The 72089-nt window shown below is 40.8% G+C and overlaps 1 protein-coding gene across 1 annotated transcript; it reads left to right on the forward strand.

The window, feature by feature from the left end:
- The first annotated feature begins 9352 nt into the window (after positions 1-9352).
- On the forward strand, positions 9353-37533 carry LOC149166545 (uncharacterized). The gene is made up of 3 exons (XM_089430188.1): positions 9353-9554; positions 36617-36758; positions 36883-37533. Exons 1-3 carry the CDS (start codon positions 9353-9355, stop codon positions 37358-37360), a joined length of 822 nt encoding a protein of 273 aa, XP_089286314.1. The 3' UTR covers positions 37361-37533.
- Positions 37534-72089: the final 34556 nt, after the last annotated feature.

A 72089-nucleotide genomic window follows, 5' to 3' on the forward strand; every position in this document is an offset into this window, starting at 1 on the left:
CTTCCCAATACCATATGCATCACTCCCCTTCCGCTTATTACAACTCCATTCATCATTTTTCCCATCTAGGTCCACATTTGTCAACTGGGTCCACAAGGAGTTAGCGTTCGCCCCCCCTTGTCCACACCTTGGGTCGTGGTCTAGAACGACACCCTCGAGATTGATGCAGCTAAAAAGAAGGAAGAAGCATAATTTGGCCACCCTAATACGAAATGTACCATAAAATGCAAAAGATGGCAGGACATACAAATTTAGCACGTGGGAAAAAGCCAAGTATGAACTCTACCCCTATCATTATGGCCATGGTACCTAAAGCTTCTCATATTAACCCCTTTACATCATTAAGGAACCCAGGATGGTCCCAACCCCTGGTGGGCGATGAACTGCCCCACCATAAGGGGGTATCCACTGCTATACCCTACACATCATGCCCTCATCCCCTAGAGCCTCGAGCGGTTATGAAGAAAAAATAATCAAAGGAAAAACGCATATGAAGAAGGTTGGAAAAACAACGGTTGGCGTAACTCATGTACCACGATTGCTCCCTCCTACACGCATATACCCAAGTGTCAGCTTCCCTTATTACAATTACCCTTGTACTGTGGCTTGGAGCCTTCCCGTGATCCTCACTCCATTCCATCATTATATCACATGCCACCTACCACTTCCTGGATGTACCATGGGCATGTCACCCCCTTTAAAGGTTGAAACCATCTAATAAAGTCCTTGGTTAACCCTTTTATTGAGCTTGGCGACACATATACATGGTAAAGTCCGCTATCGAAGGGCATGCCACTATGAGGTGTCCACTTGTTTTCTGTCATTTGTAAGCCCTTTTACTTGATAACTCTAATGATTTGTTGTACTGGAAGGTGAGGGGATGCATTCGATCTTATACAGAATTGCAGGTGGGTCTCCATTTGGGGTTTGGTCTCCCTATACGGGGTCCAAGCCCTCCAAAGGGTCACATTGGCACTTGTAAGGTGAGCGTTGAGAGCCATGGGCCTCCACCATAGTAGAGAGCAGATTGCTACTACATGGATCACTCATCACCATTCATTGATTGCTCGTATTCCACCTTTTTGGATGAGGATGATGTTATGAATATAATTCATAACAAGTAAATAAATAAAACAAATATAATATTAAATAATCAAATATTAATTAGGTTAAATAGTCATTAAGTTAAGTGAAAAGGCATGCCTAAAAGACATGCCCATTCACGAAAGGACACCTGCTTAGGTATATAAATGTGGGTCCTCATTGTAAACAAATATCACTTGTACAATTTTATATATTAATAAATTATTATTTTAAATACCTCGTGTATTTTAACATATTAAGTCTTCAAGCTATTAGTTTTCTTGCTTCAGTCATAGTTTTTATGCTTCAGTGGTATCAGAGCCATGGCGCACAATATAATGATGCGAGTCTTTGAACGGTGTTCGCCACACAATGTGCCATTATGTTCACGTCTCGAATCCATGGAGAATTTTAGTAAAATTCAAGAAGCATTTCAGTGCTTAGAAAAATCATATGCAGAAGTTAAAACATGTCTAAAGAAAATCAATAATAAGGAAGATGAGAGTGATGATGAGCCAAAGGCAAAGAAACAGAATGTTAAGGTAACAAAGACCAAACAACCAACAAAAATTGCCAAGAAAGAGAGTAGTGAAGAGGACAGTTCAGATGAGAGTGATAATAATCCGAAGGTTAATAAGCAGCAGACTGCTAAGGTAATTAAAACCCCACAGCAAGCAAAAGTTGTAATAGAGCACCTTACTCAAGGAGGGTGTGAAAAACTAAAAGAAGATGATCTTAACTTGTCAAACTAGTTACAATCACTGCCATCATTTTGGGGTCAATTGTGCAAGAAATATCCATCAATGGAGTTGAGAGGCCTTTTCCAAAATTTTGTTAATCAACTTAAGAGAGGAGAGGGTATCGAGCTTGTTCTCCTGCAAGAACTAATCCAACAAATGGCAAATGTCCAATATACAGAGAATATGACAGAAGAACATTTAGATGCAATGGCCGGCGGTGAAATTCTTCAATATCAAGCCATAACTTTTGGGATTACGAGAAATAAAAAGGCCCTAATCAAGTCTACGAGCAGACTAAGAGATACTTTACTTCCAAAAGATGAGTCAAAACTAGCAGTGCGTTTGTTGTGTCTTATAGATCAGCATCGATCAATTGTTGTCATCAAGACTAATGCACCACATATAAAGATGGTTAGCAAGAATTTTGATAGGTGCTATGGCACATTACTTCAGTATGTGGAGTTCTTGATTAGTGCAGTTACACCTATTACAACATATGCTCAGCTGATACCTTCATTCGATGATCTTGCACATAAGTACCACCTTGATCCAGAGGTATCTTTTCTAATATATCAGTCAATAATGCGCCTATTCAAGTCGATATATTCTGAAATTTCCTGGCCTGCGGATATGTCTAAAGTAGTGGCTCAGTTAGATGGTAGTAAAGAGACGGAGCACTGTAATTCTTCTTTTGAACTGGCTTTGGATCTTGGAACAAACTCAAAGCCAATCGGCGTGGTCCAATCACCATGCGTAAACGCAAACCCAAATACAGATCCAAGACGTCACCATCATCAAACCCAAAGCCAAATACAGACAAAAGATGAAGAGAGAAAAATGCCTCGGCCTCCTCGTCAACGTGCGCCCAGAGTGCCTAGGCACTTCTTTTGCCCTATCAGCGGCAAATTCATGAGAGAACCTGTCATCATTGCCTCAGTGCAGGTAACATCCGACCATGAAGCCCTCCTCACTCTCATCGGGAACACCGAGGCCAACGAGGTGTTAACGCCCAATCACGATCTCAGATCGCAGATGTCTGCATGGCTTCACAAATACGAACGCAGGCCTACCTTCGCCTATATCTCAACACCGCAGCATCTTGAGTCCACAGTCACTTCCTTATTAACTCAATACCCAAATGACATATTGGAAGATTCGGGCTTGCTGGATAATCTCCGCCAATTGAAATCAGTCCTTCACAGCAAAATCACACTCATAAATTCAGCACAGGGCTCTTCATTGCTGATCAGGCTCGTAGAAGGTTGCCCTGTGTCCCCTGATAATGCGGCGGAATGGGTTAAACTGTCTCTGGGCATCCTGGCTAATGCCAAGAACATCCAGAATGAGAACCCCTCTCTCTTCGTTGATCACTGTCACCATCTCTCTGTTTGGTTGATGTGAGAAAAATTGGTGGGGATACTCCCGAATATGAAAGATTTCGCAATGAAGACCTGAAATATGGATAGATTTTATGAGTGTGGTTCTGAGAGAGACGAGGCGCTCAACGTACAAGAAATTTCTTCATTCGTATTGTTCACATTAAGGATCCATATCATGCACCAATTCCGTTGGATACATCTCAATGTTAAGGTATTTTTAATTTACTTATTCAAATTATAATCTAAATAAAAATAAAAAATATTTAAGTTATTTAAAAAAAAAAAAAAAAAAAAATTAGAGCTATAAAAATAAAAATAAAAAAATTAGAGTTAAATATATACATATATACATATATATATATATATATATATAGGGAAGACAACCTTGGACTCAAAATAGAGTTACTAGCGAGCCACTAGTGACAGAGACCTTCCACCTTCCATATAGCTTTGAGGACAAAGCTTCTGAAGAAGGGGGCTATGTTATGAATATAATTCATAACAAGTAAATAAATAAAACAAATATAAATATTAAATAATCAAATATTAATTAGATTAAATAGTCATTAAGTTAAGTGAAAAGGCATGTCTCCCATTCACGAAAGGACACCTACTTAGGTATATAAATGCGGGTCCTCATTGTAAACAAATATCACTTGTACAATTTTATATATAATAAATTATTATTTTAAATACCTCGTGTATTTCAACATATTAAGTCTTCAAGCTATCAGTTTTCTTGCTTCAGCCATAGTTTTTATGCTTCAGATGATGCACTTGGACCACCATGCCTAGCCATCTTCACACTTGCACCACACACTTAGCAGATGTTCCAGGGCTCAAATTAGGATGTGTCTCACCATGAGAGACAAAGGGGGGGCTTATGTCATCATTCTAGCTCTTACATATCGTATATCAATCCACTTGGAGACCCTTGAGGATGTCATTGTGCCGCAACATCCACTTGGGGACACCACATTTCATTTGCTTGGATATCAAGGGGCCACCCCCTTGATCGCTATGTTCGAAGCCTATTCTCTCACCTTAGAACACTTTGGACTCCACTAGGCCTCTTCAATGGCCCAACGACTCATTGTATCCACTATTTTTTCCTCTTGAGAGGCTTATCTTCGTATTATGGATCTATCTTGGTTGGCTTGCCACCAAGTCATGTCATTATTGTACATTATTTTATTACTTGGGGCTTAATTAGGCCTAATTAGGCAAATCAAACTCATTAGGAAGGATGTAAATTGATGAGAGCTCATTCGAGTTTCATCATCACTTGGATTTAGATAATTTGTATCTCTTAAGATTTTCGCTAGACCTTTTTGATGGACGAATTGGAAAATTGATGCATTACAATGTTTGGAAGATCTTAATTCTTGTCTTGGAGCTTCGTTTTTCTTGCACTATGATGATTGGAATAGTTTCTTTATACTTGTGAGTATTCTTTCATGTTTATTCTTGCAATTTTGTCTCATAAATGATTTGTGGAATGTTTTCGTTAATGAAGTCGTTGTAGCTGCTCTTGGGCTTATGCGAAGTTGCTTGTCTTGTCTTTGTGAGGGATTTTTCATTTTGATCATTGAGAAGTATGGTGAATTAGTGTCCTAGGGGTACATGATTGTTCATGCTTTTCCTTGATAGGTCATCTTTTGCAGATAATAAGAAGTATAAATTTCCCTTGTGACCTAGTTATTGCTAAGGCCATACGAAGGCGTTGAAGAACTCCTCGATTGGAATTAAACATCTCTAAATATTGATTTCATTAGACTCCATTCTCCCAAAAGACGAGGCACTGGTCTAGTCCAAAGGCGATCACGAAAGAACACTCTTTCACCTCCTTCCTTCTTTCCTAAGCCCTAACCTAGTAGGCCACCTAGGGCATCACACAAAATCATTTCTAGCCATTGAAAATCCTTGAAAATTGGTCAACTACTGAATTCGGGTCTTCTTGACAGGTCCTCCAGATTTGAGGTTGATCCCACAATGGAATCTCGAGATATTCCAAGCCCTAGCTTGAAGGTCGTTCTCCTCCTAAGGTATCCTTTGGTTAGTGGCTTCATTAGGATCATTGCACTCAAATTCAAAGATAAATTCAATTTCTTTGATCCTATTCTCCTCCCAACTTGGTCAAGACCATCAATTTGTTGCTACAAACCAAACCCTTGGCCTTGTTCGGGTCCACTTGGGCTTCTTTTTGGTCCCGTAAGCTTGACACTCCAATTTCACAAAGGACAATAGAAACCCTTTTCTTTTAAGATTCCTTGATCTTGGCAACCTCTCTTCAAGTAACATTCCTCAAACCTTAGGTCTTGGTAATCCCCTAGCCCTACTAAGAGAGCCATTCATCTTGTTTATATAGCAAGCAAGCCCATTATTTGAGCCTCTCTTGTGAATAGGCTTTAGGAATCACCTCATATCCTATCATTGATCCATCTATTCGAGTGATTCCTCTCATACTAGGACCCCTCCCATCGGTAAAAGTTCGTAAAGAGAAAGGACCTTTAGTTGAGGTGACAGTGGACTATCGCTCCATTGTTGCCACTTGACCTAGTAGTTGCTCTATAGGATTCCCTCCTAGGACCCCTGCTAGTTTGAACTAATGTTGCACGAAGCAGGACAAAACGGGGACGTTTTTTGGAAGTGGGGACGCGGAAGTGTCATTTTCCAAAAATCTAGGAAGCGAAGCGTCTACTATATATATATATATATATATATATATATATATATATATATATATATATATATATACTTTTGCATTTATACTCAAAAAAAACATCCCAAATACCAAATTAGTTGTAGAAGACATGAAAACATGCATATTTTTGCATAAATCAAGATAGATATGGCATCCATGATTCCATTGTAGTTACTAGTATGTACATCAACCATCTATATTTTAGCGATTACAAACATACATCAAATTTTTAAGCATATTATAAAACATAAAACATTTAAGCATATTATAAAACATAAAACATAGAGCATATTATGATTTATCTAGCAAGTGAGCAAATGTCAACATTTGTCATGTCCAAAACTCAAATAATAATGTTTACAAAATATGTCACTTGGTCACTGCCAAGACAAAAAAGGTTCAAAATTCAAATTCACAAGCCTACAAGTCTAATGAGTAATCTATGACAAAAGTAGTAAATTGTGAATATATCTACTAATCTCTCCTCCTTCCACCATGAAGAGAACGTGGCGGCGGGCCTCCACGTGGTGGCAATGAAGAAGATGGTGCTTGTGGAAGTTGTGGCATTGGCACTGAAACTGATGAAGAAGAACCCCCTGTTGTTGGTGTTGAACCATGGAACCTAGGAACCAAGGGACCAGATGGGGGTGGGGTGGCATATCAACACGATCATCATCATCCTGGAATCGCTCAAAAAATTCATGCAAAAAAAAAAAACACTAGTTAACAAAAAAATTAAAAACATGAATTAGAAAAATGCTTTATAAGGAAAATTCATAATTTCATACCACAATGGACATACCTAGATAAGAGCATCCTCTAATTACTCTAATCGCAACACTCCATCCTCCAAATTGGGCTCCTCTGGATTCTTGTCCCAAATCAACAGGTCTTTATTAGACTTTGAATCTTCACAGTAATGGGACAACAATCGCAAGTTGTAATGAACATAAACCAAACTCTCTGCCCAGTCTAGACTCAACCTGTTCCTTTTAACATTGTGGATGAAAGAATAAGAGCTCCAACACCTCTCTGCAGAAGAAGTGTTTACCACCTGTGATAGCACCCGCAATGCCAAAGTCTGTAGAAGTGGAGTAGCCCCTCCATGCATGTTCCACCACTCAAGAGAAGAAAAAGTCTCTCAATCTCTAATTGCATGCATGCTCCCAAATGGACCAGTGTTAAGCGTATAGTTGCTCAACTGTCTCCGTACCAATGCAGCCTCCTCCTCATCAGGGATTAATTTACTCAATGCAGCCATATATTTTTTGTGAACCTCTTGATCTTGGTGTGGTTTTCTCCTGCTTCCCCCCCAGGTGCTCGTGTTGAAAGCCATGATGGATGATAATATTTAGGTGTCAAAACATATGCTAATGCATGCAATGGAACATTTAGCATTTCCCATCGGTTTTCCACCTCTGCACGAATATAATTGTACAAGTTGATATCTCTAGGCTCAACAATGTCTTTAATCTGCCCCAACATGCTATCCATTTGCTCATACACCTCCCCAATTACTGGTCGATCTGAATCTCCAAACTTGATCATGTAATAAATTGGTTTGGTGAATTGCAAAATATATTTAACCTGTGACCAAAAGTAAATGTCAAGAACAGTGTCCTTGACTGCATTAGCACCATCTCTGTTAGTGTTAATTTCATCCCATGATTCAGCACACACCAAATTAATTAAAGCTTGTCTCACCTTCACTAGCCGCCTAAAGGTGAGGTAATAACTGGCAAATCTTGTCTTTGCAAGTTTAAGCAACTACAACTCGGAGTAAGTGCCATAGAAGTAGTTTACCCTTGTATGCCCTGTGATGAATTTAATGAGTTGCTTCCCTCTCCTGTAAAGCTCAGTAATCCACCCACATTCTTTGTGCTTCACAATATCATGCATCAAAAGGTTCAATGTGTGAACCAGGCACCCAGACCAAAAGATGTGTGGATGAGTACGCTCAATAATTTTTCCTGCTGCCTTACAATTTGTTGCATTATCTGTGATCACTTGAACCACATTATTCGGACCAACATCTTTGATTGATTGCAATAGGAGATCTGCAATGTTTTGTGCGGAGGCACTGATGGAGGAGGAGTCATGACATGTAATAAATAATGCACCACTAGAAGAAACACCAAGAACATTTATCAAATGTTGGTTTCTAATATTTGTCCACCCATTTGATACAATGGATACCACAGAATCTACCCACTCATTTGTAAAACGTGTCAAAGCTCTTTGAACCTTAGCTTTTTCTCTTTCTAATAACACTGTTCTAGCTTTCTCATAGTTGGGGGCCTTGTATCCTTTTGGGGCTTCATTGATGGCCTTTACCATTTCATGCCAATAGGGAGAGCGAAGCACATTGAATGGTACACCGCAAGCACAAAGAAGACAGACTATCTTTCCATCCACATCATCCCTCCCAGCAACATTAAGGAAATCCCCTATTGTTCTTCTACCTCCAGAGCTTGCAGAAGTAGCATGAGGAGATGAGCTACCAAATTTAGAGGTTGCACTTGATTCAGAATGAGTTTTTTGTTTCTTGCTTTTTTGTTGTGCAGCCTCCTCTATTTGGATGTATTTTCTTCTTTGTTCAAATGAAATGTTTGGGCAAATTTGTATCCCCACAGGACCCTTTTTATCATCACTGTCCAGCACCCCACAAAGATGCCTCCTCACACAGGTATATGAACCACTAAATGGTTTTCCTCCATGACAACCATGAGGGCACAAAAATTTGTAGCTTCCACCACCCTTTTCCCCTTCAAGTTTGGTCACATAGTTCCACAAGGGTGTTAATGCAGCTTTCCCCTCTAGTGTTTCAGTTTCCCCTTCAGGTTCAACATCATCCCCTTCCTCTTCAAATGTTTCCTCCTCATCATACATTGGGTCACTCATATTGGGACCACTGTCCTCTTGTCCTTCTTCCCTTCTATTCCTACTCCCCCTTGCCATCATTAAAACCAAGAGTGGAATGATACATAGAAGCCAAAAGAACACCATCTTGGAATATGGATATAGGTGGTGGACAACCTGCAAGTAAAGGAGCAAGTAGAAACAATGGAAAAGAGTAGGAAAGGGAGGAGAAAAATACAAAAAAAATGTCAAAAAAATAAGAGAGTTTGGGGTTTGAACTTACCTCTTTAGCTCTTGTAAATGAAGTCCTCCAAGCTCTTGCTCCAAGCTCCTCCTCCTTCTCCTAGCTCCTCCTCCTTCACTCCTCCAAGCTCTCCTCTCTTCTCCTCTCCTCTCCTCTCTTCTCTTCTCTTCTCCAACTCTCATAAACTCAAAGTGAGCAAATGAGGAATGAATGGGGGCTTTATTCCCTTCATTCCTCACCCTAACCCAAGGTGGACCCACCCCCAATATGCAAACTCACCTGAAATTAAAAAAAAAATTAAAAAAATCGATTTTCTAAACAATGCGGCGCTTTTTCCAAAAGCATGTACGGAACCATACGATTCGCCCTCCGAAGCGTCGCGCTTCGTACGGTCAAAGCGCCGTATGAAACACGCTTCGGAGATTCCGAAACGCGTTTCGGAGGGACGCTTCCGGAATTTCCAGGAAGCGTCCATAACAGTCCGAAACGCGTTTCGGAATTTTGGAATCGCGCTTCCGGGGACGCTTCCTGGACGAATCCGTATGGTACGTGCTTCAGGCATTAGATCTTGGGGGGGTGGGGGGGGCGTTTCCTGCAACATTGGTTTGAACGGTAAGATTTTTCGCACCATTGTCAGGGACACGAGGAGTGTGTCTTGTTCTCCATATGACAATATTGATATATCATTTTTGGCGACTCCATTGGAAGAACGAAGCCCTAATGCTTCATTAAGCTTCAAAGTTAATGCTTATAGGGTAAAGCAAGCATATATCAAGGCATTTGATTCACCCTAGCGACTCCATTTTAATCCTAAGATGCAAAATCATTAAAAATGGCTTATTATCAAGAAGAGAATACCCTTGGCTCTCCATTTGCAAAACTGAATGATCAAGACCTTCAAGAACTACAAAAAATTGTGGACCAATATGTTGAGTTTTGTGATGATTTATTGGAGAACATGGATAAAGAATTCATGCTGAGGTTTCATAGAATAACACACAATCAACCTTACATGATAACATGTGCCTAGGAGAAGGATCCAGTCGTCTCTTTGAATTTGTTAGCCAAACCTGTGTTTTTAATATTCTGATTGACCTTATCAATGAAAAATATTATAATCAGTCACAAAGCCCCATAGAATGTAATCAATTGGATGATCAGGGTGACCTTGAAAAAAATTTAAGTGTGGAGGAACATCATGAAACTGGGAAATATATGGAAGAATGAAATCAATCTAAATAAGATAGTGATGGTCGTAATCCCATATAGGATCTTTAGGATGAAAGCCTAAGGATTGACAATATGCATGGCATGAGTGAAAGCCATGAAGATGACATTTCTGATTTCTTGAGCATTAATAAGGGAAAACGGGATGTGGACAACCATCATTTTAATAGCGACCCTATTTATGACACTGACAAGGAAAATGTGGTTGAAATCGACTCTCCTTTTCTCCAAGACATTACTCATAATGATATGCCTACTCACACCATTTAAAGGGAGGATCGTTGTTTTCCCATGAATGAAGAAGGTTTATTGGGAATAGCAAGCCCCATTTATGACACCGATGATGACACAAACAAAGGCCTTGCTTTCCCACATCTTCTCCTGGATCCCAATAGCATAGCTACATTATCCACAAGCCCTTAACTTGCCCATTCTCACATTATCACCATTATTGATGATCCCTTTTTTTCCCCTCCTAAGTATGACGTTGAGAAAGAACTATCCATTAGATATATCCCTCCTTCCCCCTCATACCCTCAAGATTGTGAATACATTTTTTCCATTGAGCACCAATCTATTGTGCAGCTCCATGTCTCAAATACCCTTTCCTTTCCCATCATAACCCCATGGCATCCATGAGGTATAATATTATTAAAAGTGGTTTTCATAGGGAGTTCTCGAGTTTCATCATTCATTCTTCCATCCTTTGCTTAGAAGAAAAGCTCCACACTTCTAGAATGACTTATTTTCCTTATGCTAGGACTTCCTCTTGCATCGAATTGATATCATATTTTCTTGCCTCCCACCTGCATCATCCTCCATATGATTGTGTATATGTTCGCTTTGGGATTTGCTACATGAGTAATCATATAGGTAGGCATATTTACATTGATCTAACAATATGTTGGTTGCAGTGGCTCTATAATTACACTTAGTATTTTCCTGAATCGATAAGCATGTTAGGGTAGGATGCATTGCATATTGATTTTCTCATTAGAACTAACTTCATATTCTATTATCATGCTAGATTAGTTGCAATTAGAATAGAATTTTATTTCTTGTTGATTTATATGGCCTAATATACGCATGGGTGATCATATGACACCGTAAAAACTTGTTGCCACGGGTGCTTAGTTTTTGACATGTGTAGGGGACAGGTCTGTGGTCTCAAGAGATTGTTGGTGTTCTCATGATCTCCCCGTACGAGTACGTTCCCGCACTCTTCTGAGAAATCCTATCCCAGTTGGAGCCAAATGTTACCCACCACTCTATGGGAGATATCCAAAGGGGAAACATTTTCTCCTAGATGGTCCTCAGCTGGCAGCCTGCAGATATGCTCAATGTGCCACTATCTATGCCACTTGGTTCCTAGGGCCTCTTGTATGAGCCCCTTTACATCATTAAGGAACCCATAATTGTCCCAAGCACTGGTGAGCAATGAACTGCGCCAATATAAGGGGGTATCCACTGCTATACCCTACACCAGTGTTGCAGGAACCCCCCCCAAGGATCTGGAGGCAAAACCGTGTCCCGTATGGATCCGCCACCGATCCTTCTGCGAAATGGCGGATTCGAAAATCGGATCGGCGGTTCCAGCTTTTTTTGGCAATTCCTGGAAATTTGGATCCATGGGGGCCTGATCCGCAGTTCCTACTACCCGATCTGCGGATCCGGAAAGGATCGGGTGCGGATCTGTGGTGGTTCGAGCGTGTATCCAAAGCGGATCTGAGAGAAGGTGGACGGTTCACACGGTTCCCGAGGGATTTTTTTTTTTTTTTTTGGAAATTTCGAACTATTATGTGAAGAACTACACTTTCCAAATACTCCCAAGGTGACCCTTTATGCTTCCTAGATTCTCCCTAATGGTAATGTTAAATTCTTAAAGTAAAAGTGACATTCTCCTTTATCTTTCATTTCCATCCTTTTACTTAAATTTTTAACATTAACATGAAATGACTTAGGATGTTTGAGTGTGGTTCCAACCTCATCAGACTTCATATGGAGAAACTAGAATTTCATATCCCATTCAAAATTCATCAGACTTAATAGTTTTCAAGATCAATGGGATAGTGGCGTTTCATTGGATTATATTATGTGATTGGCATTTAATCAAGAGTATCAAGCCCTATATGTACCCTAGTGTTGGTGTTGTTGATTGTTGAACTCCTTTGTTATGGCCTTAGAAATTATGTACCCTTCACTCAAGTCCAAATCATTGATCAAGCATATTAAACTTTCTCTACCATATTATAAGGCTTGGATTAAGTTGTTTGATCAAAATTAGGCAATGTTGACTAATATCCCTATAGAATTGAAGTAGAGGCAAAGGCTAGACAGGAGAAGAGAAATCTAGATTCTAGATGGTTGATACTGGAATAATTAATCATTGATGTACAATGGATGCCATATCTATCTTGATTTATGTAAAAATATGCATGTTTTCTACAACTAATTTGGTATTTTGGATGTTTTTTTAATATAAATGCAAAAAAATATAAATATATATATATATAGTAGACGCTTCTGAGATGCTTCACTTCCTAGAGTTTTCGGAAATGACGCTTCTGCGTCCCCGCTTCGTGCAACGTTGCCATACACATCATGCTCTCATCCCCGACAACCCCGAGCAATTATGAAGAAAAATCAATCAAAGGCAAAAGATATATGAAGAAGAGTGGAAAAACAAAGGTCGGGGTAACTCATGTACCACGATTGCTCCCTCCTACACTCATATACCCAAATGTGTGCTTCCCCTACTACAACTACCCTTGTACTATGGCATGTGGCTTTGAGCCGTCCGTTGATCCCCGCCCCATTCCATCACTATATCACATGCCACCTACCACTTGATGGATGTACCATGAACATGTCACCCCCTTTAAAGGCTGAAACTACCTAAAAGAGTCCTTGGTTAACCCTTTTATTGACCTTGGAGACACCTGTACATGCTGAAGCCCGCTATGGAAGGGCATGCCACTATGAAGTGTCCACTTGTTTTCCATGATTCGTAAGCTCTTTTACTTGATTACTCTAATCATTTGTTGTACTGGAAGGTGAGGGGACGCATTCGATCTTATACAGGATTGCAGGTCGGTCTCCATTTGGGGTTTGGTCTCCCTATACGGGGTCGAGGCCCACCACAGTGTCACATTGGCACTTGTAAGGTGAGCATTGAGAGCCATGGGCCTCCACCATAATAGAGAGCAGATTTCTACTACATGGATCACTCATCACCATTCATTGATTGCTCATAATCCACCTTTTCGGATGAGGATGATGCACCTGGACCACCATGCCTAGCCAACTTCACACTTGCACCACACACTTAGCAGATGTTCCAGGGCTCAAATGAGGATGTGTCTCACCATTAGACACAAAGGGAGGGCTTATGTCATCATTCTAGCCCTTGCATATGGTATATCGATCTACTTGGAGACCCTTGAGGATGTCATTGTGCCCCCACATCCACTTGGGGACACCACATTTCATTTGCTTGGATATCAAGGGTCCACCCCCTTGATCACTATGTTTGAAGCCTATTCTCTCACCTTAGCACACTTTTGACTCCACTAGACCTCTTAAATGGCCCAACGACTCATTGTATCCACTATTTTGCTCTCTTGAGAGGCTTATCTTTGTATTATGGATCTATCTTGGTGGGCTTGTCACCAAGTCATGTCATTGTTGTACATTATTTTATTACTTGGGGCTTAATTAGGCCTAATTAGGCAAATCAAACTCATCAGGAAGGATGTAAATTGATGAGAGCTCATTTGAGTTTCATCATTACTTGGATTTAGATAATTTGTATCTCTTGAGATTTTCGCCAGACCTTTTTCATGGAAGAATCGGAAAATTGATGCATTTCAATATTTGGAAGATCTTAATTCTGTCTTGGAGCTTCGCTTTTCTTGCACTATGATGATTGGAATAATTTATCTATACTTGTGAGTATTCTTTCATGTTTATTCTTGCAATTTTGTCTCATAAACGATCTGTGGAATGTTTTCTTTAATGAAGTTGTTGTAGCTGCTCCTGGGTTTATGCAAAGTTGGTTGTCTTGTCTTTGTAAGCGATTTTTCATGTTGATCATTGAGAAGTATGGTAAATTAGTGTCGTCTAGTCCAAAGGTGATCATGAAAGAACACTCTTTCACCTCCTCCTTTTTTTCCTAAGCCCTATCCTAGTAGGCCACCTAGCGCATCACACAAAATCATTTCTAGCAATTGAAAATCCTTGAAAATTGGTCATTTACTGTGTTGGGGTCTTCTTGAGAGGTCCTCCAGATTTGAGGTCGATCCCACAGTGGAATCTCGTGATATTCCAAGCCCTAGCTTGAAGACCATTCTCCTTCTTAGGTATCCTTTGGTTAGTGACTTCATTAGGATCACTGCACTCAAATTCCAAGACAAATTCAATTGCTTTGATTCTATTCTCCTGCTAACTTGGTCAAGACCATCAATTTGTTGCTACAAACCAAACCCTTGGCCTTGTTCAGGTCCACTTGGGTTTCTTTGTGGTCTCGCAAGCTTGACACTCCAATTTCACAAAGGACACTAGAAACCCTTTTCTTTTAGGATTCCTTGATCTTGGGTACATCTCTTCAAGTAACATTCCTCAAACCTTAGGTCTTGGTAATCCCTAAGCCCTTCTAAGAGAGCCAGTCATCTTGCTTCTATAGCAAGCAAACACATTATCTGAGCCTCTCTTGTGAATAGGATTTAGGAATCACCTCATATCCTATCATTGATCCATCTATTCTAGTGATTCATCTCATAGCGGGACTCGTCCCATCAGTGAAGGTCCATAAAGAGCACGGACCATTAGCTGAGGTGACAAAGGGCTATTGCTCCATTGTTGCCACTTGACCTAGTAGTTGCTCTATAGGATTCCCTCCTAGGACCCCTGCGAATTTGAGCGGCAACAAGTTTCAAGAAAAAATTCAGTTTTTCCTCAAAATTAAAAATTCGACAATCGAGATTAAAAGATGATCAAGCTATTTTCAACGGTCGAGATTATTTTGACACGGATCAAGCCAACTAGCCGTTATTTTCCACTTGCAGGGGTTTCTCTATATAAGGAAGTGATTTAGCTTCTACTAGATATCTTTGGATGATGTAATTTTGCAACACTAGTATTGACCTGCTGCTTTGCTGGAATTTTTTTTATCATAATAGAAAGTCTTTGGGGTTCAGTTCATGGTGTTCCTCTTCTGCTAATTTGTGGTATGTGTTAGCTATGGGTGATCCTATATTGTGTTAAATATTTTATAATAAATTGTTATTTCATTTGTTGGAGGTAAGAACATTTTATTGGTACATGCTATCTTAGGTGATCTGATTCACCATATCATCTAACAATTTTATTTTGAGAAAATTATTGAGATTTACAGTTATGCTAGCCCTTGGGCTCTGTTACCCACCACTTTGTGGGTGATATCCCTAGGAGAAAAAATTTCTGCAAGATGGTCCTCGGCCGGCAACCAACACAGCCCCTTGCATTCACCAGATAACTCGATGTGCCATTTTCTCCTCCACTCGAGCCAGCCTTGTGATCCCTCGCCCATCTGTTATAATCGCAAGTTTGAAGGTGGGCCTCCCGACCCCAAAGGTATGACTTTCCATTGGTTTAGTTGAGTAAATTTTTTTACTTATCATGGACACTTTTGGGCATCGATTGGTGTCGGGATTAGGCGGAAAGAGTGTGCTAGGTTTGTACTCTTGTCTCCTCTGCCTGATTCGATAGTTAGCCTTGTAACCTAGTCCCGTGGGATCTCTTTTACTGGCCATTAGCTTTAGAGTTGACACTACATGGGAAATCCTAATTTTGGTAGCGTGGTCCCACTTCCTGACACCATATACATCACTCCCCTCAGCTCATTTTAACCCCATTCATCACTTTTTCCATCCAGGCCCACATGTGTCCACTGGGTCCACTTAGGGTTAGCCTCTGCCTCCCCTTGTCCACACTTTGGGTCGGGCCTCAAATGATGCCCAAAGGTTGATGCACCTAAAAAGAAAGGAAAAAAACATAATTTTGCCACTTACAACAAGAAATGTACCACAAAATGCAAAAGATGGTCAGGACATACTTAGCAAGTGGGGAATAGCCAAACATGAGCTCTACCCCTCATTCATGGCCATCACCCTTGTTCCTATGGGCCGTAGATGAGCCCCCTCCACATTAAGGAACCCATAATTGTCCCAACCCCTAGTGGGCAATGAGCTGCCTCACCTTAAAAGGGGGTATCTACTGCTATATTCTACACATCATGCTCTCATCCCCAAGAGCCCCGAGCAGTTATGAAGAAAAATCAATCAAAAGCAAAAGGCATATAAAGAAGGGTGGAAAAACAAAGGTTGGGGTAACTCATTGACCACGATTTTCTCCCTCCTACATTCATATATTCCCAAGTGTGGGCTTCCCTCATCATAGCTACCTTTGTACCATGACAAGTGGATTGGCGCCGCCCCTTGATCCCCACTCCATCCCATCACTATATCACATTCCATTGATGGATTTACCATGGACATGTAACCCCCTTTAAAGGTTGAAACCACCTAATAGGGTCCTTGGTTAATCCCCTTATTGAGCTTGGAGACACCTGTACAAGCCAAAGCCCACTATGAAAGGGCATACCACCATCAAATGCCCACTTAATTCCATAATTTGTAAGCTATTTTACTTGATTACTCTAATGATTTATTGTATTGGAGAGCAAGGGGACGCATTGGAACTGATGCAGGATTGCAGGTGGGTCTCCAATTTAGGGTTTGGTCTCCCTACATGGGGTCCAAACTCTCCAGAGGACCACATTGGCACTTGTAGGGTGAGCGTTGAGAGCCATGAGCCTCCACCATAGCAGAGAGTACTTCATGGATCCCATCCCATTCAGGGATTGCTTGTGTTCCACCTTTTGGATGACGATGATGCACCTAGATCACCATGCCCAACCGACTCCACACATGTACCAGACACTTGGAAGATGTTCCAAGGTCTGGATGAGGATATGTCTCAATGTAGGAGACAAAGGGAGGGCTTATGTCATCATCCTAACCCTTACAGATGGTTTACAAGCATTATCAATCCACTTGGAGACCCATGAGGATGTGATTGTGCTCCCTCACCCACTTGGGAGCACCACATGTGACTTGATTGGAAAACAAGGGGCCAACCCCTTGTCCACTATGTTTGGAGCCTTTTGACTCAACTTGGCATATTTGGACTCCATTAGGCCTCCTCAATGGCCCAACGACTCATCATATTCATTATTTTTCCCTCTTGAGAGGCTATTCTTTGAATTATTGAGCTATCTTGGTGGGCTTGTCACCAAGTCATATCATTATTATGTATTATTTTATTATTTGGAGCTAAATTATGCAAATTAGGCCAATCAAATCACTTGGATTCGATTGGTATCTCTTGAGAGATTTTCGCACTTTTTGCTTGGATAGACTTTTTGGCGTTTCTTGATGCTCTATGATGTTTGGATTTTCGCTATTGTCTTTGGAGCTTTTTTCTAATGCAAAAGTGGATGAATGGATATACTCTCTCTCTCTCATGTAAGTCGAATTTTTGATGTTATTCTTGTTATCTAACTTTCTCAAATGCATGTACAATGTAATGATTATTCTTATATGGGTTGATGTAATGTGAAATTCTTCTGGGGCCATGAATAAGTAATTTAATGCATACATTGTTCTTTGAGGGATTGGGTGAATGTTCCTACAGGCACCTCTTAGGTTGGAAGACCTCGAAACTTCATCTCTTTGGCAAATTTGAAGTATAAATACCTATTGACCTAGTTGCTTCACTTGGAGAGGCTAGCAAAGATCAATTGCGTTCAAATTTCAAAAGAAAATTTTTTCCTTTGATCCTATTCTCTTTCCTAATTAGGTCAAGCCCCTCTTTGGTCGATCAACTCCATACCCTTGACCTAGTTTGGGTCCGCTTGGGTTCTTTGTGATCCCACAACTTTATAACTCAAATTCCACGAGGATTACATAGAACCCATTTCTCCATAAGGATCCCTAAGTCTAGGAAGCACCTTGTCAAGGCATCTCCTAGAGCGCCTATCACCTTGCTTCTCAAGCAAGTAAACTATTTAATTGAGTCTCTCTTGTGAATAGGCTTTAAGAATCACTCCTTATTCGATCATTGATCTATTCATCATTTTGATTCTTCTTGTATTGGGTCTCCTCCCATCGGTGAAAGTCCATAAAGAGAAAGAAGCCTTAGCTGAGGTGACAGTGGGGTATCACTCCATTGTTGCCCCTTGACCTACTATTTGCTCTATAAGATCCCCTCCTAGGACCCCTGCTAGTTTAAGAGGTAACATTTTGGCGTTGTTGTCGGGGACACGAGACGTGTGTCTTGTTCCTCATATGACAGTATCAATATATCATTATTGGCGACTACATTGGAAGAACGAAGCCCTAGTTCTTCCTTAAGCTTTAAGGTCGATGCTTGTAGGGTGGAGAAATCATTTTTCTAAGCATTTTAAATTCACCCTGGCGATTCCTACAAATTTTACATGTATATCTCAATAGGATGTCTTTCTTTGATGATTTTCCCGCTTTGGACATCACTAGCATCCCTGGGCACCCTAATCATGTTACAGGAAGTATGGTACGTGGGTTGCCCAATTTTGATGGTGATCCACTCTCCGCAATTGATCATGTAGAAAGATTTAATGCACATTCTTCAAAGGAGAAAGTGGTCCACCAGGATGTCCTTATGTTGTTGTTCATGAGATCTCTCTATGGTCATAACTCATGGTTGCATAATCATGAACCTAGGAGCATCTCATCTATTGAGGAGTTATTTGATGATGTCTTAGACATTTTCAAGTATCCCACACATTAAACATTCAAGAGGAAGCCTTTATCGAGCATCATCATGACCTTGGCAATCTAGATGATAAGGAAAGGCGGTCCTCCCTAGGACCGCATGACGAAAGATGGGATTATGATAATTCTGAAAGCATGTGTGATAGGGAGGGTAAGTTTGTAGAGAGTGAAGTTAGGCTTAACCCTACATTTCCCAAGGATATTATCTCTGATGATCTACCCTTTCAAAACCTTGCAGAAGGTGATTCCATAGCCCCTTCCAACATTGTTATCAATGATTACTTACATATTAAAGAAGAAAAATGGGAGGTCCATGGAAATCGTTTTGACCAGTGTTGCACACATCGCGATCGGGATTTAATCGGCGCCGGGAAAAAAGCGGAAAAAATCGTTAAAATCGGGAAAAAATCGAAAAAGGCGGGAAAAAATCGTTTGGCACAAAAATATTCATTTTTTTCAATTTTTTTAATATCTAAACCATCTACAACATAAAATAAATACATTGACACATAAATATGATAAAAAAACTAATATATAAGATGTTTAATATCATTTCTAGCGCTAAAATCACACATAACATTGAATCATGTCCTGAATAGTAAGTCCCAACTCAGCCTCAAAATATCAACAAAAAATATGATAATGTATCTCATCATGTCATAATGTCATATACAATAAAATGAAAGTCTAATCCTATTGATTTCCTCTGCCCCTCTTGCGAGAAAATGCCACAGCTTTCCCTTTCCCTCTAGATGTAGATGCTGGTGCCCGTGCAGGTGGAAATGGCAGTGGAGTCTGATGTGATCTAGACGTTGAAGAACTAGAAGTAGGAGCTATAGGAGGTAGACCACGTCCTCTACTGGTGGCAGGGGTAGCCCGGGCAGGTGGTGTCACCTGGAAACATTACAATCTCCCAATCCTGAAATCCTGAAAAACTGATAAGTCTGCTGGATTTTAAATGAAATCTAAAATTCTACTTTCTCCATATGAAATCCAATGAGGCTGGAACCACTCTCAAACATCCTGAGTCATTTCATGGTAATGTTAAAAATTTAAGTAAAAGGATGAAAATGAAGATTAAGGAGAATGTCACTTTTACTTTAAGAATTTAACATTACCATGAATAGCATATCCATTCTAGGGCCTAGACTTGATCATTAAGCTACCCCACTCAAAAATTATTTGTTTCTTTCAAAAAACATTGCATGAAAAAACCCAAAAAAAGTTATAAAACTATGTTGTCCTGAGCCCCCACGATTTTTTCGTTAAAAATCGCGCGTTTTTCGAAAAAATCGCGATTTTTTGAAAAAAGCGCGATTTTTTCAGTAAAAATCGGCAAAAAAAAAGTAGGCGATTTTTTCGTATAAAAATCGCGATTTGATCGGCAAGATGAAAAAATCGCGATTTTATCGTGATTTTAACAACACTAGTTTTGACAAAGACCCTATCTATGACACTGATGACAATGATATCAATAGGACCCTTGTCTTTCCTCGTGATCCTGGGGTTATAGTTAAGTCTCGTGTGAGCCCTTTCCTCAACCTTTCTTACATTATCTCTAATAATGATGAATCCTCCATCCCTCCTAAGTGTCATCATCGTGGGCTACCTACTTGAGTTTCTCCATCTTATCAGTCTCCCTTTCCTCTTAATCATAACCCTATGGTGGCCATAAATCATGACATAAATGATAAGGACCATGATGGAAGTGATATGCATAAGGTTGCCATCCATCAAAATTTTATGACATTGATTGTTGACATCTCTATCTTTTGGTTAGAGGAGAGGATCTTGTGGAGTAGATTACATCCCTTTGTTCCTTCCTCTCCCGTGATCCTCCATGCGTGGGCATTTTATTTTCCCACCTCGAGCCCTAGTGACCCTAAATATGATTGTTTGTGTCCTTTCTCTTGGATTTGCTACATAAGTAATCATTGGGCAAAATGTTTTTATATTGGTCTAATGATGTCCTAGTTGCACTGGCTCTACGATTACACTTAGTGCTTCTACGATGTAATACGCATGTTAAGGTAGGATGCATTGAATGTTGATTTTCCTCATTAGAACCAACATCATATGATATTATCATGCTAGATTAGTTGCATTTAGATTAAGATTGCATTTGAAATTTTATTTAAATTTTATTTACTAGTTGATTTTCAGTGGCCTAATATAAGAATGTGCAATCATGAGACGTCGTGAAAGCATGCTGCCCCATGCGTTTGATTCAGTGTTGAAAATATCGGTATCGGAAAAATATCGGCGAGGGTCCAGAAAATATCTTATCGGCAATATCGGCGAAAATATCGGCAAAATATCGGCAAATATCGGCAAGCATAAAAAATATTTTTTTCAAATTTTTAAATATAGCCGATATTTTGCCGATATTTTCAAAATATCGCGATATTTTGCCAATTATTTCAAAATATCGCGATATTTTGCCGATATTTGCCGATATTTTGAAAATATCGCGATATTTTCTCGGCGATATATCATTTTGCCGAAAATATCGCGATATTTCCGAATATCGCCGATATATCGCCGATATTATCAACAGTGGTTTGATTTGTTAGAGTCCTCGTGACCTCCCCGTTCAATACATTTGTGCACCATCCAGAGAGATCATGTCTCAGTTGAAGCCAGATGTTACCCAACATTTGTGGGTGATATCCCTAGGAGAAAAAATTTCTCCAAGATGGTCCTCAGCCGACAGCCGTTTATAGCCACTAGATAGCTCCACGTGCCATTTTCTCCGCCACCCAAGCCAGCCTTGTAGTCCCTCGCCCATCTGTTATGATCGCATGTTTCAAGGTGGGCCTACCGACCCCAAAGGTATGGCTTTTCATTGGTTTAGTTGAGTAATTTTGTATACTTATCATGGACACTTTTGGGCATGGATTGGTGGGGTATTCGATAGAAAGAGTGTGCTAGGTTTGTACTCTAGTCTCCTCCACCTAATTCAGTAGTTAGTCTTGAATCCTAGTCTCGTGGGATCTCATTTACTGCCCATTAGCTTTAGGGCTGGCACTACATGGGAAATCCCAATTTTAACCCCATTCATCACTTTTCCCATTTGGGTCCATATGTGTCCACTGGGTCCACATATGGTTACCCTCCCCCTCCCCTTGTCCACACTTTAGGTCAGGCCTGGAACAATGCCAAGATGTTGATGCAACTAAAATGAAAGGAAAAAGCATAATTTGGCCACTTAGAACAAGAAATGTATGATAAAAATGAAAAAGATAATCGGGACATACAAATTTAGCACGTGGGCAAAAGGCAAACGTGAGCTCTACCCCTCATTCATGAACATAACCCATAATTGTCCCAACCACTGGAGGGAAACGAGTTGCCTCACATTAAAAGGGGGTATCTATTTCTATATTCTACACATCATGCTCTCATCCCCTGGAGCCTCAAGCAGTTATGAAGAAAAACCAATCAAAGGCAAAAGGCATATGAAGAAGGGTGGAAAAACAAAGGTCGAGGTAACTCATGTACCACAATTTTCTCCCTCCTACACTCATATACCCAAGTGTGGGTTTCCCTCATCATAGCTACCCTTGTACCATGACAAGTGGCTTGGTGCCTTCCCCTGATCCCCACTTCGTCCCATCACTATATCACATGCCATTGACCCATAGATGGATGTACCATTGAAACCACCTAATAAGGTCCTTGGTTAACCCCCTTATTGAGCTAGAGACACCTATACAAGCCAAAGCCCACTATGGAAGGGTATGCCACCATGAATTGGCCACTTGATTCCATAATTTGTAAGCTCTTTTACTTGATTACGCTAATGATTTATTGTATTGGAGGGCAAGGGGACGAATTGGATCTTATGCAAGATTGCAAGTGGGTCTCCATTTTGGGGTTTGCTCTCTGTTATACAGGTTCCAAACCCTCCAGAGGGCCACATTGACGCTTGGAGGGTGAGCGTTGAGAGCCATGGGAATCCACTATAGCAAAGAGTACTTCATGGATCCCCATAACCATTTATGGACAGCTCGTGTTCCACCTTTTGGATCAGGATGATGCACCTGGATCACCATGCCCAAATGGCTCCACACATGTACCACACACTTGGCAGATGTTCCGAGGTCCAGATGAGGATGTGTCTCAATGCAGGAGACAAAGGGAGGGCTTATGTCATCATCCTAGCCCTTACAGATGGTTTACAGGCATTATTGATCCACTTGGAGACCCATGAGGATGTCATTGTGCCCCCACACCCACTTGGGAGCACCACATGTGACTTGATTGGAAAACAAGGGGCCAACCCCTTGTCCACTATGTTTGGAGCCTTTTCACTCAACTTGGCACATTTGGACTCCATTAGGCCTTCTCAATGGCCCAACGACTCATCATATTCATTATTTTTCCCTCTTGAGAGGCTATTTTTTGTATTATTGAGCTATCTTGGTGGGCTTCTCACCAAGTCATGTCATTATTATGTATTATTTTATTATTTGGGGCTAAATTAGGCCAATTAGGCCAATCAAATCCCCTTTAGAGTGGTATAAATATGAGAGAAGCTCATTCTAACCTCTCATCATCACTTGGATTGGATTGGTATATCTTGAGAGATTTTCGCACTTCTTGCTGGGATAAACTTTTTGGATTTTCTTGATGCACTATGATGTTTGGATTTTCGCTATTGTCTTTGTAGCTTCTTTCTAATGCAAAAGTGGATCAAAGGATATACTCTCTCTTTCATGTATGTCGAATTTTTGATATTATTCTTGTTATCTTACTTGTCAAATGCATGTATATTGTTATCATTATTCTTGTATGGGTTAATGTAATGTGAAATTCTTCAGGAACCATGAATAAATGATTTAATCCATGTGTTACTCTTTAGGGGGTTGGGTGAATGTTCCTAAAGGCACTTCTTAGGTTGAAAGACCTCCAAACTTCACCTCTTTGGCAAATTTGAAGTATAAATCCCTATTGACATACTTGCTGCCCTTGGAGAGGCTAGCAAAGATCAATTAGGGCTCCTTAGCTCACGAAAACTCTCGATCTATGTGTATCTTGACCCCATTAAACCCAAGCAATTATTAATTGATCCTCATATCCCTTTGGTGGTCAAATTTACCTCTCTTTTCTTCACTTTTCCAAATTCTAGGCCTAACCCTAAAGCGTCACCTAGGGCATCAAGAGAAATCTTTTGTAGCCATCCAAACACCTTGAAAATTGGTCCACAACTGCATTGGGGTCTTCTCAAGTGGTCCTCCAAATTTGAGCATTGTCCGACGGTGGAATCCCAAGATATAGCAAGCCCTATCTCGAGGATCATTTCTTTCCCTAGGTTGATTTGGGCTAGTGTCCTCATTTGGATCATTGTATTCAAATTTCAAAAGAAAATTAGTCCTTTGATCCTATCTTCTTTCCTGATTAGCTCAAGCCCCTCTTTGGTCGATCAACTCTGTACCCTTGACCTAGTTTGGGTCTGTTACCCATCATTTTGTTGGTGATATCTCTAGGAGAAACTTTTTCTCCAGGATGGTCCACAGCGGACAGCCAGCAACCCCTTGCAGCCACCAACTAGTGCAATGTGCCATTTCTCCACCACCTGAACTAGTCATGTGGTCCCTCACCCATTTGTCATGATTGTATGTTTGAAGATTGGCCTCCTAAACCTAAAGGTATGCCTTGTCGTTTCGTAATTGAGTATTGTAGTTTGCTTATCATGGATACTTTTGGGCATGGATTAATGGGGGGATTTGGCAGAAAGATTGGACTAGGTCTGTGCTCTTGTCCCCTAGACCTCTTTTGTATGTTAACCTTGGACCCTAGTCCTGTGGGATCTCTTTTACTGACCTTTGGGTTTTAGGAATGGTATTACATGGGAAACCCTGATTTCGATTGTGTGGTCCCCCTCCCTCATCCGCATATATCACTTCCCTTCCACTCATTATAACCCCATTCACCATTTCTCCCACCTAGGTCCACATTCCTCCACTGGGTCCACATAGGGATAGCCTTCTCCCTCCCCTTGCCCACACCTTGGGTCGGGGCTGGAATGATGCCCTGGAGGTTGATGCAGCTAAAAAGAAAAGTAAAAGCATAATTGGCTACATTCAACAAGAAGATGTACCACAAAATGCAAAAGATGGTCGGGACAAACACATTTAGCATGTGGGCAAAAGCCAATACATGAGCTCTACCCCATCATCATGGCCATCACCCTGGTTCCTATTGGCCCTAGATGAGCCTCTTTTATCATTTAGGAACCCATCATTGTCCCAACCCTTGGTGGGCAATGAACCGCCCTACCTTAAACGGGGTATCCACTACTATATATTATCCCTTGAGCCCCGAGCAGTTAATTAAAGAAAAAACATAAAACCCAAAAGGCATATAAAGAAGCATGGAAAAATCAAGGTCGTGTTACCTCATGCACCACAATTGCTCCCTCCTATAAATTATATACCCAAGTGTGGGCTTCCCTTTTATTAGCTACTCTTGTACCCTAGCATGTGGCCCAGAGCTCCCTCTTTCATTCCTTATAGCATTCATCTCTTTATCACATGCCACCACCCTTTGAAGAATCTACCTTCGACATACTAACCCCTTTAAAACTAGAAACCGCCTAATAGGATACTTGGTTAACCCCATTTGGAGCTTAGAGACATTAGCACATACCAAATCCCACTATGGAAGGGCATGCCACCATGAATTTCCCACTTGATTCCATGATTTGTAAGCTCTTTTATTTGATTACTCTAATGATTTGTTGTATTGGAGGGCAAAGGGAAACATTGGATCTTATCCAGGATTGTAGGTGGGTCTTCATGTTGGGGTTTGGTCTCCCTATACGAGGTCCAAACCCTCCTGAGAGCCACATTGGCACTTGTAAGGTGAGCGTTGAAAGCCATGGGCCTCCACCATAGCAGAGAGTACTTCATAGATCCCCATCACCATTTAGGGATTGCTCGTGTTCCACCTTTTGGATGAGGATGATGCATCTGGATCACCATGCCCAACCGGCTCCACACATATACCACACACTTGGAAGATGTTCCAGGGTCCAGATGTGGATTTGTTTCACTGTAGGAGACAAAGGTATAATGTAATTTATTTTTCAAAAGAAATTTTATAATGACTTATTAAAGGATGGGTTTCATGCTTGGGTAATCATGTTTAAAGGCTCCATTGTAGGCTTCTAGGTTTTATATTGAGTCAATAGAGTCATTGTAAATTTTATTGAACCATTCTTGGGCTTTTGCATCATGTAAAAAAAATTATTTTTTAGTCAAATAGGTCATTTGACACCTCCACACCAAGTCGGCCCTATGATGATGAAGACGACCTACAATAGGGAAATTCGACCCCCATAAGAGACTATATATACACAGGAAATTCGATGCATTTGGTCACTCACTCAACAAGTTCGATACACAAGAAAGAGAGGTAGAAAAAGGAGCGAAATTCTAATAGAAGGAAGAAGAGGAATCAAACCCTAATTACTACTAGCATTGAGGAATCAAGTAATTATCAAAGAAGAGGAATCAAACCCTAATTACTACTTGCATTGATTTCTCAACATGGTATCAGAGCAAAGGACGAAGAAGGTTGGAGATCACTTTGCTAGCTTGGAAGAAATGATTACTCCCTCTATGACAAGGTACTTAAAGATGGGATTCAATATCATAAGAATTGCAAGAAGCTGGATTGGAAGGATCATCTACAACTTATCTAAAAAAATCAAAACCAAAGAATTATTGGTTGTACTTACAGGTACTCTTGATGATGACAATGAATGGATCATTGATAATGGAGAATCAAGATATATGACAGGAGAAAGTGGACAACTTCATACTTTATCAAGGGAACAAATCATCTCATGCAGTGGAGCTAGAAGACAACAACAGTTAAGCAGTCAAGGGCCTTGTATCTACATCATTGACGCTGGAAAATGGAGCAAAGCTACACCTCAACAATATACTCTATGTTCCAGGATTGCAAAAGGATTTACTTTAATTTCTTGTTTAAAAGATAAAGGAGATATGGTTGCCTTTGTAGAAGGTAAAGTTTTGGTTTGGGGAAAAGATTCAAGCATTAATAAGGCAAAAGTTATTGGAGTTCGTGAAGGAAGACTATATAGAGTTATAACACCATCTCCTCAAGCCCTAGTTGACAGGGAGATCAATCCTATTGAATTATGGAATAGAAGTTATGGGCATATACACTACAAAATAATTCTCTCACTTAGTCAAATGGTAAATATCAAAGAAGATAGTGAAGGAATATGTAAGGGATGTGCTCTGGGAAAGAATACAAAGAAACCTTGTACAAGCAGTGACACAAGGTCTAAAGAAATATTAGACCTCATTCATTCCAATGTGTGGGTCAATGTCTATCAAATCTCTTGAAGGCCATCTTTATGTGACTTTCATTGATAATCACTCTAGAAAAACATGGCTCTATCTTCTCAAGACAAAGGATGAAGTATTTAAAACATTCAAGGAATTTAGATCTGAAGTGGAGACCTTAACTGAAAGAAAGATAGAAACTTTGGGATCCGACAATGGAAGAGCATACACTTCAAAGAATTGATTGCATATTGTAAAGAAGCAGGTAGTAAGAGGGAGCTCATTGTTCCCTACAACCCTGAGCAGAATGGAGTTGCAAAAAGGAAGAATAGAACCATTGAAGAACGCATAAGGAGGGAACCTCCGCCATTTTATCAAAAGATAAGTATCTTGTTCCTTGTTTTCTATGTTATGTTCGGTTTCCCTCTTATATCAAGACTTGCTTGAATTATATACTAATAACCTTTTACATTTCCTGTGTTAGGAAAGCTTGCTGAATACTCGAGGGTCATGGAGAAGACTTCAAAGGATAGACTTGAAGTATGAAAGAAGTTCTATTGAAACCCTTCAAGCATTAATGTCCTACAAGGTTTGTTAAGAAACAACCCAAGGTATGTCTTAACCTATAAGCTTTGTTACAAAGATCTCTTTATATAAAAATACAGTCATTCTTCTTTCAAATTTTGCTCTACATTATTAACATCGTTATGTCTAGGGTTTTGAATCGTAATAGATTCTTGTTTGATGGAATCTACCCTCATTATATTTTGATCAATCGTATGGAACCCTAAAAGGTTCTCTATCAAACCCTAACATAAGGGTATGTCTATACTTATGAAACCCTAGTCTACTTAAGGTTAATGATGAAGTCTAGAAATTCTATTCTCTTGTTTAGAGTCTTGGTATTGTTAAAATAAAAACCTTAGTCCTTTAGGGTTTGTTGTTAATGTTTAAAATGAAGCGCTAGACCTTTAGGGTTTGGTAAATTAGGGTTTATGACCAAAATCTTTGTAATGTCTATAGTAAGATTGTACGGATAAAACCCTCGGTGTATATTTGTTTGTATGACCAAAAACCCTAGTCATAATAAATTGTTAACTATCTAACTTTGATGTATTGACATTTGTATCCTAGTTTTACCTAGTAAATATTAATGAGAAATGCATCCTAGATATGTATATTCGAGAATGCTAACCTAATGGTTATTACTCACGTAAATTCTAGGGTTTATAACAAATCCCTAGTAGAGATTGATATTCTAGGATATGATATTGTTTTCAATATGATTTAGCCTAGGGTTTGCAACAAACCCTTGTAAAGTCTGTCATGTAAAAGCATATTGTTGAAACCTTAGATAGTACTATGATTGGATTGTTATTGGATTACTGATATCTAAGGCTTTGTGTCTCTAAGATGGAATCTAGGGTTTGTGATGGATCATAGTACAATTTGTCATAATATCAAGGCCCTAGATATAATGAGACTGATATCTTAATGATAAAGTCTAGGGTTTATGAAAAAACCCTAGCAAGTGTTGGAAAATGTAACTAGGTTCGGTCTTCAGAATTGTACTTGAAGTCAAAATGTAATGAAAAGAAAAATTAATCAAATTGAATTGACTTATTAAAGCATGGATTTCATGCTTGGGTCAATTATAGGTCAAGCCTCCATTGTATGCTTTAGGTTATTGTCAAAATCATTTATTATTGGGTCAAAGGCTCCTCCATCAAGTCATCTTCTTCAAGCAAAGTCATCAAGTCAAAGTCTTCAAGTCGGCTTCATATAAATTATCTTCATGTCGGCCTTCTACAATGTCACACCTATTCACATGGTCATGTCAGCCCATTAATGATGCACGAACCACTATATATACCCAATTGAGCTTGTCGCATTTATCATCTATGGAGCTTGCATTTCAGAAATAGTTTCGGTGATCTTTGTGGAATAGTTCGGTGATCTCAGGACAGAAATCAACCCATGAATCTCAGAGAGAAGTGTGGATTTCAAAGTAATATGTTTCGGTGCTTTTACAGAGGATAAGTTCGGATAATCTCAGACTTCGGTGCAATTACTGTTAGCCTCAGATTGGAGATGTGAATTGCACCGTAGTAGCATTGGTTCAATATTATTTTTGTCTCGGTATAACACAGTGTTGAGAACTCGGTGCTGCAACAGTGAAGGTCTCAACACAGTTTGTCTCTATGCTAACACAGTAATCAGGGTTCACAACAGTGGTGAAAACCTCGATATATTTACAGTGGTGAAAACCTCAGCATATTTACAGTGATGAAATCTCAGTGAATTAAGGTCTTGATGCTATGACAGTGATAAGACTTCAGTGCTGCCACAAGAATTTGGTACTCGCTTAATGAAAAGGACTCGTTGCTGACAGAGATGAAGGATGACTTGATGGAGGGAGTCTAGTCTAGTTTGTAAGGGTCATGGTCGTCTCATTTTGGATCTATTGAACAAGGAATTTTGACCGGGTTTTCCCCAAAGAGTAGGGTTCTGCCCTAGCATTGTGCCTACATCTTGTGTCCTCTTCTATTTGTTGTTTGGCATTAGTCTTGATGACAACAAAAGACAAATTGAAAGATCTAATAATAATAACGTAAACATCACAAGATAATGTCATAATAGGGAAAATTGTTTAACTGCCATCTCTATGGATTTTCCAACATGGTATTAGAGCTATGATCAAGGTCAAAGGCAGATTTAGAATTTTGAAGCTCTCTGCAAAGAAGAAGTTTCGATACCTACATAGTGAGTCAGTTCGGATCCTTCCTGAGATTGGGTTCTAAGTATTTCGGAGAAAATACAATCTTATCATTTTGGTAAAGGCACTGTCTTGGCATTTCGTGAAGAGACTATATTAGTATTTCGATGTAATGCTCCCATAATTCGTTGTGATGCTCCCGCAGTTTGCTATTGTGCTTCCATAGTTTGGTATTAGGCTCCCACAGCGGAGTACTACTTCAATTTGATGTTACGACAGTGAGAAAGTCTCAACACTATCACAAGGAGAAGATCACAATGCAACAACAGTGATGAGGTCTCTATGTTAAATTCTAGGTGACATCATTTCGGTGCAATTTCGATGATATAAGTTCAAAAAAGGATATATATATAACTCAAACCGAGATATTCAAGAAACCTTTTCTATATTGCCATCACAATAATAAAGGACCCAGTCATGCCTACACTGCCACCATAGAAATAAAGCACCTAGTCCAACTAAAGTATGATCGGTGTGAGGAAGTTGCCTCAATGTATCATTGGGATCTCAGAATCGAAGTATGAAAAACGCTGACATACTACAAAGAACATATTGAAGTCCAAATTGCCAAGTTGATCCAAGTCTGGTCTAAAAATTTTGGGCACTAAAAACATTCATTTGGAGACTATGAAAGGAATCTGAGGATTTAATCGAGGTACCAACTCAAGAAATTCAAGTAAGAGGTATGTAAACACAAGCATTCTGTCCTCCATGGTTACGTTGAAGATCTAACTTGAGAAATGAAGTCATGTTCTTGGCATCACATGTTTTGCTTGAAAGCATGCATTACAGGTATAGAGGATCATGGCTTACACTTCAAGAAATACCTACAAGGTTTGTCAAGAAACATCTCCAGGTATGTCTATATATCTTATAAAATTCTCTTTATCTTATTTTTGAAGTTTTCATTACATTACTAACATATTATGTCTAGATATCTTGAATCATAAAGATTCTTGTTTAGGGAGCTTCATCTCTCGATAAATCTACCCCTCTACATTTTTAATTGATTTTATAGAACCCTAGACAATTTCTCTGGAAAACCCTAACCTAAGGGTATGTTGACAATGTGTGAAACCCTAGCCTACATAGGGTTATTGTGAAATGCTATTTGAAGTTCTTATTGATGATGTCATGTTTGGGATTTCGGTATGATCATGAAATCTTAACTTGTTAGGGTTGAATGGTGTTTGTCTAAGATCTTCAACCTTTGAAGTTTTAGTATTGTAGGGTTTGCTTTGCAATGTTATGAAACCCTAGATTCTTAGGGTTTGGCTGGGTCTATAAACAAAACCCTTGTTATAAAGTCCTAGGAATAAAACCCTAGGTATGTGTCCGTTTTGTTAAAACCCTAGACTGTTCTAGGACAGGATATGTCTAATATATTAATGGTGTTCAACCATGGCACATGGGACAACAGTGCAGCGTAAGGTGCAGCGGTCATGAGGCCCAATTGTGATGATGGGTGCAGCATGATGACGAGATGCAGCACAGTGAGAGGTGAAGGAGTCACCTTGGAGAATCAGTTGAAGGAGCATGTCTTCAACTGATCTCATGTATCATCTTCTTCGAGATGATCTCTATTCTTATCTAGATAATTCAAAGTGTTGACTTCTGTTGTAAATGTACTATCTCTCTCTCTCTCTCTCTCTCTGCTGAACTATTGAAGAACATAAAAGAAGAATTGATCAAGGGTTTCCCCACATTGGGGTTTGTCCCTGGCTAGCGCCACATCTTGTGTCCTCTTGTCTTGGCTTGTCTTCTGCGATTTATGTTTATGTTCTATCTGAAGTTTACTTTAATGTTGATGTGATTTCTAATCTGGAAAAGATGTTGAGCTAACTGTGAAAATTGAAATAAATTGCTCTAAGCATAGAACATACCTAAAATTAACAGTATGCATGCAATCACATAATCCATCAATCATAATGTTATGGCTAGCATTCACTTGCATAAGTAGGCAACCAACGTAAGCAGACAATCATCAAGCACATCATTCTGTAGCAAGCTATAGATCCATCTACAATGTCTACACCAGACCCCTACCTTTGAGTACATCTAGTTCCAGTATGACAAGAAAGCATTAATCATTGATCACGAAACAACCCTAATAAACATAATAACCATTTCATCATATAGAAATAGTCGGCTGATGATCCAAACAATCCTAAATCAGAATATGGTATTTTGATTTGTAATTTAAAGGATCAAAAATCAATAAAATGTTGATACTTATCTTAATTTGCTTCTCGCTTCCTCCATTGACCACGGACGTACACCAGATGGCTTTCCATCTCCGCAAGCATCCAGTGCCTTCTCTTCTCTTTGCTACGTACACACACGGAATCGATTGCCATCCTGGAAAGCACCGAGTGCCTTCTCCTCTCTTTGCCACGAACACACACCAGATGGATTGCCATCCTCACAACCACCCAGTACCTTCTCTTATGTTCTCTTTGAATTCCTAACACACTCAATCAGTTGTCGTCTTGGCAGGCACCCAGTGGTGGGTATATGGAATTAGGGCCAAACTCCATGTGGGTATACTTATTCAGGACAGCTGATATTTTTCTTGGATTCCTCTCATCATTTCAATATTCCGATAAGTATTCATGGAGATATGAATTTATTTGTGTTATGGGACAATTCGTCAAGGTCGGCCAACAACCAAATTGCCCACACTTGTGCTCAATGTTTTAGTATAAAAAGAGGTGGCTTAATAGTCATTTGTACACACACTCTTCTTGTGATCTCTTCCTCTCCACTTGTCTTTGGGTTTTGGTGGGAGGAGAGATCCTAAGAGACAATGTTGCCCTAATGGAGAAGGCTCTACGCTATCATGGAGGAGGCTAAACGCTGGTACGAAGCAAGCCCTAACCGCTGGCCTAATGATGCCCTAAACACAGTCATGAAGGAAGAATGTCCTAGCCGCAGGTCTAAAGGGAGTTTATGCTGCTAAGGAGATTCCCTAGACCTAGTTGTTGTCATGGGTAAGAAGGAGCTACGATGCCTAACGAAGATGACACCTAAACGCAGTCATGATGAAGCTGCCCTAAACGCAACAATGGTTAAGCCCTAGCAACAATGGTTAAGCCCTAAACGCAGCAATGGTTAAGCCCTAAACGCAGCAATGGTTAAGGCCTAAATGCAGTCAAAAGGAAGACGGTTCACGCTACCCTAACCACAATCTTATGAGTCACAAAATGGTGCCCTAGACGTTGTTAATTCACAGACCATGAAGGGAACTCAATCTGCAGTTAAGGAGGACAGTTAGAAGGAATGTTAGAGGATTGTTAGAGACAGTTAAGTAAACCTTAACGCTGTCTCTATATACCCTAACGCTGCCCTAAACGCAGTCATGGTAAAGACCTTAATGCTGTCCATAAGGAGATCCCTAACTCGTTGTTCTAGGCCACAGTTAACAAGGGGTTCATCTACAGCAAAAGGAGGATGTACATACTGCGCTGTAAGGAAAGGTGACTGTGCAGTTATAAGGCTGATTGGAAGACAATGTTGTCATGATGTTGTAGATGATAAGCGTGTTAAGGACTGAGCTTGATTTGAAAGGTTGCTATAGCTAGCTGCTTTGCTAGGCTACAAGCCATAGCAAGCAGCTAAGTCTGTCCCTTGAGAGTACTGCAGTGTACACCACAGTAATCATGGACAGTATATTAAGATGCAGCATACTTGGATGGATGCAACATGAATAATGAATGCATTCATGAATGCAGTGACTGCTGTGGGAAGCAAGGTGCAGTATGGTGCAGCGCAATGAATGCAGCATGGTGCAGCACTAAGGTACAGCATGATGATGGGCATGGATGTATAGCAGTGGCTCGATATTACAGCAGCTTGTTGGTGATGGGTACAGTCGTGATTGGGTGGAGCTCAGTGATAATAAGCAGTGTTGCACACATCGCGATTAAATCGTAAAATCGCGATTTTTTAAAATCGCCGATTCAAAGCGCGATTTTTATCCAAAAAATCGCCTCTTCTTTTTATAGCGATTTTTATCGAAAAAATCGTGATTTTTTGAAAAAATCGCGATTTTTTCGATAAAATCGCGATTTTTTTCGCTTAAAATCGCGAGGGCGCGCGGCAGCGGGGTTTTATATGGAAAAAACGAATTTTTTTTTATTCATTCAGCAGTCCGCCGCGGAGGAGAAGGAGAAGAAGTGAGGGAGAGGGTTGCCGTCGGTTGTGGGAGCGAATCGAAGCGATTTTAGGAGGAATCCAAGCCAAGATCGCCAATTTGTCCATAAACCAGGTATGTAGATTAATTTTTTTTTGTTTTGGTTCTATAAAAACTTTGTTTTTCATTGTTTTTAAAGAATTTTTGGAAATTTTTCATTGATTTGGGATGGGTTATTTGTTATGACTATGAGAACCAATTTTTGATTTTTATTTTCTCATTTTCTTTAAACATTGTTTATTTTTTTTTATTTTTCATTGTTTTTTGGCATTTGGTTGGGTAACTTGGGTTTAGAAATTGGGATTTTGGAAATAATTAGCTTGTAATTTTGCAAATGCTAAATTGTAATTTGTATTTACTATTATCATTTATGTAATCCTAAATTCCTATTTCCTAATCCTTATTTTTCCATAGGTTTGCAAATTCAAAATTCAAAAACAAACATGCCAAGGAAATTGGATCCTTTCTGGGAATATGGTGACCCTAAAACTCCGAATGATAGACAAAACTTGTATTGCAAGTTGTGTGGAAAGGAAATATTCGGGGGGGTGTACAGGTTGAAGTTCCACCTTGCACAAATCCCTGGACGTGATGTGGGGCCCTGTCTAAAGACAAATGCTGAAATTATCCAAAAAGCCATGAGAGCATTGGGAGAATTAGAGCACACTAGAGACGCCAAAGAAGAACTCAAAAGGCAACTAAAAAGGTCAGTTGAAGGAAGTGGGCCAAGTGGCACAGGTTCTACTGCAGCGTCAGTCAATCCGGTAGCTGCATCATCATATTTTGTTCCTCGAACCACACCTGGTTCATAACCAACTATTGGTTCAATGCTAAAAAGAACTGAAAAAGAAAAAGCTGACAAGTTGATGACAAAATTTCTCCTCTGGAGTGATATTCCTTTCAGCATTATAAGGAATAATCCATTTTTCCAACCTACTCTTGATGCTGTTGCCAGTGTTGGCCCGGGGTACAAACTCCCTTCTCTTCATGATTTCAGAGGCCGGCTTCTTCAAGATGAAAAGCGTGACTGCACCCAAAGATTGGAGGATTTTAGGGCATCATGGGCACAAACAGGATGCACTGTTATGTCAGATGGTTGGACTGACCAAAAGGGGAGAACCCTTATAAACTTCTTGGTTAGTTGTCCCTTGGGGACTATGTTTATCAAATCTGTTGATGCAACTCATCAAATGAAAGATGCAAAAACTTTATGTGATTTGCTGGATGTGTTTATTTTGGAGGTGGGTGCAGAAAATGTTGTCCAAGTCATAACGGACAATGCTGCAAATTATGTTGCTGCTGGTAGAATGCTTATGGACAGGCATCCTACTTTATTTTGGACACCTTGTGCTGCCCATTGTATTGATTTGATGTTAGAGGACATTGGGAAAATTCCCTTTGTCAAAGAGGTTGTTGACTCATCAAAAAGCATCACAAAATTTATTTACAATCACACATCTGTGCTTAGCTTGATGAGAAAATGCACCAACAACAAAGAGTTGGTGCGCCCCGCCATTACACGGTTTGCGACGAGTTTCATATCTCTTCAATCCCTCTTGAATTCTATGTGGGATTTGAAGAGAATGTTTCTTTCAGAGGAGTGGCGTGCTTCGTCAATGAGCCGCAAACCAGAAGGAGAGGCCGTCTGCAGACTAGTTTCATACCAGGAGGACTTCTAGGCGGGAGTGCAGGAGGTGTGCGCTGTTACAGAACCTTTGGTAAAGGTTCTTCGGTTGGTTGATGGTGAGAAGCCCGCAATGGGCTATTTGTATGAAGCCATGGATAGGGCCAAAGAAGCCATTCGGTCCTACTATGATGACAAGGGAGATGATGGGTTCCAGAGACAACTCCTTCTATGGAAGGTCATTGATGAGCGATGGAACAACACACTCCATCGTCCCATTCATGCTGCTGGCCTTTTCCTGAACCCTGCATTTTCTTATGCATGTGGGTTTAATTTTGATGTTGAGGTCGTGGAAGGATTATTAACCTGTGTCCAGAAGATGGTGAGAACTTCAGAAGAACGTATGGAGGTCTCTAGACAAATTGAGCAATATAAGTTGTCAGCTGGCACATTTGGCTTTGAGATGGCTGTCATTGATAGGACGGTTAAAATGCCAGGTATTTTTTAGTTTGTACTATGTAGTATGTACTTTGTAACTTTGTTTCAAATTTCATTGTTTCTTCAAATTCCATTTTTTTCTTATGTTTATTTAAAATTTTCTTTGTAATTTTGTTGTAGACGCATGGTGGAAGATGTATGGTGGCAGAGTCCCCCTTTTGCAAAATCTTGCCATGCGGATCCTCAGCCAAACATGCAGCTCCTCGGGATGTGAGCGCAATTGGAGTGTATTTGAAAAAATACACAACAAGAAGCGCAATAGGTTAACACTTAAACATTTAAAATATTGCAAATTTCCAAATAAATTTTTGAATTCATTAAAGTTTTAAACAATATTTTTTTTATAATATTAATTATTAATTTATTATTTCGTGAACTTTGTACAGGTTGGAGTCCCATAGACTTAATGACATGGTCTATGTCTACTACAATCTTCGATTGTGGGTGAAACAACTAGAGAAGACACCTGATACGGAAGCCATCTCATTGGATGGGATTGACACCACTGCTGAATGGAGGGTTGAGACCGAGAGGCCTCTCATGGATCCCACTGAGGATTGGTTAGTGCAGGATGAGGGGGAGGAGGAGGAGGAGCAGGAGCAGGAGCAGGAGGAGGAGGAGTTGGAGGAGCAGGAGGAGGAGGTGACACCGCCTACCCGGGCTACCCGGGCTACCACTACCACCAGTAGAGGACGTGGTCTCCGTCCACCTCAGCCTCCTGTAGCTGCTACTACTAGTTCTTCAGCTTCTAGAGCACGTCAGACTCCACTGCCATTTCCACCACCACAGGCACCAGCTTCTACATCTAGAGGGAAAGAGAAAGTTGTGCCATTTTCTCGCAAGAGGGGCAGAGGAAATCAATAGGATTAGACTTTCATTTTATTGTATATGACATTATGACATGATGAGATACATTATCATATTTTTTGTTGATATTTTGAGGCTGAGTTGGACTTGGGACTCAGGACTTACTATTCAGGACATGATTCAATGTTATGTGTGATTTTAGCGCTAGAAATGATATTGAACATCTTATATATTAGTTTTTTTATCATATTTATGTGTCAATGTATTTATTTTATGTTGTAGATGGTTTAGATATTAAAAAAATTGAAAAAAATTGAAAAAAAATGAATATTTTTGTGCCAAACGATTTTTTCCCGCTTTTTTTTCCCGATTTTTTCCCGATTTTAACGATTTTTTCCGCTTTTTTCCCCCGGCGCCGATTAAATCCCGATCGCGATGTGTGCAACATTGATAATAAGATCAGCTCAGTGAATGGGTGCAGCAGAGTGACGAGTGCAGCATGATAATGAGGTGCAGCATGGTGATGGAGTCACCTTGGAGGATCAGCATGCCTTCACCTGAGTCCAGATCAGCTACCTCATGTGACATCTTCTTTGAGAAGATCTCTGCTCTTATTTTGATAAGTCAAAATGTTGACTTCTAATGTATATGTACTATCTTTCTCTCTGTTGAACTATTGAAGAACATATAAGAAGAATTGATCAAGGGTTTCCCCACATTGGGGTTTGTCCCTAGATGGCACCACATCTTGTGTCCTCTTGTCTTGGTTTGTCTTCTGCGATTTATGTTTATGTTCTATCTGCATTTTACTATCATACTAAATGTGATTGCTAATCTAGAATTGATATTGAATTAATGTGAAAAACTGAAGTAAATTGCTCTTAGCATAGAACATACCTAAAATTAACAATAATTAAGCCCAATAGCTACCTTGAGAACATGGGCACTACCAACAAGGTAGTCACTACCAATCCGAGTAGTCTTTTGTCGACAGGAATTAAGGTGTATCCCACACCTTTGTGAGCCCAGGTAGTCCCATACCTTCCTGTGCCACATCTCACAACACCAGGGCCCAAGCAGTCCCATTCCTGTCTGCCCAAAACATTACACAACATATGCACATATACACAGTGTACCACAACACATACACGTACACATGACACAACACAACAGATACACATGTACAACACAACACATACACATCTACAACTTAGCACTTCAAGCATAGATTCATCGATGACTTGGTTGCGGTGTTTCTACAATCGGTTGGATTTCCACTATCATTCTGCCATGGCCACCATGGCTCCCTATGCATTCTGGTGCTATCCTCCTAAGATTAAAATAGAACTGCATTTCCTGATTCCACAAGAGTTGCAAAATACGAAAAGGGCTTAAGGATATTAGCACTCCTCGATGATCCGCAGGCCTTGTGCACCCCAAGGCTTGCAATGCCTTGACCGGCAACGTGATGGCACTCGTCGTAGACTTCCATGGTTGTTGAAAGTGCACGGTTGCACTTATCAAAGGTCTTAGAGGCTTTTGGCTATTAGAAGGGACGCGCAACCATCCCTTCTGGATAAATTGCTCCCAGCTAAAGCAATATGGCCATAAGAAGCCATAACCTCATGGCATTGAAGCCACTGATCCCAACAGGCTAAGAGCCCTTTTGAAAAGGTTACAAGTTAACATAGTTAAGAGAGGATATCATCCTCGACATCAACGCAATTCCATGTAAATTACAAAACGGCTTCTAGCTAGTATATGTATACAAACCCTGTCAAATAAGCTTGTTCAATGTAACCATTACTCATTAACACATGAGGATCTTATGTTATACGCTGTCATGGTTTAGTCCCAATCTTTACAGACCTTTTTAATCCCTTCAAGGCTTTACTATGTGTATTATTCATTCAATCATATCAGAGATATATTCCTGTGTTTATACACACACCATTTCAGCAAGAAGTATAACGTGATCCTGTTTATTATATTGGACATTGCACATTATACCATTTAGAATTATACGAACCTGATCTAATCATAAGCCTTGCTTTGCGACACAAGCTTAGGTTAGAAATGCACATGCATTCATTTCATTATGAACACCATTTCAACCCAGAAATGCATTACTCATTCATAGAACATATAAACACCATTTTAATTCCATAAATGTAAGCACATGATTATTGCCATTGTGAATACAGAAAACACTTGCCTTGAAATGTTTAGGCGACTGAGTCTGGGACTATGACTCTCTACCCAACCGTGGATAGTTGCAACCAAGAATCACTTGCAGATGTCATCCCCAAGCGAGATTCTAGAGACTGAGCGGTCATTCGTAAACACCAAATGCTAGTTGAAACATGCACTCCAGAGGATCTCCTTCCTCAATCCCACCAGCTAACTACTACAACTTTCCTTGGCACAAGGAATCTAGAGGTTCACCACCTTTCCCACGAAGGAGCACAAAGGATTCACCCCCTTTCCAAGGAGTTTAGAATCTAGTGCAAAACAAGGAGATAAGCCACAGAAACTTCATGAGAGGCTTCCATAGATGTTGTCTCAAGGGATGGTCTCTTCCCAAGTCATCCAGTGTTCTAAAGATCACTATCTCAACCCACATCGATTGAGGAACCTCAGAGCCATTCTCCTTCATTTCTCTTCATCTTTTCCCTATGTTGATTAAAGCTCGAATGCATACTAAATCCTGCCTAAAGGAATTTATGTTCCCATAGTGATTGCTCTTCTCTTTTCCCTCCTCTACATCCTCAATGGATGAATGTCTGAATCCTCCTCAATGCCCCCCCCCCCCCCCACATGTTTGACTGAATTCGTGTTCCCATAAATGAAAGTTTGAATGGGTCAACATTGTTGCACAGTGTCCTAGCTTCATTAATTCTGTCCTTTTTCCCTTGCAAGTCTCTCTCTGATCACATGGGCTTGCATATTTCCTTGCAGCCCAATTTAATTCAAAAGACTAGTCTTTCTAAAGGCACGCAAGCAAGCCTTTAATGGCAGTCAACAACAGTTCAAATTTTCCTCATAAGGAAATCTTTACATCCCAAGCAAGTAACCTCCTCAACTCTAGAATCTGTGTCCTTTTTGACTCAGCCCATTTTAATTATATTTATATTACAAAATATTTACATTGCATTTTCATAAGGAACTCGGGTTGGGGTTGTCACAAACCCCTCCCCCCCTTAAGAAAATGTCGTCCTCGGTGTTCTTCTACTCTTATGCAATACCGAAAACAAAATATAACCCATATTGTTTCATGGCGCTTTATATATACATCTCTATACAATGTTTACAATGCTTCATGCATTTGATTCATCTAGCAAATGAAAGTATAATCAAAATTCACCCATTTTCCATGGCAATCTTTAAGCATGTCTAGACCATCCCGATCTATTCTTCCTCTTGCAGTGTTGCTTAGCTCCAATTTCCAGTGCTTGGCATCCTTGCGCTGCTTGACCTTTCAACTCATTGTATCTTAGAACACTCCCAATGTGCTCCTAATCCCAATCAGCCAAGCTCATGACCAAGAAACCAAATTTTATATATTTCGGCCTTCCCTTCTCTGCTTCTCAATGCCTCGGGCAATCCGGTACCCCCCTCTCCATGCAGTCACTCACCTTCCAAGTCCAAGCATCCCCTTCTCTGCTTCTCAATCCCTCGAGCAATTCATCCCATGGCAAGGCTTCCTCGCATTGAAAGATCTCAATATGAGGCATCTCCTTGCCTCCAACCTATCACACAAGTGATAGCAGGCTTCATGGCAAATAGTGGGCTTCATTGAGTTACAGTGTCCCACAATGGATCATTTTAGACTTTCGCATACTATTGTCATTCCACCTTGTGGTTAACTTCATTCATTCGAACCAAGTAATCCTATACTCATTCCTACATCATGAGCACATAAACTTCATTAGATTCATCATAACGAACTGTAATAATTTAAACCATACATTATTAGCAGTTTATTCATGTATTGAACTTTGAATTTTGCTTTAATTCCTATCACTTCAAAAAGCCAAGTCAGCTCATGATCCAAACCATCATAAACCGAAATATCATATTTTCATTTGTAATTTAAAGGCTCAAAAATCAATAGAATTTTGATTCTTATCTTAGTTTACTCCTTGATTCCTTCTCTGACCACGTACACACACTAGATGGGTTGCCATTCCAGCAAGCACCTAGTGCCTTCTCTTATATTTGCAACGTCCACACACCGGATCAGTTACCATCCCGGCGAGCACACAGTGCCTTCCTAGAAAGCACCCAGTGTCTTCTCTTCTCTTCTCTTCTCTTCGACTACCACAGACTGGATCGGTTGTCATCCTAACAAGCACCTAGTGTTGGGTATATGGGATATAATTAAGCCCAATCGCTACCTTGTGAACATGGGCACTACAAACAAGGGAGTCACTACCAATCCGGGCCATATCCCACACCTTCATGAGCCAAGCTAGTCCCATACCTGCCTGCCCCACATCTCATAACACAAGTGCCCAAGCAATCCCATACCTGCTTGCCTGAAACATTAAAAACATATGCACATATACACAGTGTACCACAACACATGCACGTACACATGACACAACACAACATATGCACATTTACAACACAACACATACACATGTACAACACAACAAATGCACATGTACAACACAACACATAGACAACACACACAACACGGTACAACATGTGCACAACAATCTTTTCAAAACCAGAGAGCACGTTGTCTCCATCGATAGACACCATGCAACATTGTCTCTAGTGTCTTTTCCACATGCTGGAGATCATACTCCTTTGTTCTGTTGATATCTTCTTCCGATATACTTTGCAGTATTTCCTATTCATGACATAATATCGTCATAAATCATGAATCATATTCACATGTTGTTAAAATAATAGATCAGCCACGGCCATCCTTGTCACCTTGATCCTTTATCAACTAGGAATGTGTCATGCCATTGACATCTGCATTGAACAAATTTAACTAGTCCCTCTTCCCCAAGAAGGGCCCCTGAAATCATGGACATATCATAGATTTATATGTATATCGAGTCAAGGTCAAGAACCTTCCCTCTTGCCATTCCCATGGCTATCATACCACTATCCATTATTTCCCATGATCCCAACTAGTCTTCCAAGTGGTTTATCAGCCCCAAGGCACCACCTTCAGTGACAGTTAGGTTCAATCCTTTGATGAAGGATTTTATTTGGGAGTTAATACACTCATCGTATTCCTCACAAAACAGGGGATCTCATTGGATGACCTTATTATGCCATTCATACATTCATCAATTTTTTTTTAAAGCATAATTAAGGCATAACCAATCATCCTTCCACAAGAATGATTCCAAACAATAACCTGTCAAACACATTGGCATTGCAAATACTCACTTAATCATCCACATAATTTAACTGATATTCACACAATATCAGACAAAATCAAGGCTAGGAAACTTCTTGTTCTCATGCAACGAAAACACTCATTTGAAACAACAGTTTCCACTCAGTTTCTATCCCCAAGAATTCAACATTCCTGACACTTCTAGCCATCACAGAGGTGCACATATGTATACATGTACACATCCATATTCATAAACCAAACCAATTCAAGGCTTCTCTAGAAGGCTAGCAACAAACTTGAAGTCTCATATTCCCCAAAGTACCCAGGGAATCTATTTAGGATATATATATATGTGTGTGTGTGTGTGTCAAGGAGCTTAAGGGAGTACCCCCTCCTTCTCGATGTTTTGTATTTTAATGTGTCCCTATGGTTCATAGGAACTATTGTCTTCTTTCTTCTTCTTCTTGCGGGGACAATCTTTTTTTAGATGCTCTTCCCCGCAGCACCAGCAAGAGAATATCCCCTTCTCCTTTTCAGCCTTACGAGGCCTCTTCCTGTTGTTACCATTCCTCCTTTTTGAGGGTTCAACCCACTCAGCCAGTTCTTGTTGTTTCCAGGTAAGTTTTCTAAGTTCTTCTCTGCAGATCTTTAGCTGATCTTCCAAGTCTTTGAACTTAACCTCCAAATTACTAAATTTTCTTTTCCCTTGGAGGGATGTCCTTCTTCCTCGTTATTGATGGACTTGGTCCATATCCTGTTGCATCATACCACGATACATATTTCCTTACACTGCCACCGATTCCTACTATGCGCTGCCAAATACACTCAGTTGTTAGTGCACAAAATAAATTAACAACACATATGTGAGTTGTCATCTTACCATGTCAGGACAAGTATGCAATCCCGCAACTATCACACATCCTTAAGATCATCATCAACCGCGTATCATAGACCAGGGCACCAATTATCAAATGCATAAGCTTCTTTTCCAAATTTAGCAATGCATATGAGTTAAAGTTATTCATAATCATCATCATGCCAAAGCAAAAATTAGAGTTCAATCTCTGACCCATACTAACAACACTATTTAATATCATCCTCTCTTGTGAGGCCGCACCACTCTTTTAATCATCTTTTGACCACAAGAAGAATTTGACCTTCTTATCAAAGTCAACAACAACCATGGCATCTGGAACTTCAAAGGGTCAGTAAGAAAAAATCTCATGTTATCTCAACATTTATCATACATATAATTGTCATATTCACACAGATGCATTATAGGACCTACATGCAAATCAAGTTAACACATTTCATCATGCAATCCCAACTTGCATGCACTCTACTCCTGCAACTACTTAATAGCTAGCCATGATCTTTTTGTTATTACAAATACCTGCAACCAAGTATTTATCAATCACTTGGATCCCTAAAAGTAGGGCAACATCATACCTCTAATCTCTTGAGGCACTATATCATATATGGGCCATTGGATGTTCCCATCCAATTGCCATATATATTTATAAGGTCTGTAGTAGAAACCATCATATGCAACACAAGAAATCACAGGACCATGCAAGCATTCACATGCACACATATCTCAATTTAAACGTTAGTCACATGTCTCATACAGAGAAGCTTGTTTACAATCATGGCTTTACAGCTACAAAGGACTCAATCTTCCGCATGAACACCTGCCATCTTATAATCAACAATTATCATATTCACGAATGCATCTTGGGTATGTGTGCAATCACATAATCCATCCATCATAATGCTACACCTAGCATTCACTTGCACAAGTAAGCAACAAACATAAGCATACAATCATCACACATATCCTTCTCTAGCAAGCTAGAGATTCTGCATCTACAACGACCACACAAGACCCTTGACTTTGAGTTCATTTGGTTCCAGTATGACAAGAAAGGATTAACCACCAATTGAAAAAACACCCCTAATAAACATAATAACCATTTCATCATGTAGAATTAGTCAACCTCCACCGGTTAACACATTCAAGTAAACACATTTCACTACACCATCCCAGCCAGCACGCACTCTGCTCGTGCATCTAGCTAGTAACTAACCATGATCTTTGTTGTTATAACAAATATCTGCAACCAAGTATTTATCAATCACATGGCTCCCTAAAAGTTGCAGAACATCATACCTCTAATCTCTTGAGGCACTATATCATTTATGGGCCTGTTGTCGCGCAAACTGGCACGACAACGCTCAGACCGAGGGCTATCACTCTGATCCCCGATCTCTCCATTTAAGCCTGTCTCCCACGGCTAAGGGGGGTAGACCCTGGGGAAAGATGAAGGCCCAATGCCAAACAGTTGGGTCGGGAGACGAGATGCACTAAAATGGTTTTGTTATTTTGATAGATCAGTGCCTTAAGAGATTTGGTGCTTAAATGATTATTAACTGGACGATATAAGAATATGAACCACAGGCAGCAATCACTTACCATCAAATAAAGAGAACAATGCTTTAAATATCCGGTAAAACGCAATGTTCATCAAACAACAATATCCAGCAACTTAAAAGAAATGAGTGCTTTAAACAACCAAACAGTTATTGACTAGACAGGATATGCAGCTAAAATTCATGCATCAACAACTTTTGAATCTGAACATAAGTAACCGGATCTGGCAAACAGGAAACTTTTCCACAAGATTTTTTATATATATTTTTTTTCTTTTTTCTTTTTTTCTTTTTTTATATTTATAAAAAAAATCTAAAAAAAGGGAAATTCTTTAAAAAATAAAATTTAAAATCTAAAATTTAAAATTTAAATAAAAAAAAAGAAAAAAAAAACTAAGTTACAACTAAACTAACCTATGCTAAACTAAAACAACTAAAATCAATTAAAATTTAATCGTGAACCATATGCTACCCGCTCCTCCTTTTTATGTTTTATTTCATTTAAAATACAAATTTTAAAATCTAAATGAAAGAGATCTAAAGTTCTATAACCTAACCCTAAATACGCTTATCATCTACGCATAACCAAAGCACATGAAACGAATTAGAAACTGATCATAACAATGCTGCAGTGATACAACAGTCAGTTCTTCGACGGCGGAGGTAACGCGCAGGGAATGGCAGCGAGAAGAGGCGTATTTCCGGCCTGGGCACACAAAAGGGAACGGAAAAATGGCTCAGGGGAAGACGCAGCTCAGACAAAGGCGAGACAAACGCAGGAAAGAAGAAGAACAGGGCTGGGGATGAGACGACGGACGGGTTTGATCCACAATCAACGCGGCTACAGCAAAAACGCAAGGCTCAACCACCCAATGCATCCGAAGCACAGTCGACAGCAATCGTAAGGGAAACGATTTTGAAATTTCGTTGAAGATCTGGTGACCGATACAGTGATGACGGCAGGGCAAAACTGGACGAGAGACAGAAAAATGAAAGTGAAACTTCAATACATATTCCAGGCAATCCAATGTGACAGCCCGAGCCACGGATTAATGAACGCTGGCTCAAACAGAAGAAAAATAAAGAGCCAACGTATGCACAGCCAAACAACAAGAAAAGGTATGGCGAATGTCAGACAAAAGATTTGCGGAAAATGACAGCAGGGCTTTGGGAACCACTCACGACTTTCACCAGAAGGAAATGTGCCAATACGTTACACCAGAAATCGAATCACAATTTTATCAAATCGAAAACAAACCTTATCAGGCTACGTGTTTCAGAAACCTCTCCATCATTTTTTGGTTGTGTGCTTGCAGTTTTAAAAGGACGGCAGAGTCTTGTAAATACCTGGGATGATTTGAAACATGCAGAACGCACCCTTTCACGCTTGATTCTCACTTTAGCACAATGTGTTTTCAGCAGCAGTCGGAAAGCAACTCACGCTGCTCACTTGGTCTTTGCTAAATCAATCTATGCAGTGGAAAATAACACGCTTAACCCACGACCTGGTCACTAAAATTGAACTGCAACATCACCTGATGACATATACCCTGCAGAAAAAGAACTCTGGCAGATATCCACAAAATTTTGGAGTAAAACCCTTCAAAATTACCTAAAATCAAAATTTTACAGCTCTAGAACAGCCAGATTTAACCATGATTGCAGTAATACTTTTGAAATATCAGAAAAATTTGAACTTTACTGTGAGCAGAAAGAGAATTTCTCAATGTAAAAACATGAAATAAACTTTAACAGATTAACCCGGGGCACAATCAGCTGGGCTCTGCACAGAAAAGCCTGTGGGAGTCGGCTGGTTCAGCCCAGAACTTCCCCAAACGCCCACAATTACCCTGCACCTAAAGGTTTCCTGCACACCTCAAGCAAACATCAGCAAAGAGGGCAAGAAATGCTGCTAGAATTCAAGGAATAATGGAGATACCTGCCATTATTCCAGAAACCTCACAACATTCAAACCCTAACACGTGAGCAAGATACCTGTACTCACAATGCTCTGACAAAAACCAGCTATTTTAACTGCTGAAAACTGAAATATGCAGAAAAGCAAACATCTCACAGCAATTCCAGAGAGTAACACCAGCCAGTTTGAACCCCAAAGTCTTCTTTATTAATCAGAAATCAGATTACAAGAGCTTTCAGTACAGACTCACAGATCAGATAAAACTGTCAAATGACCCCCTAAGACCCTATAAGAAGGAAATGATCCCAACGGCTAGTTTTGGGTGATCCATGTAGAACTGATCTCGACCGTTGATGAGGATCAAGACATCTCTTGATCTCATCCGTCGATTTTATTTAAAAAAGATATTTTGCATGTGCTCACAAAAAATATTATTATTTTATTATTTAGGGATTTTGCTTTGTTTTATGAATTTTTTATTATTATTTTTTTTTTTTTTTTTTTTTTTTTTTTATTTATTATTATTTTTTTTTTTTTTTTTTAATTATTTTAATATTTTATTTATTTTCTAAATGGATCATTTGAACCAAACCGTTGGAAACATCCCCTAGGACCTAGGACCTAGGACTCATGAGGGGATTTAAACATTTCTCAACCCTCAAGACACATTACATCATGACTTTTACAATTTACATCTTAAGGGGACGAACCCACTTTAACATAGACCCTCATAAACCACCCAGTTCTGCGACACAACTATAATCTAGCAGATTAACACGCTAGGATTCTCCTAAAGTCCTAATAACAAAAATGCATCCCGGCTTTGGGGTCGGGTTTGAAGGAAAACTCTGCCGATCCATGGATCGGTGAGACTAAAAACCTCCCGAGACGCAGATCATCATTAGAAAGTCAGGTCCACCTAGGCAACTTTACATATATGACTCTGATCTGCTTAGATTATTTACAATTCAAACATGCAGACTGGGTTTACAACAAAAATGATCAAGCTGTCGATGACTGTAGGCTGGCACGAACACGTCGCTCAGGAGCTACCCCTCCCTGCCAACAGAAAGGAGGTGTACTGCATGGGCAGTTGACCGGTAGTGGTCAACAGGGCCATTGGATGTTCTCATCCAATTGCCATATATATATATATATATATATATATATATATATATATATATAAATGTAGCAACCATGTTATGCAACACAAGAACATCCAATGGCCATATATATATATATATATATAATTGTAGCAACCATGTTATGCAACACAAGAAATCATAGGATCATGCAAGCATTCACATGCACACATATCTCAATTTAAATGTTAGTCACATGTCTGAAAATATAGGACCTAATGTGTGCATTTTACATCCCAACATAATGTTTAAAAATTGGAAGTCGCATGCCTTTACAAGTACGAAGAAATCAATCTTTCGCATGAGCACTTGCCATCTTATAATCACCAATTATCATATTCACGAATGCATCTTGGGAATGCTTGCAATCACATAATCCATTCATCATAATGCTACACCTAGCATTCACTTGCACAAGTAAGCAACCAACATAAGCAGACAATCATCAAGCACATCCTTCTCTAGCAAGCTACGTATTTTGCATCTCCAAGGACCACACTAGACCCCTAACTTTGAGTTCATCTAGTTCCAGTATGACAAGAAAGCATTAACCACCAATTGAAAAAACATCCTTAATAAACATAATAATAATTTCACCATATAGAAATAGTCAACCTCCACGGGGGTCCTTGCCATATGTCAACATCAGTGGGGCACACCCTCGCACGACCCTCGTTTCCGATTGGTGCCAACTATGGCACTGCCATGTAATCCCGCTCTGACTCACCCTGCTCCCTCCCGCAGTTGATCTTGGGTATGCTCCTGGGTTGATCAAAAGGATGACCTATCAAGTGGGTTTGCCCCTAGGCCACGCATCTACCATCTGGGCCCGACTTACGTCATCCCGCCAAACATTTACGCTTGCATTTAACTTCGATGAAGGCCCAACAAGCAGAGTTGTCTTACGACAGACCCCGCAATAATCCTAAAGCAGTCGAGGCATTGTGGAACCCACTTTGTCCCGACCCACATCATCTTGCACTCCATTGCAGATTTCAACGTTTTAACAAGCAGGACTTCTTTTTAAACTTCAGGATGAGTTGTCGCGCAGGCTCCACTGCCAACCAATGCGACTGCACTCTACCTCCGAGCTCTAAGCCCAGTTGGTCAAGCGCCACTCATCCCTACCAACCCTCCGCTGCGCTAACTTAAAACTTTCGGTGTGAGGTCTCTGGGCTACGTCATCCCACTATCGCCCAATCGGGATAAGGCAGAATCTTGGCAGCCAATCTATGGTTGACACGTCTAGGTCTTCTAGCAGACCGATTGCATAATCTCACCCAAATAACTTATAAACTAAGCCCACTTGACCTTCCCGCAACATACTCTGTGCATAACTTAGCCCCTCAAGCATGGATTCATCCATGACTTGGTCGCGACGATTCTACAACCGGTTGCATCTGCACCATCATTCCGCCATGGCCACCATGGCTCCCTAAGCATTTAGGTGCTATCCTCTTCAATTTACAATAGACCTACTTTTCCCTATTCCACGAGAGTTACAAAATACGAAAAGGGCTTAAGGAGATCAGCACTCTTCGATGATCGGTAGTCCAAGGTGAGCCCCAAGGCTTGCACTGCCTTGACTGGAAACATGATGGCACTTGTCGAAGACTTCCATGGTTGTTGAAAGTGCACATTTGCACTTATCAAAGGTCACAGAGACATTTGGCTATTGGAAGGGTGTTAATTTTAGGTATGTTCTATGCTTAGAGCAATTTAAATTTTCACAGTTAGCAATCACATCAGCATTAAAGTAAACTGCAGATAGAACATAAATATAAATCGCAGAAGACAAGCCAAGACAAGAGGACACAAGATGTCGCGCTAACCAGGGACAAACCCCACAATGTGGGGAAACCCTTGATCAATTCTTCTTTTATGTTCTTCAAAGTTCAGCAAACAAAGAGAGAGAGAGAGATAGTACATTTACAACAGAAGTCAACACTTTGACTTATCTAGATCTGAGCATAGATCATCTCCTATAACAATGAGATCAGTTGAAGACATTCTGCTTCAACTGATTCTCCAAGGTGACGGCTTCACCTATCGTAGTGCTGCCTTTCGTCCATTTGCTGCACCTTACCGTGTAGCACCATCATGCATCATCATGCTGCTCATGATCACTATGCTGCCCATACATCATGCTGCCCATGATCTCATCTATCATGCTGCCCATTCATCATGTAGCTCCTTGCTAATGTGCATCATCATCATTATGCTGCCCTTGCTAATGTGCATGATTATCATGCTGCCCTTGCTAATGTGCATCATCATGATTATCATGTTGCCCTTGTCATAAGACACTGATTTCTATATCTCAGGATTGTTGGGTGTAACATAGTCCCTTCGTCCAAGATTTTCATCTTCAGATCACCATTGTATTACACTGTCCAATATGCTAGGAAAGATTGTTTCTTTCCATAGACAGCCTTGGATTTACCACGCTGTCACCTACAACTTTGTATTATTGCGACTTCACTTCCTTGTTGTTCATGACCTGCGTATTAGGCTACAGGTCAGCGTATTAGGGCCTCTGTTTAATACATCTGGACAACGTAATAAGGGTCTCCCTTGACTACGTTCAAGGTTGTTCCTTTTGACTACGTGTTAGGGTATCATAAAGGCTGTATCTAGGTCCTTAGATAACTGCGGCTGTGGTTATGACTGCGGCTAGGTCTTCAATATTTCTTCATGAACAGCGTATTGATGAACGTGGTTCCATATACTATGACTGCAGTTAGGTCTATCCCTGCGGCTTCATATACCTGCTCCTTAATTCATACATAAAACCCGAGTTCTGTTCCTCAGTCCTTCCAGTATATACCTATACAAGATTCACGTGGAAATCTCAGAGAGGAATGTGAAGTTCTGTTTCTTCTATAACTATGAGAATAGGTCTCCTTTGACTGCGTGTTAGGTGTCTCCTTTTGACTGCGTTTTAGGTGTCTCTATTGCATCCATGGTAGACCGAATGAAGAGCCTTTTCTTGCTGCGTATAGGCTTCTCCTCCATAGCTGTGTTTAGATTTAGGGCAAGCGTGTCAGACTTTTGGACAGCGTAGATCATCCTTATATGCCTGCGTACTTATGACTGCGTTCTCCATTAGGGCATCATCATACTAGGCCGTAGTGTATCTCCTTCTCCAAAAACCCAAGACGTGGAGAGGAGATCACTTGAAGAGAGTTGCATGATGAATAGAGACGTGTCTATTTATACTAACATGTACATGATGAATAGACACGTTTAATGGGCTTCTAAGCCTACTCAAGTTGTTGGTCGGCTTGATGATAATTCCATAATCAAAATAAATTCATATCTCCATAAATACTTATCAGAATCGGATGATCTTTAGATCAATCCTACACCTCTGGACGAGAGGGATCCAATAAAAATATCAGTTGCCACAAATAAGCTGACCCACGTGGAGTTTGGCCCTTGTTGCCAATTTTAACACTCCCTCTCAACTAGGGAGAACTCCATCCGCTGATCCATATGTCCAACTGTACTATCTCTGCCATCAATGCCCTGCACTGCTCAGCCCAGCTCTGCTGGCTCTGCTCAGCTCTGTTGGGTCTGTTCAACTCTACTGGCTCTGCTCTGCTCAACTCTGTTGGCTCTTCTCTGCTCTGCTCAGCTCTGCTGGCTCTACTCTGCTCAACTTAGCTCTACTGAACTATGAAGAAGAAGAATTGATCAAGAATGTCTCATACCATTCTCCACTGACCCGAAGTCAGTCTCAGAGTGCGTACCACTGGTCCCAAACCAGTCTCAACCAACCCAAAGTCAGCGTCATAGTGGGCACCACTCCTACCACTGGTCCCAGACCAGTCCTCCACTGACCCGAAGTCAGTCTTAGAGTATGTACCACTGGTCCCAGACCAATCTCAACTGACCCGAAGTCAGCGTCATAGTAGGTACCACTCCTACCACTGGTCCCAGATCAATGAAGGTCATCCTAGCATAGGGAGTACGGTAGATATAGCAATGCGTCCATCGGTACTACTATGGTCCCTATCCTCATTTCCCTGCTCATTGATCAGATGAGAGGTACTTCCCATGAGTCCCAGACTGCATGGGTAGGATGCCCCGACAGGGGAACTAATCAATCCTGTACTCACAGGAGAACTAATCATCCTAATACACAATCGCCATGGAGAACACACCATCCAGGCCTCACAGGAGAGCTAATCATCATGCTACATAATCGTCATGGAGAATACATCATCCAGACCTCACAGGAGAACTAATCATCCTGCTACATAGTCATCATGGAGAACACATCATCCAGACCTCACAAGAGAAATCATCCTGCTACGCAGAAGACCGAATCATCCTGTCCCACAAGAGAGCGAATCATCTTGTCCCACAAGAGAGTGAATCATCTTGTTCACAGGAGAGCGAATCATCTTGTCCACAGGAGAGCGAATCATCCTATCCCACAAGAGAGCGAATCATCTTGTCCCAGTGCGCACCACTAGGGGAAGCTGAGTCACCCTGTGGTCGTATGTTGCTCCAGTAAGAACCGCAAGCCCCCAGAGCTCCCAAAGCTCAATGTATGCAACATCCAGGACCCTTTTACAAAGGTCTCTCGACAACTCCAAGTCGTTCGGGAAAATCACAAATTTGATCTTTCCCCGGGGCTCTGACAAAGTGTAGCGCCCTGTACATCATCTTAGTGCGATGGAGCCTCCTTGCTCATCGACTTACCATATCCCAGATATGGCAATATCTGATGTCTATCTGTTGGAGCAATCATTGAATACGGGATTCCTTAATAATCGAATCCACCCCTGGTTATCACAGAGAATCACAGTGGTATTCATCAACTGAACTCACTGAAGAGTTTCCACAACCAGGCAACTTCATACGAGGTCATGCTCGTAGTTATGTATCCGGTCTCGGCAGTACTTATAACCTTAGTCACCAGATACGCCGAATTTGAAGCATTAAATTCGAAATTCGGCGTTTTTCAAGGGAAAACGAACATATTCGGCGTTTTTCAAGGGAAATTCGGTGTTTTTCAGACCTTGCAAGGGTTGGTCACCAAGTATCAAGCATTAAACATCACTTTTTTGTGGTCAAATATCCAAATTTTCATTCCCTAGCTCTGCTAGTTATTTCTCTATAAGGCTGATCTGTTATTGGCATGTGTATGTGGGCTAACAAACTGTGGTTGCAGCAGTCATAAAGGTCTGATATTTGGTTTTGAGCTAACAATTGGTGAGTGCAGCTATTGAAAAATTGATCTATTCTGATATAAAATTTGATATTAAGCATTTAATAGTCTGATTATAAGGATAATCATGATAAAATTCACTCCATACCATTTCTCATATGCACATGATATATCTATCTTTAATATACATTTTTTTTTTCGAATTTCTATATGTCGAATTTTATCGACAAAATTTGAGTTGCCGAACTTTATTCGAATTTCATGGTCCTCGAACTCGAACTCGAACTCGAACCTAGTGACTATGCTTATAACAATGGACTTCTGCTTCCTGCTCAACCATGATATCGAAGCAGATCCCAAGGAGAACTAGCACTGAGAAGTGCTTTAGTGATCCTCCACACTGCCTGCCTACTCAACATTTGAAATATTCCAAGCAGTGTATCTCAATCCATGAGAGATTGTACCCTGAAGATATTTCAGAAGATTCTAGGTACCAATCCAGTGAAGCTCAACCAAATATGAGCTCACCATACTAACTGCAAAACATATGTCCGGACATCGACGCAAATGAGTTTATGAAACTCAGAGGCATTTCCCAAATCTAGTCCGACATCACTACCATATAGCTTCTGAAAGTTAAGATCCTCGAGGTAGTCACAGGCTTGCAGTTTATCTTTCCACATTCGGAATCCAACTCCCTCTGTCTTCTATAAATGAGAGGGTCTGCACTTGTCAGACATAGGTGCCAGTATGAGAGGTCTGTCATCCACAACCTTCGGAGGTTTGGATCGATTTCACTCCTAGTGAATCTCAGCTTCATCAGACAACTGTTGATCCTCTCATACTATGCCCGAGGTGATTAGCTTCAAGCCATAGAGGGCTTTCTACCACCTGCATACGTGAGATTCCTGATCATGAATCTCAAACTCCTCGGGTTGTTCCAAACCTGTGGACCTGTGGCATGAGGGGAATGGTCCCCTTATAAGATTTTCCTTCGGTACATCTCAGACATGTACCTTCATGCTCCTTTTGAATTCAGGCATCCCTGTCACCATCTGACTCACAGACCTTCGGTGTTATGTGACAATGGACATGGTCCCCAGTGGACTACCTGCAATTTGATACAACCCTAAACTCAAAAACATCTTTGAAAAATCTATGTACCTTTCCATCGATGAGTGCCACCCTGAAACCTTTGACTTCCATTTCCGAGATGGACACCAAGTTCTTCTTGCGATCAGGTACATAAAAGAGATTCTGCGGTTCCTTGCTTTCTTTGAAGAGTTGACCATTTCCTTGATGACCTACATTACCAGTCATTCCTTTGATCATTGAAGATGTCCCTAAAATGATTGTTATCTTCATCAAGAGATGTGTCTCTGCCATTCGGACACTCCTTCGCGTAACAGTCGAACTTATTGCAACCAAGGCATTCGCCTTTCCTTCCATCCTTAGATCCGAACTTCCCAATGAAGTGATCTTTAGATGGGCCATCAGAAACTTCTGCTATGCCATTCTAATAATATGCTCTGCTTCGATTTCACCCTTTGTGAACTTTAGAAGGGAGATGTGGAACCCATTAATCCTTTTGTCTTGTCCCTATTGTCTTCGGTGATTGCTCTTTCACTCTTGCTTGGGCATTGTCTTCACCTCTGCTCTGATACCATGTTAATTTTAGGTATGTTCGATGCTTAGAGCAATTTATTTAAATTTTCACAATTAGCAATCACATCAGCATTAAAGTAAACTGCAGATAGAACATAAATATAAATAGCAGAAAATAAGCCAAGACAAGAGGACACAAGATGTGCTACTAGCCAGGGACAAACCCCACAATGTGGGGAAACCCTTGATCAATTCTTCTTTTATGTTCTTCAAAGTTCAGCAGACAAAGAGAGAGAGAGAGAATACATTTACAACAGAAGTCAACACTTTGACTTATCTAGATCTGAGCATAGATCATCTCCTATAACGATGATACCAGTTGAAGACATTCTACTTCAACTGATTCTCCAAGGTGACGGCTTCACCTATCGTAGTGCTGCCTTTCGTCCATTTGCTGCACCTTACCGTGTAGCACCATCACGCTACATCATGCATCATCATGCTGCTCATGATCACTATGCTGCCCATGATCTCATCTATCATGTTGCCTATTCATCATGTAGCTCCTTGCTAATGTGCATCATCATCATTATGCTGCCCCTACTAATGTGCATGATTATCATGTTGCCCTTGTCATAAGACACTAAGTTCTATATCTCAGGATTGTTGTGTGTAACATAGTCCCTTCGTCCAAGATTTTCATCTTCAGATCACTATTGTATTACACTGTCCAATATGCTTAGAAACACTGTTTCTTTCCATAGACATCCTTGGATTTCCCACGCTGTCACCTACAGCTTTGTATTACTGCGGCTTCACTTCCATGTTGTTCATGACATGCGTATTAGGCTACAGGTCAGCGTATTAGGGCCTCTGTTTAATACATCTGGACAGCGTAATAAGGGTCTCCCTTGACTGCATTCAAGGTTGTTCCTTTTGACTGCGTGTTAGGGTATCATAAAGACCGTAGCTAGGTCCTTAGATAACTGCGGTTGTGGTTATGACTGCGGCTAGGTCTTCAATGAGCAGCGTATTATATTTCTTCATGAACAGCGTATTGATGAACGTGGTTCCATATACTATGACTGCAGCTAGATCTATCCCTGTGGCTTCATATACCTGCTCCTTAATTCATACATAGAACCCGAGTTCTTTTCCTCAGTCCTTCCAGTATATACCTGTACAAGATTCACATGGAAATCTCAAAGAGGAATGCGAAGTTATGTTTCTTCTATAACTACGAGAATAGGTGTCTCTATTGCATCCATGGTAGACCAAATGAAGAGCCTTTTCTTGCTGCGTATAGGCTTCTCCTCCATAGCTGTGTTTAGATTTAGGGCAAGCGTATCAGACTTTTGGACAGTGTAGATCATCCTTATTTGTCTGCGTATTTATGATTGCATTCTCCATTAGGGCATCAACATACTAGGCCAGCGTAATCCGTAGTGTATCTCCTTCTCCAAAAACCCAAGACATGGAGAGGAGATCACTTGAAGAGAGTTGCCAAATGACTTCAAATCCTCTTCTATTTATACTAACATGTAGATGATGAATAGACACGTCTATTGGGATTCTGAGCCTACTCAAGTTGTTGGTTGGCTTGATGATAATTCCATAATCAAAATAAATTCATATCTCCATAAATACATATCGGAATCGGATGATCTTTAGATCAATCCTACACCTCTCGACGAGAGGAATCCAATAAAAATATGAGCTGCCACAAATAAGCTGACCCACATGGAGTTTGGCCTTAGTTGCAAATTTTAACAAAGGGACGCACAACCATCCCTCCTGGATAAACTGGTACCATCTAAAGCAATATGGCCACAAGCGGCCATATCCTCATGACACTAAAGCACTTGATCACAGTAAGCTAAGAGGCCTTTGGAAAAGGTTACTTCCTCGGCATCAACAAGATGCCATGTAAACTACAAAATGGCTTGTAGTCAGTGTATGTATACAGACCCCGTCATAAAGGCATCGTATATGTAACTATTACTAATTAACACACGAGGATCTTATGTTATGGATTGTCATGGTTTAGTCTCGATCTTTGTAAACCTTTTTAATGCCTTCAAAGATTTTTTGTGTGTATTATTCATTCTGTCATATCAGAGATATATTCTTGTGTTTATACACACACCATTTCAATCAAAAGTATAAGGTGATCCTATTTATTATATAGGACATTGCACATTATACCATTTAAAATCATATGAACCTGATGTAATCCTAAGCCTTGCTCTACGACACTAGCTTCGGGTAGAAATGCACACACATTTATTTCATTATGAACACCATTTCAACCCAGAAATGCAATACTCATTCATAGCACACATAAACACCATTTCAATTCCAAAAATGTAAGCACATGATTATTGGCATTGTGAATACAAAAAACACTTATCTTGAAATATTTGGGCAACTGAGTTTGGGACTATGTAATCGTAAGCCTTGCTCTACAACACTAGCTTCGGATAGAAATGCACACACATTCATTTCATTATGAACACCATTTCAACCCAGAAATGCAATACTCATTCATAGCACATATAAACGCCATTTGGGAAAATGAGTCTGGGACTATGACTCTCCACCCAACCGTAGAGAGATGCAGCAAAGACACACTTATAGTTGTTACCCCCGAGCCAAATTTCAGAGACTAAGGGTTCCTTCTTGGGATTAAACACCAACTGCCAGTTGAAACAGGGATGTCCCTCTTCCTCATTCTTGATGGGCTTGGTCCATATCCTGTTGCAACAAGTCATGATACATGTTTCCTTTCATTGCCACCGAGTCCTATGTGCTACCACATACACTCAGATGTTAGTGCACAAAATAAATTAACACATATGTTGGTTGTCATCTTACCATGTCAGGGCAAGTATGTAATCCTGTAGTTGTCTCACATCCTTAAGAATATCATCAACCACATATCATACAACAAGGCACCAATTTCCACATGCATAAGCTTGTTTTCCAAATTTAGCAATGCAGATGTATTAATGCTATTCATAATCATCATCATGCCAAAGCAAAAATTAGAGTTCAATCTTTGACCCACACTAACAACACTATTTGATATCATCCTCTCCTTTGAGGCCATACTAATATTTTAATAAACTTTTGAACACAAGAATTTGGCCGTCTTATCAAGGTCAACAACAACCATGGCATCTGCAACTTGAAAGGGTCAGTTAGAAAAAAATCCATCTTATGATAACATTTATCATAGATATAATTGTCATATTCACACATAAGCATTATAGGACCTGCATGCAATTCAAGTTAACACATTTCGTAACACTATCCCACACAATATGCACTCTGCTCCTATAACTACTCAGTAACTTACCATGATCTTCGTTGCTATAACAAATACCTGTGACCAAGTATTTATCAAACACTTAGCTCCCTAAAAGTTGCGCAACATCATACCTCTAACCTCTTGAGGCACTACATAATATACGAACGATTGGATGTTCCCATCCAATTGCCATATATATATACATATATAAGGTAAGGTCAATAGTCATATGTCTCAAAAATCTAGGACCTAATGTGTGTATTTTACATCGCAGCATAATGTTTAAAAATCATATATATATATATATATATATATATATATATATACGGAGGAATCTATCTTCCTCATGGACACCTGCCATCTTATAATCAACAATTATCATATTCACAAATACATCCTGTGTTTGCATGCAATCACATAATCCATCCATCATAGTGCCACACCAAGCATTCACATGCACAAGTAAGCAACCAACATAAGTAGACAGTGATCAAGCACATCACTCTCTAGCAAGCTACAGATCCTGCATCTACAAGGTCCATACCAGACCCCTACTTTTGAGATCATCTGCTTCGAGTATGACAAGAAAGAATTAACCACCGAGGTCTTTGCCATATGCCACCTAGGGCATGAAACTCTCACGCACCAATTAGCTAACATACACATAGATACAAAATTTCATAAATATACATAATGCAAGCAATCAAAGGGAATTTTCCCACTGTTCCTTGCATCATATTAATAGTCACATACATATTCTCCCAAGAATGCAAATTCTCACCATATGACCAACAATTATGCTACACTAAAGCAATCATATACTCAACCATGCCACATAACTAGAGCACCACGTAAATGCATCAATAATGTCTTACAGGAATTAAAACTCATCCCTAACTATTATCATCCTCATTCTTTAACCAAACAAGGCATTAACAACAAGAACAGTTGGTTACAAGGAAAAACATGGCAACCAACACATGAAAACAACCCTCCTGATGCTAGCCAGCAATCACATGCATTGCCAAGGTATTTATCACAATAACATGCCAAACATCATTGCAGTTAATATGCGATTCTAATCAACACCTTGAGCAGAATACCGTCCTACTCACATCAAGGCCTTTGAGCTCCATCCCAAAACCAAAGATCCGTGTATTATTACCATACAAGCAGTAAAGCAATTTTAAATGGCTTTTAACACCTAAACATTAACTTAGCTAATTTACTAAAGATCGTTATGAAACACCTTTTTGGGAACTTTGTTGCTACTTGCCCACGATAGAGCCCATCTAGTCCAAGTGTTGAAACCTGGATGCTCTTATAACACCTGTAACAACCTTACCCCACCCTACACTACTGGGATGGGTTGTTACTATTAATCCAACTACTCTTATATTGTCAGAAGAATGGGATTAATAATAATATTATTATTATTATTTGTTATCTTTTTGTCCTTTATTCATTTTAATTATCAATCCTCATTCTAGGGTTCGGATGAGTCCTCTTTGATCCTCAACTCTTTCAAAATGTCTCCCAACCTTGATGTATATATATATATATATATATATATATATATATATATATGCTTATCTAGTGGTTGGAGGACATATGTCACTGCTTATATAGTGGATGGTGGACATATGTCAAGCATAATAAATGTCGCGCATCTCCAATCGATGTATCTCACCATGCATTAACCCCCCCAGGCCAACAAAAACTTGCCACACAAGCCCGCTCCAACAATCCCCACCAGCACCATCCAATTTGACAATCGGGATGAAGACGGAGTAATCAACGTTCAGTAGGTGAATTACAACAGGTCGTTGCGCCTGACCATTAATGGGAGGGTACCGTGGCGCAATCATGGTTCCGACTTTGGGTTCCAACACCCCCATCTGACGGTCCACATCCACTCCACCCATCCAACGGCTCACGTTAATTGCGCCACCCTCCACACCTCTTTTCCGTTGAAATCACGGGCGGTGTGTCACAAACCACTCCCGTCGTCGGATTTCCAGCAACCTCCATCATCCGATAAAGGTGGGGCCCTAGTCAGCTAACACCTATGTGGCCTCCACGTCAGCCTCGCACCTTATCCCAGTGCTTCCCAAGTCTACTCCTCTTTGTGTCTTCGAGGAAGGACCTTCGAGACACGTGAGGCAGTGGGCTACACCTCTACACTTCATTGCTTTTGGTTGGTCCACGAGGTGGTAGAGCCACGTCACGCTATCCTGAGCCATCCCAGCACCACCCCACCCTGAAAACCCTCATGTGACTACTCCCTTTTTTGCCAGGATGGGACCACAGGGACACATCATCCCGATCGCATCTTCCAGGCGGCTCCGAGTGTGTCATCCCTATGCGCTTTTGGGAGCAGCCCTCCGAGACACATGGGTCGATGTGGGCCACACCCTTGGATGACCCTCGTTTTGGATTGGTGCCAATTATGGTTCTGCCACTTAATCCCGCTCCCTCCCGCACTTTATCTTGGGAATGCTCCGGGGCTGATCAACTGGTTGACCTGTCAAGTGGGTCTGCCCCTGGCTAATAACATGGTTGTCGGGCCCAGCGTCTACCATCAGGGCCCGACTTACGTAATCCCACCAAACATTTACGCTTATGGCCCACCCCGCACCGATCCTGTTGCAATCGGGGCAACATGGATGCAACTCTCTCCCAGCCCACATCATCCCGCACTATGCTACAGATTTCCCCGTTTTAACATGTGAAACTTCTTTTTTTCAACTTCATGGATGAGTTGTCGTGCGAGCTCCACTCCCAGCCAATTGGACTACCCTTGACCGCTGAGTTGTAAGCCCAGCTAGCCTAGCACAAGTCATCCCTGCCAAACCTCCACTACGCTAACTTAGAACTTCCCGAGAGACGTATTTGGGCCACGTCACCCCGCTATAATCCAATGACGATAAGGCAGAATCTCGACAGCCAATCTATGGCAACCATGTATAGGTCTTCTCTCAGACCGATCACATAATCTCACAAAAATAACTTATAAACTAAGGCCCGCCTGACCTCGCCGCAACACGCTCTATGTATAACTTAACTCTTCGAGCATGGATTCATCAATGACTTGGTTCTAGTGGTTCTGCAACTAGCTAAATTTGCCCCAGCATTCTGCCATTGCCACCAAGGCTCCCTATGCATTCATGGTGCTATCCACCTAAGCTCACAATAGAACTGCTTTTCTCGATTCCATGGGAGTTGCAAAATACGAAAAGGGCTTAAGGAGATCAACACTCCTCAATCATTGGCAGGCCAAGGTGCGCCCCAAGGCTTGCAATGCCTTGAACAGCAACATGGTGGCACTCGTCGTAGACTTCCATGGTTGCTGAAAGTGCACGGCTGCACTTATCAAAGGTCTCAAAGGCATTTGGCTATTAGAAGGGACGAGCAACCAACCCTCCTAGATAAAATGCTACCTGTTAAAGCAATATGGCCACAAGCGGCCATATCCTCACGACATTGAAGCCACTGATCAGAGCAGGCTAAGGGGCCTTTCGGATAGGTTACAGGTTAACATAGTTAAGAGAGGATATAATCCTCGACATCAACGCGATGCCATGTAAATTAAAAAACGGCTTGTAGTCGGTATATGTATACAGAACATGTCAAACAGGCGTCTTCAATGTAACTATTATTCATTAACACATCAGAATCTTATGTTATATATTGTCATTGTTCAGTCCCGATCTTTAATGACCTTTTTAATGCCTTCAAGGCTTTATTGCGTGTATTATTCATTCTGTCATATTAGAGATATATTCGTGTCTATACACACACCATTTCAGCCAGAAGTATAATGTGATCCTGTTTATTATATAGGACATTGCACATTATACCATTTAGAATCATATGAACCTAATGTAAACATCAGCCTTGCTATGCGACACAAGCTTAGGTTAGAAATGCAGATGCATTCATTTCATTATGAACACCATTTCAACCCAGAAATGCACTACTTCTTCATAGCACATATAAACACCATCTCAATGTTGATTTTTGGGTAGCATCAGATGTGCTCTAGCTCCGAAATTTTGTGGAGCGGCGAGAACACATGATATCTCCAAGACTCAAAAATCGTTTGGTGAAATTCCACCCGAATTGTATTTTATTAAAATAATTAAAAAATTTAATGGGGTTCCTAAGTATAAACTTAGGAGAATTAAAATATTAATAGGTATTAATGAAAATATGGGTGAGAAGCTTCTAAGAGACAAGGATCAAGTCTAATTTAATCTTGGTCGTTGATTAGAGACTTAATCTCGGTCGTTGATTTCTCAACAGGAAAAGTATAAATGGAGGCTTGGGGTCAGTTGGAGAAGACATAGTGAAAGCAGCACTTGAGCTAGATCGAAATTCTGGGGCGTGGTTTGCTGAGAATTTCGTAGTGAGCTTCTAGTGTAGAGAGGGGTAGTTCGGTAGTAGAACTTTCGTCCAAGGCCAAGAATACATAACAGAGAGGCAGCACAACGCCAGGGAGAGACAGTGCAAACCCAGAAGGGTAACGCAGAGGCTATAGGAGTTGACGCAGTCACAAAGAGGCAGCGCTGGGGTTTTTGTCAGGGAGATCGGGCATCAGTTCAACAGATCAATTTCTGAGTCGGGAAGATCCACTATGAGGGTGACGCAACTCCTAGAGGAGGAGACACAGTTCCAACGCAAAGCTGGGAGCAGCCATCGCTGCGCAGCACTGGGGAAAGTGCAGTCACATGTGGGGTTTATTCATCCAGTTGTTGGATCTGCCAAAATATCTGCCTCTGGATAGAAGTACTTTTGCCAAGTTTATTCTCTGTTGGGTGAGCTGGATTTGGCACCCTAGTTGTATTCAAAAATTTGCTTAATAATAAAACCTTCATATCTGCAGCACCGATTTCCCCCACTAGGTTTTTACGGGCACGTTTAGTCCAAAAATAAGTGTCCTTTGTGTGATTGTGTCATTTATTTTTCAATACTTGATTTGTATATTGGTGTAGGCTGTAGTGTATTTGCATTAATATTTTCTAAATATTTCTGAAAATAACTTGTTAACATGAAGAACACAAGTAGGTAATGCAAATCAGTTTACTGCAGTAGGATTTCTAGTTTGTTAGATTGAGAAATTTTCACATGGTATCAAAGTGATTGCAAATCGAGGATTGAAGCCATCAGTGAAAGGACAGAGGAAAATTTTGCGTGAAGATAATTGTCCCGAGAGACTGTGCAATTTTAGGCCAAGAGGGCAGAGGAGGGGTGACGAAGTCACCAAGGAAGGCTCATGCAGAGCCTGCGTCAGCCTGATTGGGTAACGATGTTGCTGCAAAGGGCAACGCAGTGGTTACTAGGCCAACACGAAGACTGTTGAGTCTCGTCATTTCTGGGTGTCGTGGCTAGAGGTGCAGCGAAGATTTCATCTGGAGTTGTTGGCGAGGTGTTGATTCTGTTGGTGCAAAATAGTACCTAGTGGGGCAGAAGCAAAGTAGAGGGAAGCAGTTCCTCAGAAAATTTCTTTCCAAGAAATCTTAATCCAATGTTGAGCAACAACAAAGAGAGATCAGAGAGAGGTGGTTCGATAGTGATTGGCAGAAGGATTTCCGTGAAGGAAATCAAAATTCAAAGGAAGCTTGTTCCTTAAAGGATTTCTAGCGCCAAAGAAATCCAGATCCGAGTTTTGTTGGGGTAGCAGCGAAAGACAGAGAAGAGAACCAGTTTGACATTCATTTGAGCAGACATGGTTGTTAATGGATTGAAGGATCAGGACAGGTTGGATGGAGCATCCAACTTCGTCATCTGGAAGGCCAGGATCCTAGCAGTTTTAGATAAAAATCGCATCAAGGATTACGCCTTGAGGACAGTTGTTGTTTTGGTTGACGTTGATCCTCTTAAGAACTACGAGGAGGCCCAGGCAAAAGCAAAGTGCATGATCTTGGACGAGGTCAAGGATCATGTAATCCCACATATTGCTGAGAAAGACACAGCAAGGGAAATGTGGGAGGCCTTGACCACAGTGTACGAGGGAACTTTCGTTCAGCGGAAGATGTTGCTTGAGAGTCAGCTGAGACAATTTCAGATGCAGAAGGGAGAAGAAATCGATCCCTTCCTTATCAAGTTGCAAAGAATCTGTGACTAGCTGACTTCCGTAGGGGCTACACCAGATGCTGAATTTATGGTCAGCACTGCCCTGAATGCAATCACTGAAGACTGGGAAACCTTTTTCCAAACTCAAAGCATCTTGGGCAGGGCTTCTCTTCCCACTTGGGAGAAGATGTGGGCAGCTCTTCGATTGGAAGAGATCAGACGATGGGCCAAGGCGGGAAACAGCAGTGAAGGGGTCAGAATCAAGAAGGAGGAAGAGAAGGATGCGGCTCTCGCATCAACAGAACAACAAGGGTGGCAGAAACAAAAGAAGAAGGACATATCAAAAGTCAAATGCTTCAGATGTGGAGAAATGGGTCATTTTGCAACACAGTGCCCTCAAAATAAGGGAAAAGAAGAAAAGTCTGATTCAAAGGCTACTCCAGCACAAGCTGACAAAGATGACGATGATGATTGCGCCATGAGTGCTCATGCACCTCTAGAGAAGAGGTGGGCAATATTAAGCTGTAGTCCGGAGGACTACATAACAAGGGGCAAGATACTTGAGGTGCCTAAACTCTTGGATCACATACGGCTACGGGAGACCTTAATGACAGTAGCGGAATGACGAGAGTCGGTACGAGGGATGATGAAGCAATAGTGGTAGAGCTAGAGTGCCAAAGTTTGAAGCAGCACAGTGGAGTGTTGCAACAGTGTGGAAAGCATAGAGCAGATACAACAGGAGCGCAATAGCATCAGAGGGTCAACACAGATTAGCAGCAGAGGGAGCTTCAGCGTCAAGGGGTGTCCATACTGACCAGCATGTCAACTTTTGGGCGGCTTTACAGTTGCTTACTTCTCAGCAACTAAGTTGCAGTGCAGCAGTTAGTAGTGGCAGTGCTCTGGGCAACATGATACAGCATATTGAAAGGGAGCTGCAGTACAGATGCAGCAGTGACAGTGGCAGTGTCATGGGCAGCAGTACATATTGCGGCAGCGCAGTGGATGAGGGGGAGCAGGCCGAGCATCAGCAGCGCAGAGGACCAATGTCATGGATCAGTGTGATATTTCTGACAGGAAGTACAGCTAAAGCAAATCCCTTGCTAAGAGGGAGTGTTGATTTTTGGGTAGCATCGGATGTGTTTGTGGAGGGGCTAGAACACATGAGATCTCCAAGACCCAGAAATCGTTTGGTGAAATTCCACCCGGATTGTATTTTACTAAAATAATTAATATTTTTAATGGGGTTCCTAAGTCTAAACTAAGGAAAATTAAAATATTAATGGGTATTAATGAAAATGTGGGTGACAATCTTTTAAGAGACGAGGATCAAGTCTAATTTAATCTTAGCCGTTGATTAGAGACTTAATCTCGGTCGTTGATTTCTCAACAGGAAAAGTATAAATGGAGGCTTGGGATCAGTTGGAGAAGACACACGGTGAGAGCAGCACTTCAGCTAGATCGAAATTCTGGGGCGTGGTTTGCTGAGAATTTCAGAGTGAGCTTCTAGTGCAGAGAGGGGCAGTTCGGCAGTGGGACTTTCTTCCAAGGCCGAGAATACATAACAGAGAGGCAGCACAGCACCAGGGAAAGACAGCGGAGCTCCAGGAGGGTGACGCAGCTGCTAGAGGAGCTGGCGCAGTCACATAGAGGCAGCGCTAAGCTTTTTGTGAGGCAAATCGGGCATCAATTCAGCAGATCGATTTCTGAGCCGGGAAGGCTCTTTAGGAGGGTGACGCAACTCCAAGAGCAGGTGACGCAGTTCCAACGCAGAGCTGGGAGCAGCCATCGCTGCACAGCACTAGGGACAGCACAGTGACCTGTGGGGTTTATTCATCCAGTTGTTGGATCTGTCAAAATATCTGCCTTCGGATAGAGGTACTTCTGCTGGGTTTATTCTCTGTTGGGTGAGCTGGATTTGGCACCCTAATTGTATTCAGAAGTTTGGTTAATAATAAAACACTTAAATCTGTTGCACCGGTTTTCCCACATTGGGTTTTTCCGAGGACGTTTAGTCCAAAAATAAGTGTCCTTTGTGTGATTGTCTCATTTATTTTTCAGTACTTGATCTGTATATTGGTGCAGGCTGCAATGTATTTGCATTAATATTTTCTGAATATTTCTGAAAATAACTTGTTAACATGAAGAACACAAGTAGGTAATGCAAATCAGTTTATTGCAGTAGGATTTCTAGATTGTTAGATTCACAAATTTTCATTCAATTCTCGCAATGTAAGCACATGATTATTAGCATTGTGAATACAGAAAACAATAATCTTGAAATGTTTGGGCAACTAAGTCTAGGACTATGACTCTCCATCGAACCGTAGACAGTTGCAGCCAAGACTCACTTGCAGATGTCACCCCCGAGCTAGATTCTAGAGGCTGAGCAGTCCTGCTTGAGATTAAACACCAAATGACAGCTGAAACAGGGACTCCAGATGATCTCCTTCCTTAATCGCACCAACTAACTACTACAACATTCCTTGGCACAAGGAATCTAGAGGTTCACCGCCTTTCCAACGAAAGAACACAAAGGATTCACCCCCTTCCCAGGGAGTCCAGAATCCACTGCAAAACAAGGAGATAACCCACGGAAACTCCAAGAGTGGCTTCCACAGATGTTGTCGCAAGGGACGGTCTCTACACAAGTTGTTCAAGGTTCCATAGATCACTATCTCAACCCATATCCAACGAGGAAACTAATCTTTCCTGCAAGAATCATTGTTCCGCGTGTGAATGCTCTTCTCCTTCTCTGTTTGCCAATCCCTCAGACAATCCATCCGTTGGAAAGGCTACCTCGCATTGCAAGGAACTCAATCTGAGACATCTCCCTACCTCCAAACTATCACACAAGTCATAGCATGCTTCATGGCGACTAGTGGACATCATTGAGTTCTAGTGTCACATAGTGGATCTATTTTGACTTTAGCATACTGCTAGCATTTCACCTTGTGGTTAACTTCATTCATTTGAACCAGGTAATCCCATACTCATTCCTACATCATGAGCACACAAACTTCATTAGATTCATTATAAGGAACCATAATAATTTAAACCATACCTTATTAGCAGTTTACTCCTGTACTGAAACAAGAATTTTGCTTTAATTCCTAGCACAACGGAACCAAGTCAACTCATGATCCAAACCATCATAAATTAGAATATGGTATCTTGATTTGTAATTTAAAGGCTCAAAAATCAATAAAATTATGATACTTATCCTAATTTGCTCCTTGCTTCCTTCTTTGACCATGTACACACACCGAATGGCTTGCCATCCCCGAAAGCACCTAGTGCCTTCTCTTCTCCCTGCCACATACACACACCGGATCGGTTGCCATCCTAGCAAGCACAAGATGCCTTCTATTCTCTTTGCCACATACACACATGAGATGGATTGCCATCCTGTCAAGCACCCACTGCCTTCTCTTCTCTTCTCTTCAACTACCACACACACTGGATTGGTTGTCATCCCGGAAAGCATCCAATGGTGGGCATATGGGATACAATTAAGCCCAATCGCTACCTTGCGAACATGGGCACTACCAACAAGGTAGTTACTACCAATCTGGGTTGTCTTTTGTCGACAGGAATTCAAGTGTATCACACACCTTCATGAACCTAGGCAATCCCATACCTGCCTGTCACACAACTCACAACACCAGGGCACAGGCAATCCACTACCTGCCTGCTCAAAACATTACACAACATATGCACATATACATAGTGTACCACAACACATACATGCAACCATGACACAACACAACAGATGCATATGCGCAACACAATACATACATATGTAGAACACAATACATACATACGTACAACACAATAGATGCACATGTACAACACAACACACATAACACGGTATGACAAGTGCAGAACAGTGTTGTCAAATCCAGAGACCACATTGTCTCCATCCACAGACACCAGGCAACAATGCCTCTAGTGTCTTTTCCACATGTTGCAGATCATATTGATTTGTTCTGTTGATATCTTCTTCTGATATACTCTGTAGTATTTCCTGTTCATGACATAGAATTGCCATAATTCATGAATCATATTCACATGTTAAAATAATAGATCAGCCAGGGCCATCCTTGCACCCTTGATCCTTTATTAACCAGCAACCTGTCATGCCATTCACATCTGCATTGAACAAGTTTAACCAATCCCTCTTCTACAAGAAGGGCCCCTGACAAAACTCTATCAGACAAAACAGCGTGTTCACATTGCATACAACAATTGGCATGATCTTTGACATATCATAGATTTATATGTATATAGAGTCAAGGTCAGGGGACTTCCCTTTTGCCATTCTCATGGCTATCATACCACCGTCCATTATTTCCCATGGTCCCAACCAGTCTTCCAAGTGGTTTATCAGCCCCAAGGCACCACCTTCAATGACATTCAGGTTCAATCCTTTGACTAAGGATTCTATTTGGAAGTTAATACACTCATTAGATTCCTCACAAAATAGGGAATCTCATGGGACGACCTTGTTATGCCATCCCAAACATGCCATTCATACATTCAACAAATTCTTTTTATAAGCATAATTAACGTGTAACCAATCATCCTTCCACAAGAATGATTCCTGACAATAACCTGTCAAGCACAATGGCATTGCATAAACCCATTTAATCATCAAAATAATATAACAGATATTCACACAAAATCAAGGTTAGGAAACCTCTTGTGCTTATGCAGGGAACACACTCATTTGAAACAATAGTTTCCAAATTAGTTTCTGTCCCCATGAGTTCAACATCCCTCGCACTTCTAGCCATCACACAAGTGCACATATCTATACATGTACACATGCATATTCATAAACCAAACCAATTCAAGGCTGCTTCACAAGGCTACCAACAACCTTGAAGTCTCATATTCCCCAAAGTCTCCAAGGAAACTATTTAACACATATATATGTATGTGTCAAGGAGCTTGAGGGAGTCCCCCTCCAACTCCTTGGTGTTTTGTATTGCTGATTCGTGTCCCTGTGTCTTCTTCATTCTTCTTCTTGCAGGCAATATCCTTTTTCAAATGCTCTTCCCTGCAACTCCAGCTAGAGAATATCCCCTTCTCCTTTTCAACCTTACGAGGTATCTTCCTGCTATTACCATTAGTCCTTTTTGAGTTTCAGCTTGGTATTTCATTTCTCGCAACTGCTTTTGCAACTCATGATTCCACTCAGCTAGTTCTTGTTGTTTCCTGGTGAGTTTTCTGAGTTATCCTCTGCAAATATTTAGCTCATCTTCCAAGTTTTTGAACTTAACCTCCAAATTCCCAAAGATTCTTTTCCCTTGGAGCGATGTCCCTCTTCCTCATTCATGATGGGATTGGTCCATATCCCGCTGCACCAAGCCATGATGCATGTTTCCTTTCACTGCCACAGAGTCCTAATATTTGTTGCAACATACAATCAGATGTTAGTGCAAAAAATAAATTAACATCTGCCAGTTGTCATCATACCATGTCAACCCAAATATATAACCCTGCAACTATCACACATCCTTAAGATCATCATTAACCACTTATCATAGACCAGGGCACTAGTTATCACATGCTTAAGCTTGTTTTCCAAATTTAGCAATGCATATGTTTTCCTCTAAGGCCACACTACTCGTTTAATCAACTTTTGAACACAAGAAGAATTCGGCCCTCTTATCAATGTCAACAACAGCCATGCAACCTGCAACTTCGAAGGGTCAGTTAGAAAAAATCTAATGTTATCTTAACATTTATTATACTTATAATTGTCATTTCACACAGATGCATTATAGGAACTGCATGCAATTCAAGTTAACACAATTCATAACACCGTCCCAATCAGCGTGCACTCTACTCCTGCAACTAGCCACTAACTAACCATGATCTTTGTTAATATAACAAATACCTGCAACCAAGTATTTATCAATCACTTGGCTCCTTCAAAGTTGTGCAACATCATACCTCTAATCTCTTTAGGCATTATATCATATACAGGACATTGGATGTGCCCATCCAATTAGCACACTCACACACACACATATATATAAAAGGTCAATAGTAGCAACCATGCTAGCAATCATATCATCATGCAAGCATTCACATGCACACATATCTCAATTTAAACGTTAGTCACATGTCTCAAAAACTAGGACCTAATGTGTGCATTTTACATCCCGACATAATGTAAAAATCAAAAGTTGCATGTACATATATATATATATATATATATATATATATATATATATACCGACTTGTTTACAATCACGACTTTACAGGTACGCAAGTATCAATCTTGTGCATGAACACCTATCATCATATAATCAACAATTATCATATTCACAAATCTCCAGTCGACAAGTCGCACTGTGCATTAACCCCCACGGGGGAATGAAAACATCCCACACAAGCCTGCTCCAACAGTCCCCACCAGCGCCATCCAATCCGACAGTCGCGAAGAGGGCGAAGTTATTGACAGTCAGCAGGTGAATTGCGACGAGTCATTGTCCCCGATCGTTAAAGTGAGGGTACCCCAGCGCAATCACGGTTTTGGTTGTGGGTTCCAATGCCCCATACAACGGTCCACATCCACTCTGCCCATCCGATAACTAACATCACCATACCACTACCGTCATCGGATCTCCAACAACCTGTGTCGTCCGATTGAGGTGGTGCCCTACCTAATAAAATGGTTGTCAACCCATGTGTTTGCCATCAAGGACCAACTTACGTCATCCCGCCAAACATTTACACTACCATTTCACTTCTTATGGCAAACACCGCACCAATCCTATTGCAGCCAAGGCGACGTGGACGCCACTTTGTACCGGCCCACGACATCACACATTCTGTTGCAAATTTCCCAGTTTTAACATGTGGGACATTATTTTTTACAGCTTTAGGGATGAGTTGTCGCACAGGATTCTCTCCAAGCCAATGAGACTACACTCCTCCTCCAAGTTTTAAGCCTAGCTAGCCTAGTGCCACTTCTCCCTGCCAAACCTCCACTGCACTAATTTTGAACTTTCGGGGTGAGGTCTTTGGGCCACATCATCCCGCTATCACCCAATCGCAATAAGGCAGAATCTCAGCAACCAATCTATGGTTGCCACGTCTAGGTCTTCTATCAGACAAATTGCATAATCACATCCAAATAACTTATAAACTAAGGCCTACCTGACCTCTCCACAACGCACTCCATGCATTACTTAGCCCTTCAAGCATGGATTCATCCATGACTAGGTTGTGGTCGTTCTGCAACCGGCTCGATTTGTGCCAGCATTCCGCCATGGCAACCATCGCTCCCTAAGCATTCATGGTGTTATCCTCTTGAGCTTACAATAGAACTGTTTTTCTCGATTCCGCGGGGGTTGCAAAATACGAAAAGGGCTTAACAAGATGAACACTCCTCAATGATCGGCAAGCCAAGCTGTGCCAAAAGGCTTGCAATGCCTTGACCGACAACGCGGTGGCAATGGTTGAAGACTTCCATGGTTGCTGAAATTGCATGGCTACACTTAACAAAGGTCTCAGAGGAATTTGGCTATTGGAAGGGACATGCAACAATCCCTCCTAGATAAAATGGTACCAACTAAAGCAATATGAACACATGCGGCCATATCCTCACGACATTGAAGTCACTGATCAGAGTAGGCTAAGAGGCCTTTGGAAAAGGTTACAGGTTAACAACGTTAAGATAGGATATCATCCACGGCATCAACGTAATGCCATGTAAATTACAAAACCACTTGTAGCCAGTATATGTATACAA

Source organism: Pinus tabuliformis, chromosome 5_1 (assembly GCF_031772625.1).
Source record: "Pinus tabuliformis cultivar Carrire ecotype Pingquan chromosome 5_1, CPIR1, whole genome shotgun sequence".
Classification (NCBI taxonomy): Eukaryota; Viridiplantae; Streptophyta; class Pinopsida; order Pinales; family Pinaceae; genus Pinus; species Pinus tabuliformis.

What these genes read in the sequence shown, in the direction of transcription:
- LOC149166545 (XM_089430188.1), top strand. Translation starts at nt 9,353, where the DNA reads ATGTACGGAACCATACGATTCGCCCTCCGAAGCGTCGCGCTTCGTACG. An exon ending in TTCCTGGACGAATCCGTATG is followed by an intron (nt 9,555 to 36,616) that starts GTACGTGCTTCA and finishes ATTTTGTTGTAG; the next exon opens with ACGCATGGTGGAAGATGTAT. An exon ending in CACAACAAGAAGCGCAATAG is followed by an intron (nt 36,759 to 36,882) that starts GTTAACACTTAA and finishes AACTTTGTACAG; the next exon opens with GTTGGAGTCCCATAGACTTA.